Consider the following 62,484-nt stretch of genomic DNA (forward strand, 5'->3'; position numbering starts at 1 on the left):
GGAATCGATCTGGGTATCAAAATTTTGCTCCGGTAACGGAATCAGGCTTGACTCCAGAAATGTAGTTAGCTCCGGAATGAGAATTTGTTTTTGAATTGAAATAAGAAGTGTGGGAAGCGAAATAAGTCTGGGAAGCTCTATGTGAATAGACCATTTACAAGTAAATTTTGATTCTTTGCCACTATCAACACGTTGGACCCAAACGCCTATTCTTATGAAGATGTCGAAGCCCACTCCGGTTTGAAGCCAATTCTGATTACGGAGTCAATTCCGATGTCGGAGCCGATTTTGATTCCGGAGCCAATTCCGGAACCGATTCCGATTCCGGAACTGATTCTAACTCTGGAGCAGATTCCGATTCCGGAGCCAATTCCGATTCGGGAGACGATTCTGGAGCCGATTCAGGAACCAATTTCGTAACAAATTCCGGAACCAATTCCGGAACCAATTCCAAAGCCGATTCTGGAATCGATTCCGTAAACTGATTCCGGACCTACTATCCGGAATCGATTCCAGAGAACTTCGGAGCTAGCCGGAATCGATTCCGACGAAATCTTCATTTTTCCCATCACTAGAACACACACACACACGCATCGCTCCTACACGGCGAATCAACCACCCAATGGACCGTGAAGTGATGGATGGATGGGATGTAGGTATGAGTAAAGCAACGCACACACTCGCTAAGCAAAATCTAACAGGAAAGAGAGTAATATATAATATAGAAAAACTCCGAACGATGAACTCCCGCTCTCTGCCCGTTTGGTAATGGTTGCCCGTTTGGTCCAGTGCCACCCCGGGGTCTATTAACTAATAATATGCTCTAATTTGACGTCATCAACGGTGACATTATTCGCTGTAATTTGTGCTCTATTCAACCGAAAGCAACTCCGTCCAAGCCCCGCGTCTTATGATCCATCGGTGGTAGTCCCCATCATACGTCGATGTAATAATCAACCTTCCTTCACCGCTTCTGTTTCCGTGTGCGATTTTAAGCAGTGTTACGATAATGGTTCATATGCTACACTGTGATAAGGATCTGCCAAAACAGAGTAAAATAAAAACGAAACAAAAAGGGAACGGGGGGGAAACGATAGCATGAACAGAGAGATAGGCAGTGGTGGAGATTTTCTGACCTGATTAACGAACTCCTCCGCGAACTTTGCCCTCGGTTTACGGGCATCGGTGTCCTCTTCAGCGGTACAATAGCCCGTGAAGACTATTGAAGGGTACGGTTCTTGCTGAGAAGGGTGTAAAGGTATTGGAATTGGTTGGGAATTCAAAATGATAATAATTTATGAAAATACAGAACAGAAATACAGAAGAAGAAGGTTTTTGTGTCATTTTTACATCAATATGTGTATTATGAAAGTGGAAATAACGATATCTTTGTGCTAACTTCAGACATTTCACACAAAATATAACTCAATATCCTCTTTAGGTGGATTGGGAGTTATCATCACGAACGAAAAACAAAATAGCGACCAATTTCACCCATCATCAAAGCAAATATGCTTCCGTTTCCATTGGCATAGCGCGCACCCTCTCCTGCGACAACGTAAGGTGCAATTGTCCGGCCTCTGTTTTTCATCTGCCCGAGCAACCGCTCCCGCCGCCATGCACCATTGCAGCACGGAGGGGGAAAACTTTTGTTCCCATATCTTCGCTTCCTTCCGGGCGGAGTGGAAAACTTCTGAATAGGCGAACAAATGAATGGATTCACAGGATTCACTGGACCTTTTTCTCGTGCTCTCTTGCACATCCCTCTCTCTCTCCTCTACGGTCATCGTTTTCATGGTTGTTTATTTATTGGCAGTAAATGAGACACGAACGAGAGTATCGTTGTCAGTGAAGGAAAGCAACTGCAAAAAAAAAACATCAAAAATAATCGTATAATGATTCCATTTTTTCCACTGTTTTCCATACCACCGAGTGGAAATAGAGCACGACAAACTCCACTCAAAAGATAATTTCATTTCGGCTGCTTTGCTTTGCCTCATTAGCAAGCATTAAACAGATCACATTTGATTTTGATTTTATGTAAAGTTTTCAAGCGTCACCGCCACTCTTCGCAAACGCGCGAGTCTCGCCGAGCGCAGAGAGTATAAATTAAGTAATTGCTTATTTATTAATGCGCTGCAAAAGTGCTCATTTCCACACAGTTCGGGTTGTCCCTTTTTAATGTCACATCGTTGACTCATCATAGCATTATTATTAAGCACGCTGATGGGAAAGCCCAGATAAGGTAACACCCGGCGATGAGTTCACGAGGAAGCAGTGCGCCGTGAATTGTTTATTACTGTGGGTGAGGCGACAAATATCCCTTTGAAGGATTAATGAGCAAACGAATCACAGTCCTGCCTTCCCGTTTTGTAGGGTTATAAGGGTGAATGAGTGACAAAAGAGGGATTGTGTGGTATTGCAAATTGTGTTGTTTTTTGCGGGAAAATGAGCCGTTGAAGTGCTTAAAATAAATCAGTGCATCAGATAGATACTTTTGTCAACGTTTTGGTTTAAAAAGAGTTAAAATTTATAATAAGATAATGTGAATAATATGAACATTTTTCTAAAGCTTCTATCACCCGACAAAATTGTTTACGAACGCCTTAGCACACAGCTCATTCATAACCATTCACAAGAAACCCGCACAAGATCCCCACGCAACCCACTCGGGGAGCATTCCTCAAGACAGAAACAAATGAATGGATTTGAAAAGTGTCGCCACGAAATCTGCACCGCACGTGAAGAGTAATGAGCCGAGCAGCGCTTTCAAACTGCGAACAAAAAGGGGTTACTACAAACAATGAATCCCATAATGAGCCGACACAAACAACCAGCTCTCACAGCAGGAAGTGAATATTTTACGCACTGCTCGGAAAGAAGTGTATCGTCTTTCTGCTCACAGCCCGTGTGATGAATAGCGAGCAGCATTTCACAGAACATCTAAAATATTCCCACTTCATAAACTGTCCGCCCCATTCATCGCGATCTCTTCTGCGTTAACTCTTCCACTCCGCGCAAAACTCGTGCACTGGATCAGCGGTGCCGCGATGTTTCGTTCGTTAAATTTAGAATTCACTCAGATCGCGCAGATCTCGCAGAAAAAGACCGTTACCGTGCACGCATCTTGTACGTAGAAAAGCCATTCCACTCATTTTCCAAGGGAAGAGGGGTGGCTTTTTGCAAATCATACCGATACCGGCAGACAGATTTGGAGTTTATTTTCGGATAGCTTATGATCACTCTCTGCCGCACACATGTGCCGGGGGACAGTTTTTCTTTCCTCCGCATACTGCTTCCATTCTTGAATTTAGAGACAGGAAATGCCAAAAAGATTATGTTTTATTCGTCGTTCTCGCTCTGCCCCTTTCTCTCTCTCTCTCGCTTTTTCATGCATCTAAGCAGCTCATGTGCATAATTACGCATTGCCTTGCCCGGTATGGTGTGCCATGCTAAACCAGTCTAATAATAAAACCGTCACATATTTGTCCAGCCAAAGGGCACCCAAGCACCAAGCAAGGACTCTGTGGGAAAGGGGGCGAAAGAACACGCTTATGTAAGCAGAAGAAACATCATTTTGCACACAATAAATATTAATACATTTTCCTCGCTTTCCCAGCCTAGGATTTCTTGTCCTAGACAGTATTGCAGGGTTTTTTGTTATGGTTTGAAAAATTCCAATTTTTAACTTTTTTCCATTAAATTTCAGCAATATTGTATGAAAAATAATGTTTTTTACCTTTTTGTAAAGATACTAATGAGGCCAATTGGCTCAAAGTCTCTATAAAAATAAAGAAAAAAACCCTTTTGTAGTAAATGTCCTTTATTTTGACGGATTTTGTATTTTTTGTTTTTTTTGTTTTTTATTCATAATAATAATAATAATAATAATAATAATAATAATAATAATAAAAGTTAAAATAATAATAATAATAATAATAATAATAATAATAATAATAATAATAATAATAATAATAATAATAATAATAATAATAATAATATAATAATGATATATAATAATTATAATAATAATAATAATAATAATAATAATAATAATAATAATAATAATAATAATAATAGTAATAATAATAATGATAACAATAATAATAATGATAACAATAATAATAATTATAATAATAATAATAATAAAAATATTAATGATAATAATAATGTTAATAATAATCATAATCATAATAATAATAATAATAATAGTTTTTATTATTATTATTATTATTATTAGTATTATTATTATTACTTTTTATTATTTAATTATTATTATATATTATTTCATTTTATTATATATTATTTATTATTATTTTATTTATTATTTATATTATTTATTATTTTTTATAAAATTTGAACTCATTTACTACAAATTTAAACTTCAAATTTCTTCTATAAAGTGTTACTAAATTCATATTTGTTTACAAAAGTGTTACATTCAACTTCTAAACGTTTCAGGACTTGCAAACTATTTTTAGAATTATATATTTTAATTGTAAATTTTCCCCTTCTTTGTATTATATTTTTCCAAATAACAAAACACATGATTGCATAACCTCAGGCGCTTACTTCATAGCTTCACAGCAAACCCTGCCCGATTGCCCAGCAGGACATCAAAACTACATTTACACAAGCATGCGGCAGCTTTTCCCATTTTTCCCCCTCCACTTCCAATTGACCATTGGATGAAGGCAAGCAAAACGTTGCCTCACCGTGCAAAAGGAAGCCGTTTGTTGCCCTTTGTGAACGTTTCTGTGTGCGTATGAATGAAGAAGCCGGAGATGAATGGTTCATTGAAATGGGGCGTTGCTTTTGTTGTGTCACCGAAACCAAATAGTGTCGCCGTCCATTTACGGTGACCTCTTAAGGAGGAAGGGGAGGAAATCATTGGCATTAATCTGTCTAGTCGCTTTTGCTGAAATGATACATAAAGTGTGTGAAGCTTTGAATGTAACTTTTACTAAATGGACTGTTACAAAACTAGAACATAATATCTTCAACAAAGTTCACGATTATTGCAAGAAGGAGTCTCAACAGACCGTCCATAAACGAACGCAATCACTAATTCTCCTTTCATTCACAAAACGCAAATCCGCCACAAAAGGGTGCCACAAACACAACAAGCGGATTACATCTCGCTCGCAGCAGTCGTCTACAAAAGCGAACCGTTCCTTCTGCCAGGATTCGCTTCCACCTGTCGACAGTGAAGGAAAACAGTGTTTCCATTTCTGAAGCCTCCTCCTCCGGCATAAAGTCATTCAACAAAACGCACCCCGAAGGCAAAACCTTAAGCACCTTTAGCAGCGGGGGATTTTCCATCCACAGAACAAATATGAGTACACGTGTTAATGAAGGTCGGTGACAATGGATCACCACCACCCCTCCCGCACTGCACTTAAGATGGATTATGCGCCCAGGAAAATCTTGCCATTGGGAAAGAAAATTAATTTCATGAAAATTGTTTCCAACCATTCAAAAGTGGTGGGTTTCTTTCAGTTGCAGAGTTTTACCTGATTATAGTGCTCATTAAAATTCTCATCACAATGCTGACGCAAAAAAGAAGACGAAAGCTTTATGCTACAAAGAAAGGTGAACTCGTTTTTCCCTGGTCGGTCGCATTGAAATCACTGCAAACAATGAAGGCATTCTACCGGCAACGAAATAACAACACATTCGGGTTTTCTCTTCGACCCGAGATACCGAGCTCGGGGCTACAAGCAACTGACACACAGAACACAATCGTGCTCCTTTGTTATCCCGAACACGGGAGCGCGCAACAGGTGGAAAATCCGACTGGAAGTGTACCGAGTAGCCGCTTCGGTGGACCCGGTTGTGCCTTGAAGGCATATTTTTAAAACTTCCTCCCACCAGCAGGAGCAGGAAATCTAATTGACGCGCTTTGCAAATTGACTGTGGAAAATTGTTCCATTTCCGGGCGTAGCCTACGGGCGTAGCGGACTCAATGTTGCTCCTTTCGGGGAGGTTTTTTCGCTCTATATTTCTCTAACTCGACGCACCACACCCTTCATTTGGCGTAGAAACAGTGCTAAAAACGGTGCACAAAAGCAACGGAATGCTTCCCGCTGTGTCATGGTTTGAAATCACAAAACTTCTACCTTCTGCCTCATCAGTACGCATGTAAGAGAGGGAGGAAGGGGTACGCAAAATTAAGGAAACGCTTTTCCAGCGGCATTCAATTTGTTTTCGTTTGTTTTTCACACCAGCCGGGCCGATGTGATGCACCGTGAGCTGGGTTGATTGTTGGCACTTGGCAACCGAAGGCATCAAGGGTTAGAATTAGAAGAAATTAGAAAACTCCCACTCCGCTAGAAAACCGGAAGTTGCTGTAACTTCGTTACTGCTTTTTGGTGATGTGAATGTGTTCGCTAATTGAAAGCAGTTTGACTCGGGTGAGATTGTTGGGGGTTTTTTGCAGGGAGCACACGTACATGCGTTCTGTATTTGTGTGTGTGAAGAAATGTGATTAGGATGTGACAAATTAGGTACGATTTGGGGGGTGAGTGGAGCATATGAGTGTCTATTTAGACCCACCTGCTCTTAATTGTTTTCTTTGTTCTGTTTTGCTGAATAAATATGGTTTTTGGGCTTTGTGATGGCAATAACATCCTCGTCCAAATAACATAAATCTTACCTTTTCGTTACTAAAATCAGTTACTAGCTTTCATCAGTCAATTGTTGTTGTAGTTAGTAATAGTATAGTTAATACGACAATTGCTACAATAATACTAATAAGTATGGTAGTAATATCTTCTATTATGAAGAATAACATATACCAAATAAACATGAATAAGCTTAATAGAATGAAAACAAAACAAAAATATTTGACACCAATAAAACTCAAAAAGAAATCAAAATAGTTTAGAATCAAAAAAGATTGTTTTAAGGAATATAATTAGCGGAATTTGGGGCAAGTGTGCCACCTTAAGCATTTCATGTTATAACTCACTAAAACGTGTTTGTCAAAAGCCTATTTATTTAAATCTCATAACCATTTTACATCTATTTCCTCACTTATAAATGAGTTTCGTTTGAAAAAAGTGCAAACAAAACTATTTTTGAAGGGATTTAAAAAGGGTCCAAAAAGACGTTGTTTTTTGGGCTATGGGGCAAGTGTGCCACTCGTATGGGGCAACACGGCCATCTGGTTAAAATAAAGTTTTTTCTTAGATAATTGGAAATTTTTTCGTTTGTGGCACTAGTCTATGTATTTCTACATGTCTTCAGTCACCAATGAACCTTTTTTTATCACAAACTGTATAGGAATATGTTTTTTTACTGATCTGTTTTTCCGGAGCGGAATCCGCTCATAATAGTGGAGCATACCACTGCACGCTACAACAATGTTTACATTTTTGACAGCTCACGCCTATGAAAGATAGTGGCACAATTAGCCCAAATAGAGGTGGCTGTCTTGCCCCAAAAGTTGTAATTTTTTTTATATTAGATTTTTCAGTGTCAAAAAGAAAGTTTTTTTCAACTAACCACACAAAAAGTTTCACGTTTTCTTAGCTGGACGTAATTTTTTTTATATTAGATTTTTCAGTGTCAAAAAGAAAGTTTTTTTCAACTAACCACACAAAAAGTTTCACGTTTTCTTAGCTGGACGGTGGTGTAAATATTTTCTCGATTGATTGTTCCTTTGATTTTTGAGAGCTTATATGAAATATCGGCTTCGATATACTGAGTCATTGGAACGCAATTGGTGGTACTCTTGCTCCTATGGCACACTTGCCCCAAATTCCGCTACGTCTTATGTTGCTTCTTTCTATTTGTTGCCTTGACGGATTTAGAATATATAAATAAAATCAGAAAAAATGCATTTACATAATTAAATTTTCTCGAAAATAAACAAAAAGTTAGAAATCGTTACTAATTAGATCGTTAGAAATTCTACTAGCAACACTTAAATGACCCATTGTGATTATGCAAAACCTTACAACAGTTTGGTTACAACATGCTTTTTGAAAGCTTTTTTACACTTGCTAGTACTCGGTCTCACACATAGATGGCGTAGCTCGAAATTGTCATGCTCCTATCGAAAATTTAAATTAATTCATGATTTATTGTTAAAAATCCACAGTTTCTATAGACACAAAAGGCATTTGAATTTGACAAAAAAAAAACCGACCGCCATTAGAAAAACGGTTCTACAACACTGTAAAGAAATTTTCGTCACACTCGTCGAGTTGAGTTGATTGTCGAGTTTAATTACGAACAATAAGAAACGATGGAAGATTATAAGCATTAAAATCAAAGATGCAAAGATGGAATGCTAATGTACTGCCCAGTTCGGTTACGCTCCAGCAAGGAAATTTAATTCTCTGCTGCTGAAGACAAACCCAAAAATCGATAGCAAAATATGTAGGTTTTACCGTGTAAAGTAACGTATTTTGGCTATCGCAATATTTGAAGCTAATTGTGATGATCAACGATTATGAGCGGACGGCGCGCACCAGCTCCTTTTATAAGCATCGTGGGCTGTGCTGTGCAAGCGATGTATAACGTTGCTCGTTCGTTCGACTGTTAGATACACACACTCCCCCCGATTCAACCTCAACAGAAATCACGAATATTTTTAGAACCAACCACCATTCACACCTTCACAGTGCCGTGGCCAACAACAAGCGTGCAGGGGCGCATTAGATACGAGCATGACGTGCGAGGATCGTCACTGTCTCACCAACAAACGTCCCACAAAACCCCATTTGGCGTTTGTTTTCGTTTCCTACACGCTCACAAACACTCATCCCAAAGCGGCACCGTCTTCACAACCAGGTGTGTGCCAGGTGTGTCTTCTTCCACAAGCTCCATTTAACGGACGATAAGGTCGAAGATAAGATGATTGCAGCCAATTCTTCAAGCAACGTTGGTTTGACGCAAGCGCGAACAAGCGCGGCAAATCTTACCATAGTGTGCGCGCACACACACATACACAGGCATTCCACAACGCGATCCGGCACGGCGTGTTTAACATTATGTATGTTTTTATGTAAATCTCGTCACCTCGATCAACACTTCACCCAGCTTCACCTGTCGCAACGTAGCAGCAAACCCTCCAACGCCAACGCACGTCTTCGGGTGTTTTTGTTTTCCTTGTTTTCTCTCTTTTCATTTCAAGAACTTCATCTTCTACAGCTGCATGCTGTAGGAGTAACTCATTTTTCGGAAGATTTATGCAACAGTTATTGGCCGTTACGGAGAAATGTAAGCATGGTTTTCGACGGCGGTGCGGTTTTATAGTTGGAGCGTCCCTTACTCGCAGTGATATTTTAAGCCCCGCTGCATTACATTCCCACCAATGAAACGGATCAAGACATACGCGCTTTAGTAGTTGCGGTAACGCACAGTGACGGACGGAAAAAAGGACACAGCGGTTTGGTAAAATTTTCTAAATTTAATATTATTTAAGTTTGTTGGGTTTATTGACGAAAAATGGACCAAAGTTTAGCCCAATAATATGGCCAATATCGGTTCAATTTTCAACATTTTACATTCGTATACGCCCGATATACGCCATACTCGATATACGCGATTTTACTATACGCTATGTTTTAAATTTCACAGTTCTTTGAACAAATTGTACTAATGTGACACATTGAAAGTCAAATGAAAATTAAATTCCCTTTTGATCGAATTTTAAAATCCATTACAAACGGTATAAAATTGTAATCTTAAGTTAAAATCAGATCACATAACTATTTTAGAGGCTAAAACCTACCACTTCAAGCAAAATTGTACGAAAATTAGCAATAATTTGACTGAAACCCTCGAAATTCGACATACGCTATTGCCTCCGGTCCGCGTTAATAGCGTATATCGGGAAATACCTTTATTATTCGCTAGAAAAGAGAAGGAGCGTCATATTATGAAAATGATACAAAGCAATTAATTTTTGACGAAGTTGAATCTCTATTGAGTATAAATCAAACAATGATTAATTTATTAACAAAACAAAAATGCAACTCCTCGTAAACTTCTACCAGCTGAAACGAAGCCTTACAACTGTTCCAAAAACTAATGTATATGGGCACTTACAATTATTGCTAAGAGTCGTGTTGATAATCCCTATAAAGGCCAGGGGACATTGTCTGTACTCACTAGTGTAATTTAGATTTTCATTAGCGCATCTGGCGGCGGCTGGTGGAAGCTTGTTTTGGTTATCGAGGGAATGATCGTACTAGATCACAAAAAGTAGTATAATTTTATTCGTTTTCCGATGCGAAAATGGATGCAATGCGTGCAGAGCATGTTTATCTATCTCTTACAACGCTTTTCGAGTCCAGTTTAAGTAAAAACATGGAAAAATAACATATTTTCTGAAGCGGCTCCAAATTGTTAGGCAAAATACTTTGGTCATCCGGCGCCAGATGTGCTAGTGAAGATCTAAATTACAGTGGCGAGTATGTACAATGCCTTAACAGTTTTTGTTATTCAGAAGGCACGGATTCAACGTTATTGCTTAACCCGATAAGAGTTATAATCACAAAAAACATATCAAAATGACTGTTGAAATAATTATTCTGAAATTTCCCATTTTTTTAAAGTGATGTTAGTAATCCCTTCATTTTATTCTGAGAACATTTTATGACAAGTTGCCATTAATCAAAATTCGAAATAGAAATATCGATTCCAATGGCACAAAATCAAACATCGCTTAAATACAGCACGCTGTCCGCCCTGTTCCCGCCCCGCATAATTAATTCATCTTGGCCACAATTGAGGCGGCGAGAGAATGATTTTGTCTTATGTAAAATTACGCTCAACAAGTCGATGCTGTTTATCTTTCAGCACATAATTAGTCGCCCCGAATCCGAAACATCCCCCACTAGCGCCCAGTATCGGCCGAGCAAGTGAGCCGACACATGTGCCGTATGTCATAGCCGTATCCCTCCCTCGCCCCGCGTAAATACGGGCCCGCTTTGCCCGCTTTTAAAAACAGCGTTTATCTCGTGAAGGTAAAGGCGAAAAATAAACACAAGCAAAAACAGCAAACCTTCCGCCAGGGAAAGGAGGCGAAATTCGTACCGAAAGGCTCGAAATATCGCTCAGCTGTTTTGGTCGGGTACGGGTCGGTAGGTTGCACGCCAGCTGTACACTGTTCGCCGGCGGGTCGCAACATCAAATACGCAAACCCCGCGTATGTGCGCAGGCACGCGTATGTAATGCACACGCATGTTGTGACACGAATCACGGTACTACGCGTCGGGAAAGGCCACAAAGGTGGGGTGTGAAATTCCTGCACATGACCCCAACGTTGCACTCACATTCGCACATTCCACATCGAATGCCGCTTTGTAATGGAAATAATCCCAAACCAGGCGGTTGAAAGTTTCTTCAATTTCCATTAGACTACGGGCCTTATTTCCGCACCGAATCGAACCTTGATCTGGGGCGGGTGATGATTTATTTTAAGATCCATTTCCATTACCCCATTCAACTAGCAGAAGTGAAGTAGTTCGCTTCGACGGATCCTGCTTGAGTGGTTGCTGGTTTCCTTTTTGCCGCGGCGAGCGGCGTTTTAGCGTTCGAGGAACGTAAATGTTCCCAACCTTTTCAAGGGTTTTCAATCGGTCGTGCATTGCCTGCTGCCGAGCTGCCAGCGTTGGCTAGCGTTTCAGGTTTCTTCGCGGCAGTAACCGAAGACGCAGTGTGTACGCGTGTGTCCACACCAATCGATGATGGACGAGGTGTGATAATTAACATCGCATTTACTAGACGACCGTACCCGCATCGGTTGCTGGCTGTCGCACGTGCGCCGGACGCCCGGAAAAGGTTTTCGACGCTCCCACGAACGCAGCTCGCACGCCGTCGGGAGGAAGTTTGAACGAAAACATGTCAATAGCTGGCCGTGGACGGGTGCTGTTTGATGTGTGCGTGTGTGGCTTTTACCACGATTGATGGAACTGGGACAAGGTTGCGAGAGGGTCGCGATGGGTTCGATGGTTTTGGGAAATTGGAGAACTGTTGCCTTGTTTAGTGCTAGCTTAAGTGTTTCATAGTTTGATTGTTGCTTTTAAAATGATTTTAATAAGTGTATCACGTTTCCAATACTTACAGGCGATATAAATAATCCCTGATACAGTAATAAGAGACGAAACGCAAGCTTTTGTTAAATGATTGACATTAAAAGCGTTGCCATTCAATAAATAATGCAGCGGAACCTTACAAATGTTGCACAAGTAATTAGTTCTTGGCTTGTCAAGCAGATACTAAAGTAAAATTACATGAATTTAGGCGCATACAAAACTGGAATAATAATTACTATCTAATAAAACTGCAATAACTAAAGTTCGAATTATTAAAACATATCATAGAAAATAACAAAACTGCCTATTAATTTCAAAATTCAATTGTATAATTTTAAGGCAAGCGTTGTAAGAAACTAAAGTCCTTTCACTGGTATATCCATCAATACTACATCACACCAGCCTATTGTGTTTCTCAATTTAACAACCAATTAAGTGTGCAAATGTTAACCACAAATCATTTCAAGCCCATTTCATAACACACTTTGATAAATGCTCCCTTCATCTGAACTCCGGATTGATAAAAACACGCCGCTACGAACACGCGTCCCACAAATCTATTTCTAATCCCCAATGGTGTAACACTTTGTAAAACCTTTGCCGAGCGATCGCAAACGACACAGCAGCCTCCGGTTGCAACTTTGTGTACCGAGCGTTAACGCACCATGTTCTCCCATGGTTCTCCGTCGACCCCCATAAAGCGATGATCGATGATGCCCCAGCCCGGCCGCGTGACGAAAAACGAAAAAAAGGCCACAAAAGATACACCGCACAGATGTGCCGTAACGGCATCGCGCGCCCAGGTCCCAGGTCGTCGTGGCCGAACGTGGCTGCCCGCGGGCGAGCTTGATTATGTCGTTTGTGTTTTTGGAAAACATTAATAAATCCGCCCCCGTACCAGCCGTCACGTTCTCGTCACGGTTGTCTCGGCCAGGCGCCAGTCGAGTGGGTTTGTCTTCCGTGTCTTCACGCGCTGCTCAAAGCGAGCTGAAAGAAGAAGTATTATTAACTAACAGATCCCGATTTGAACAGTTGCTTGGCGAACGGGAATGGGCGTAATAATTGTTACTTTTCGGTTGAAGAAGAATGCTTGCTTTACATTTCATCCAATGCGAACGATGTTCGAATTGTTCGTTTTCTTTGCGCAAACACAACAGCGCTTGTAATGACTACAAAACATCATCGCATTACACTAATAGGCTGTGTCAGGGGAAGGTGAGTTTGGCGGCGGGCCAAAAACCCGCCCGGACGCTGCGTTTGCGGCACGAACGCCAAGAATTTGGACAATTGACAAATCATGGTGTGGAAGAATTTGCTCATGAGAATGTTCACGTGCAAGCGTTGAGTGGTATTCAGTGAAAAGTCTGACGGCCGGTTTTTGGCTGCAAGAGTGCACTTTTTGCGGAGCATATTTGTCGTGCTGTCACCTAGGAAGGCAACTGCAATAATGACAGCTATATTAGTTGGTATTCTATTGTCTTTTTTTGAGGTGAACTTTCACTTTTACTTCATTTGGTTTATGCATTTGAGGCGCATGTTTTTTGCAAGATTTTTTTTATATTCAATATTTTATATTTTATATAAAGTCATCGGAACATACTTTTATTAATGATAGTTACTTTTTTGACTGAGAATTATTTCTTTAATTTTTGTATTCTACTACGTTTAACAATTAAAAATGATAATTTAGTTGATTTATTACCTATTTTGCAGCATAGCATTTCCTTTGATTTCCTAATTTCTCTAATTAAGCACAATAAAAGACGTTTTATGACTGAACAATTCGGACCACCGTGAAGCAACTCAAAGTTTAATTACCTTACCCTGAAACTGTGCAAAAAAATACCAACGGCCACCTAAACGCCACACAAAAAAAAACTGCAACGGCCACCAGGCGCAATATTTATGAGCCGACAATATAAACAGCAAAATATTCACAATGGCCCATAAAATTTGCCATTGCCTCGGCGGAACCCATATTTTATGCGCTCATCAAGACCTCAACCTAAAACGGTGCATGACGCGTTATGACAAACCGTACGACAGGCGCGAAACTTTGTCTAAAATCCGCTTGCTCCGAGCAAAAGCAAACGTAAAAGCGGCTTGATTAATTGATATCAGCCGACGGTTGTGTTGCACCGATTGTACGTACCACCACCACCACCACTCACACCACGCAGCTTAGCAGTAATAAATGTGTATGTTTCACTTGTTGCTCGCGCGAGTAACACACCCGCCAAGACTGTTTTTTGATTTTGCGTCCACTCTTGTTATGTGTCTGTAAAAACTACCCTTGTCAAGGAAATCGAATTCTCTTTTGATTAAGGGTATAACAAAAATTCATTAAAATTGATATAGTTGTAGATTAGCTTAGTACAGAAGCCATCTGTCTGATTGAGCCTGTCCGGGCGGGGGCCGCATTGCTTAGTACATTCGCGTACGTGCTCGACTAGCGTTAGTTAAGCTAATGGTGGGATTTTTGGCCCCAGAGACGTCTCCAATGAAGAAATGAATGAAAGAGAACTTGGCGTTGGCGAAGGTGGACCCCAATGACACAGATAGAGAGAGAGAGAGAGAGATAGAGAGAGAGATAGAGAGAAAGAGAGAAAGAAAACCGACATATGGCAGTTGGACAATCTATGCGCCGGCCGAGGATTTATCAGTTAAGCGAGACCGTACAGCGCGGTTCCACAAACGCCAAGAAAAGCCGCCCGAGTTTCGCCTTTACGCCCGGAGTACGAGACCGAGACCGAAAACTGCCATCCCCTAACAATGCTCGACGGTTTATTCTAACAATAACATTTCCCCCGGGGTGGCGCCGTTTGTGCCGTTAGTGTGCTAGTAAGCGGTCGGGTAAAGCGAGCTGTGTGTTGCGTCGAGGTTTGGTTCTGTCTAGAACGGCCGTTTTAGGGACAATACAGTGTATGAAAGTGGGGAAATTTTCAACTGGGAGGGAGGGAATAAAAGAGTAAAGAATATTTAAGAATAGATTTTGTCTATATTAACCATTTATAGTAGTACAGGCAAACGATTAGTATGCACCACGTGGTCTTGAGTTTAATGGAGACGCCTGGTCGCTCAATAAATTAACTGAAAATACTTATTACATTTAAAGTATTAAGTTGTTATAATTAAAGCACATGTAAAAGTTTAATCTTTTCAAAAAGAAAACCCCTCTCCTTCCATGTCTAATGTAGCATCAAATCACCTACCCCGGTAGCAATTAAAAGTGTCCACCAACCCGCGCATGGAGTATGTTCGCGATGCACGAAACGTGCCATCCGTCAAATTGTGGACGCTCAATTACAAACCATTTCTCAACGTCCACCGAAAACTCTTCCGCACAGTGCCGTCGGCCCAAAGGCCCGTTGTACCTGGTGTAGTGAAAATTGACATTTCCTTCCTGCCCAGTGGACAAGCGTTCGCATTCGCACACCTGGCGCCAGTCGATCCGGGCGGGACGGGAAACGGAACGGAGCATTGGAGTAAGCGAGCCGCTAGATGTTCTGCACCGACGGCAACTGCAACTGCTCTAGCAGCTTAATTAATGTCAGTCGAGTGCCATCTGTCAAGTGTCCTGCGGAGGGGGGTTGAGTTGTGGGGAGTGTGTGTGTGTGTGTGCGGTGAGCGCTGGCCTGGAGGAATAGTTGGAACATGGTGTTGGAATGACGCCGTCCCACCTTCGCTGAAGTGAGAAAAGTTTTAGAGGTTTATGGGAAAGCTAGATAAGTGCGAATTATTATTTAAAATATGCTATTCAGCTACATTCAACGGTTCAAAGTTTGTGACATTGGTAGTCAATTAAATTATTTTTGATGATTATTATTCTAACAATATCGACAGTAGTTTTGGTAACTCAAAAAAACAATCTAACTTTCGGTACAACCCAACCCAAAGTCACGCAAAGCACCTGCTGCAACTGCGACGACACGATCTCGCTTCTCCATCCAGCTGTGACAATTATGCACGCCCAAAAGCCGACCGCGACTGGGACTTTAATTTTGTTTATTTTCTTTTACACCATCACACCGCGCTTGTCTCTTCACCGAAACATAAATCATCATGCCCACACCGGCCCCACACACTACAAGCCCCGGGACGGCAGCGACGGCCCCGTACGGATGGCATAATTTCAACAAATATCAACCGCCAACCGGCACATTTAAGCAAACCAATCAACAAACGTACACAGTGTCGCACAGGGGGACGCGCACGCGAAAACACACCTGTTGCTGCATAAATTGCGCCCCAAAAGAACGCATCGAATTAATGGGAGGCGAGAAGTGGAGGTTGCGTACAGTGCTGCCACGCGTTTGCCACTCTGATCGTGCGCGTGCTGGTAATCGATCTTTGGTGTAATCCAATCGGGGCAGTCCTAACAACACCTTCGTATTCGTAAACATCCTCATCACACCGGACACAATCAACACGCGTGAGATAATTTAATCACTCGTGTGTCTAGTTTATTGATTTTGTAGTGGTGGCATCTATTGACTTTACGTTCTTTGAAAACAGCTCACTAATTTGTAGCGCCCATAATGGAGTAGGATTTATCTAATCTGCTCCCATTTTAACAACACCACATCCTATAGATGGGGTTGTCTTATCCCAGCTGGGGTGTCTATAAATCCATCGTTAATCTCCACGACGCTCCATCGCTTCTCTGAGCCGGCAAGCGGCAACTCGGAGCCGTTTCTCATTTATGTTTATAAATACTAAATGCTTCTTCTCCCGCGTCTCCGTTGGGATCTTTCCGCATCAAATCATCTTCTCCGTCGGATTCCGTGGAAGGCGAAGCAGGCGAACCAGCCAACAATGTTGTCACCTGCTCCATATGTTTGTAGCACATTTTCACTCGATTTAATCCGCTCAAATCAGCGGGATAAGATTATTTGTATTGATTTATCGCCCCGAACACTACCTCTAAACGATTCACACGTTCGCCGAGAACGCAGGTGTTAATTAGCTAATGTACGCTTGAACGCTTCTGTTTGCATCGGACACGACGCCCTTACCTTACATAAGAGAGCATTGGAAATGGGTGGCCAACCCATCTTAACTCGTCTTGCTTACGTACACGGCGGGCGTGATTGCATGCGTACCGAGCGGTCCTGCAGTGCGGAAGTGATTCATCCGAGTGAAGGAGGTAAGCACTGTACGCCCGTCCTATTTTTGCTTGACGCACTCAAAACAATCCATCGCGAGGTCTCGACGTTTTTCACTGGTCGTGTGACGCGTGACGAAACGTTACGCGTGCTAGCAACCGGAAGCGTGAGCGACGTTTGATGGACGTTAAAAGGAAACGATCGTCACACAAGTGTTTGCTAGAAGACGGGTAAATTGTTCTTATTTTTTAAACATTATGTAAAGTATAATATACATTATATATTTTAGTAAAATTTAAACAAAACGACTCAACAGATCAAAATCAAATTCAAAACGGATGCGCTACTAAACAGCAAAATAACCGGAGCGTTCCTTCCCGAATAAGCGCCTAAATGTATGCCCTCCCGCAAACCACTGCGCACTGCTCAACCGTCGAACGCGCGCGTCTGTGTTATACGGTCTAGACGGTGGCGGTGGCCAAAATTTAAGGCCAAAACCTGTTCAAAACGAGTTCATTTCATTCAAATTTAGCGCATAGTTCTATTATTGCTAGGAATCAATTATCCTTTTTCCCCCGAACAATAGCATTGCGAGCTATCGAAAATTGACACACGGTGCAAAAGGTGGTGGAATCGCCGTTCCAGGAAACTTTTAGTGAAATTTTCTCTAACAACATTCATGGGAAAGCGTTCTTTTTTTTTGTTGTTGCGCAAACCGTCAAATTTGTGTTACATTTTTGGATCGATACATCCGCACCGGTGTACAGCCGAGCCTCTCTTCCCCGGTACCAGGAAGTGGTGGGATTCCATTTCCAGCATAAGCTCACCCCAACCTTTGCTTGGTGGTGCCTGTGCTTACCTGTACTTATAGCTGATAGACTTTTATAATTATTCATCTGGGTATGCTTCTTGATAAGCTTCTTCATACAATTACTTGTCATTTTGCTTACCGTTCCTTTCCAGCGATCGGGCTCCACAGCACACCCGGAGTGGTTTGTTCCCGAGAATGAGGCCAATTATGGGCCGAGACGCGTTCATCATCCCATCCCTTTCGGCTTCACGCGACAACTAAACCCGCAAAGTTGGAAAAGTTCCACTGCAATGGTACACAGACACACAAACACACTTTCTGCGAACGGCGCGCAACACAGCGACCGTTTCCGGAACGGAGCAACTCTCAACATTATCCATCCCACCCCTCTCGAGGGTATTGCGGGCGTCCGTGCACAATCTTCGCAAGAATTGGTGTCCGATTAACAAGAACGAAGCCACCCGCCCATAATTGTACGGGAGGCGCCACGCATTTGAAATCGAATTTTCCACCACAATGCGGCGAAGCAACAACAGTGTGTGTGTGATCGACGAAACGAAAACGAAATACCGAATCATCATCTTTAACTTTAAATCTTTTCGCTTTTTATTTGCTCTCTGCTCTCTGCTGTCAGACAGAAGAATCGAATCTACCTAACCCCTAGATCTATGTGTAATCTTTTTACGCCAATAATGTTATTAATTGGTACGATAATAAAAATAGTATAATATATATATAATATTGTGTTTTTTTTTCTTTAATAATCTGGTAATTAGTAGTAATAGTAGCAGTACTGGTGGTAGTGATGATGGTGCTGCCTCTGCTGCCAGCAATGGCACCATAAGTGCAAAAGGGCTGCACACTATCATATTCACTCCCCACCTTGCCTAGATTTAACCTGTTTTACGTGTGTAATTATGCGCATTCCTGCTAAAAGTTTGATTGCTTTCCTTCGTGTGCTCTCCATTCATCATACTGTACAAACGTTAAAGCCAACAACGAAAATTATCTACAATAATACCATAATTTAGACACGCTCTTCCGCTTCCGCTATCACACGCTTCACACTCTCGCTCGCGCACACTCTCTTCCCTATCAACACCGAAAAAAAAAGAACAAACGCACAGCACTACTGGTTTAAAGTTTGATTCAGACTCGTGTGTTTTAGACCATCATTGTTTAGTGGCTCGTTTACTGCCCATTATGTTGTCGTCGCCCATATGTTTCCATTTTTTTTCCTTTCGCTACAGTCGTTTTTGTTTTTCTGTCAACATGGAAGGGCCATTCCTAATTAGAGATTTTCCTTTATTTGTTTTTCCTCTTTCCTTGCTGCTTTTGCACTTTGCATTTTTCTGTTTGATTTTTGCATTTTTCTCTATCTTCCATTTCAGTGGATCAACAAAGTGTTTATATTTTTCCGCTGTATTTTCTCCCCCCCCCCCCCTCTCTCTGCGACTACTCTGCGAACTCTTCCGCGGCCTGAAATTGTGACCGGAAAGCAACAACTAAACATTAACTAAACTAAAAACACACACAATGTATCTACAATCTGCTAAGGGGGGTCCCTTACAAACGTAACTAAATGTAACTAAATGACGGTGAGCCTTTTTACCAGCGCTACCACCTTCTGTACAATTTGCCTCACACGACCCACAGTAGCTGTGTGGTGTGTGTGTGTGTGTTGAATCTGATTAGCTTATTTGTGTGTAAAATCTATTTGCAATAATTGCTAGTGTAATAAATACGCCTACCAGCTGGTATATCCTAGTGTTGGAGTGCTAGTAACACCATTCTTAAAATTCAAGCTTCTAACACTACTAAACAAACAAATACAATTTGCTCTAGGACAACACATAGAGAGAGAGTGGGGGAGTTGTTGGGTTGGTTGATTCGGTTGGATCGGTTTGGCTAAGAAGGATTAAGTGTTTACGCTTCCTAGCTCTGCTGCGCATACGTCGTGTGGGAGACTAATAAACGCACAATTACTATACTGAAATACTGATTCTGGTGGTTGTTTTAACACTACATGAGACGTTTCTTTGTCTCCCTCTCCTGCTCTCCTTTCTCTCTGTCTCATTATTATGATGTGAATATTGTTGTTGTTTTTCGGCTCATTACTACTACTCCGCCCTAACAATGAGTGTGCAAAGTAGTGGATAGAAGCATTGGGAACGGGTGGAATGGAAGTGCAAATAATTTACTAACATAGTGCGAATTGAGAAAACTGCTCAAGTGTTTAAAGTATGTGTGTGTGTGTTTGTGTAAAGCTATCGGAAGGGCTATAAAACGTACACCGAAAAAACGGTGACCGATTTGTGTGTATCATTCGACAGGATCCTCCCTTACTATCGTTCACTCTCTACCTCTTCGATTAGCTATTGTGCCTCCCCGGGGGAATTTACTATAAAAATGGGTGCACTTCCTTTTTTTTAGAAAAAAAGCCTAACAAACAAGCACACACAACCAAACAAACAAAAACAACACATTGCTACATAGGGGCTACATAACATAGGGGGAAAAGGAGGGACACTACCACTCGCTACACTGTGGCCGGTGGCAGGACATTATCCTTTGCCGGCGCTTAAGGAACCGCTTCAGCACGTACATCCAGCGGGAGGATGAAGCGGACGAACAGGACGACGACACGCCGGCCGCTGGCTGCTGTGGTGCAAAGGAGCCACCCTGAAGATGAAGCCGTTTGCGCCACCGTTCACCGAGCGTTGGTTTGACCATTTTACTGCACTGTCGCTTAGCGGCAGCTAGCCCACACGTGACGGGATGTAGCGCGTAGTAGTAAGGATGCACATTGGCACCTTTCCACACCCAGCCGGGTAAGTATCGGCCAGTAGATTCGCCAGGAGGCACACGATTGGTGCCTGCTTTTCTACTACGAATCACGATGCGGCCACCATCTTCACCATCGTCGTCATCGTCGTCGTCATCATCATCGTCACCGTCCGGATCGTACAAGTCGTCTCCGTCCTCAACGTCATCGTCGAGCAGCTACGCGTTGGAGTAGAGATGCTCGTCCATGGGCCGGAAGCGGACCCGCTGCCGGTAGTGGTACTCCTTCAGGTAGGATTTGAGCGACTTCGGTAGCGTCAGCTCGTTGATGCCATCGTACGTCGTGTTGCTCACAATCACCGCCCGGCAGAGCTGCTGCAGGCTGAAGCTAAAGTTCCGGTTCAGCGGGAACGTTAGCATCGGCTCGAAAAACATCACACAGGACGGGTCCTTGTAGTGCTCCAGCAGCCCCGTCACCGTCGACGCCGTAAACACGCCCGGATCGCGAGAGTCAAAGCTAAACAAAGAGAGAGAGATAGAGCAAATGGTTCACAATTAATATCACCGCAACGCATTCTACCTCTTCCGCAACAAACTTACCTAAACTTGTGATTAAACTGCTCTATCCGAGCGTGCAGCGACCGGTTGTACTTGCGGAAGGAGACGGAAAACAGAAACTCCTCCTGAGCGGAGTCGCGCAACAGGAACGTACCCTCCGGTTTACCCTCGAGCAGCCGCTCCGCCTCGTACCGGTCCATCTTGCCCCAGTAGAAGCTGCAGCTGGTAATCTTCTGCAGGTCCGGCACGAGACAGTGGATAAAGTCGACCTGCGAGTGGATGCGCAACCGGCCGAACCCGGACCGGGCAACGCACACGCCCGCCGCTGCCGCCGCCGCCGCATCCAGCGGCTGGATCAGCTTGTTCGCCATCAGCAGACCGCGCTGGACCAGATCGCGCGAGTAGATGAACGCGATCGGATGGTTGGCGGCCGGCCCGGACGCAATCGTGCCGCCCGACATGAGCCGGCGCGGATGGAAGTTGGGCGGTGCGTCGACGCCTTCGCGGATTTCCAGCTCGCGCTGAATGCGCGCCCGCTCGTCACAGTCCTCCACCGAGAAGTCATCGCTGCAGGAAGGAAATCAAATAAGGGGGAAAACAATTTCAATTAAAACAGCAGTTTGGCAGCACGAATACTACTGAAACTAAATGGAAAGGTATCACACGCGCATCATAAACCATGATGCTCACCGAACGATTATGTGAGAAGCAACAACTATAACACACTCGAGCTAAGAGGCACCACCACCGAGGGGATAGCTTCCGATAATCGATTATCCTTCCGCTTTTAAAAACTAAAACATATCCTTCGCAGAACGTTACAGCTACCTCAAGTGCAGCTAATGTTCGTTCACACTTCATTAACCGTGCGCTGGGATGAAAATGGAAGCAATTACCGGAGGGCATATGGTACTAGCTATCTGGATGTGCGCTAGATACGCACACAGCACGCAGCCACTTCCACTTCGATACGAATCGATTAAAATGGAATGTGTATGTGCGCTCAGGTGAGTTGAACTACTTGAGAGCCTGCACTGGACCGTTTTAGTGGAAAATGGCAGATTCTTAGAAGCAACACTGGCTCCCACTACCATACGGATACGATAACGTACCTGGTAAGATCAAACAGGACGGGCGAGTCCGCCAGCAGTATCACATCGTTCGCGGGCGGATGGCCTGCACCGAGCGGAAGCGTACCGAACAGTGCGGCGGGGCCTGCAGCAGCAGCGGCGGCCGCTCCGGGCGCTCCTGCCGCCACCGCCGGAGCATGGTGTGCGGACTGGAAGAAGAACGTTGGATGATGGTCGGCCACCAGGGCAGCGGCCATCGCGTGATGATGATGATGGTGGTGGTGATTGTTGTTGCTGCTGCTGCTGCTCCCATTGTTGGGCAGCATCGGGATCGATTCCGGGCCGGCGAGCGATATCAATGGCTGACCCGCCGATGTGCCGGCACTGCCCGCAGCACGCAACGAGCTTAGCATATGGAGATTAAGCGGCACCAGTCCCGATCCTTGGATTGCTTCCTCGAGCCATTCGACGGATTCGTTCGGGCGGGGTGCTGCCGCCCCGGAAGGACCCGCGGCCGCACCTGCGGCTGATGGTGGTATGGGCGATGAGGGAGGCGGTGGCGATTCACTCACCTTCCGGTAGGCGGTACACACGCACGTATCATCCTGTTTTTGGGAGGGAAGAGCATGGAATCAGATAAGACGTGAGGAAAGTTCAAAGCCACACACGTGGCAGTTGTGTTCGCACGAAGCCGCCTCTCTTTTCTGAGACAAATCACGCTACACACACGACACCAACACACACACACACACACACACACACACACACTCACCTTATCCGATTCACCTTTCAACAGTTTTGCCGAAGCGATCAGCGTGCTTCCGCGAAGCGATGGGCCTGCTACGCCCGCTAGAACACTGCCACCGGGCGTTGCGTCCGTGGACATTGCTGTATTGCTAGACACCACACTGCCACCGTTTGCTGCTTTGGTTGTCTGCTTGTGGGCCACAGCTGCTGCCGTTCCCGCGTTCGATCCGCCACTGCTGCCACCGCCGCCGGATGACTTTAGCGAGAAGGGCCAGTTCGACTTTTTCGTTTTGGCGCTAGGGGTTGCATTTTTCGCACCGTTGCGGTGCTGCTTCTGCCCGCTGCCCGGTATCCAGGAGATGCGGGAACGCTGCTGCTGCTGCTGCTGTTGCTCCGGAGAGTTGCAACCGTCCGCCGTGGGTGAGCAACAGCTTCCGGCGCGCGCGTTGGACGAGCGCGATCGACGGCCCGCGAAGGACAGTGAACCGAACAGGGTGGACGCGGTGGAAGACGCTGACTTCCGGCTGTTGCCGTTGCTGGCGCAACACGACACCGAGGAAGCACAGGGCGGTAGGTTTGCCGTCGCCTTCGACGCACTACCGACCGTGACCGTGGCTACTGGCGAACTGTCACTGGCTGTGTTTGCTGAACCCGCCGAGACCACGCTGGTCGGTGTTGTTGGTGCTGCTGCTGCTGTCTGGTTCGAGGAATTGTCGTCCACCACCGCTTCGCCGGGCCGTTGCTCCGCATCCTTCGCAGAGCTGCCGTTGTTGTTGCTGGTTGCCGCCACCGTAGAGCCACCGACGGTAGCAGCAGATGGAGATGCCACCGCAGATGATCCTGCTGTGAACGGAACGGAGAGAGAGAGAGAGAGAGCAGGATAGAGAGATTATTAGAAACATAGCAACAGAGAGAGTGAGAGGGAATGCTAAATATAGAGATATTTAAGAGAGTGAGAATGCATCTAACGGCGACGAGAGAACAGGACGAAACAAGCAAATTCCACACGCACACTAACGTCCCAGCGTGCTAGAGAGAGACGGCTGAATGCGAGAGCGGGATCGATGCGGCGAGAGCGAAACTGATTCGTCGGGAGTCTTATATTAACTTGGCAAGCACTTCCAGGAAGCATTTCCCTTCGTTCGGTGCGTTCAAGCAAACAGCTCTCTCTAAGCCTTCGCTTATATCCCCCGGAACAAAAACTCATCACACGCTTCTCGCCCCGGCAGATCCCTTCTTGCTGCCTGTCGGCCACTGGTAGCATTGTGTCTTGCCCGTGTCCTTGCCCCATCCCGCCGGGACATCAGAAAAAGGGAAGGTACAAAACAAAGGATTGCAGGACACGATGTTCGGCCCCTATCAGCTGGAGATGCCGAGAAGGATAACAAACCCCGCAGAAGAAGAAGCACACGTGTGATCGAGGTTGTTCGACATTGGGAAGGAGGGTTGTGTTACACATCTCATTTAGTCATGTGTCAAAGCGTCCAGACGACCAACAGAATTCATTGGAAGAGGTTTACAGACAGTAGCTTCAACCCAATTTAAGAAAAAAAAAGGCACACAATGAATAACAATGTTCCATTAAAACGTATTCCCAAACCCCAAGTGAAACCCCGTTGTGTTTCGCATTATGTATGTAAAAAAAGGGAAATTTTCTGCAAAATTACCAACCCGCACACCTCTCTCCTTGAGCCCAGGTATGATCGCGCGCCCAGGCGACTTTTAGGAAATCGTTTTGCTCCGCTGCGCAAACGATAACAATGTCGTCACGTTCGGGCTTCGTCTCCAAACGGAGAAATCCTTTTTGCGGTACAGCCGTGGGAAAGCACCGGCCACTTCCTGCAGGAAGGCATTGAGTTCGAAAATATGCCTTTCCTAGAATTGGAAGCAACAAAAAAAAGCGAGCAGCTATGGGCGCGCAAAAATTAAACCCGCAACACAATCAACCGACTGCTCCTTGCAGGTCCGCAACACAAAGGCGCGCCCGCGTACGCGCCAAAATGCAAATCCGCGTTCCGCAATTTTGTCTTTCGAAAGCTGGCCTTCGAACCACGAAGAATAATAGAGTACACAAAAAAAAAACAAAATTAACCACAACAAAGACCGAGCAGCGGCGGCAATGATGGCAGCGCAGGCGGAAGTACTTTTCCGAAACACATTCCGGGAAGGTAAGTCCATTGTAACTTTTAGGAATAAAGCAATTCGGGCTAACAAAACCGAGAGATGTAAAAATTTAGTTAGCAAACCTTTTTGCAAATGGAAAGGTTCTAAAACTTTCCTTCCACCCCTACCACGGGGACCACCCATTCCCAGGTACTCTGGAATGGTGGAACCTAAAGCCGAACAGGAAGAGTAGGCACAGGAATCCATTTGCGAACCGGTTAACCGCATGCCAGGACGGGAACGATAACATGTCCAAACAAGGCCACAGGCACAAGAATCATTCGGATAAACATAAATCCCACGGCAGCGGGGGCAGTTAGAGGCCCCTGCTAACGTCACCGACCGAAAATCCAATTCCAATAACCGTATCACGTGTACTTCTCGGGGGTTTATCTACGTGGAATCCACACAAACCACGCAAAACTCGAAAGGGTACACAACACGATGTCTTCTGCTGCTGTCACTCATTCAACCACATACACACACACACACTAACACGGTAAAAGCGTGCGTTTACACAAAATAAAAGGATAAACCATACAACCAGCAGCAGCAGCAGCAGCAGCAGCAGCAGCAGTTCACAAACCGAACAGAGAATACGGGGAAATAAAACTAATCTGCCGGCAAATAATTGCCACGAAACGATCTCCTCCTTTTCCTCTTATTGGCAAGTCGCTTTGGCTCTCTCTCTCTCTCTCTGTCCCACTTTCGTCCAATTTGATGATAGAAACAGAGGATAACAAGGATACTGCTCTTCATGTGGACTTCTTCTTGCCTGTGTCCAGTGTGCGCTGTCGCCTTTCCGGCATCACAACGAAACGATTCTTCAGGTTCAGGTCCTGGACGTTCCCCATCCTTCTCTACCATTCGTACCACAGTATGGACATTGCACTTCTTACACACAGTTCACCAAAGTACAAAATTCAATTTACCTAGAATGGACGACAAGCGTACGCGTACGCATGTATGTGTGTCTGAGTCTTCAGTGGACTATTCCATCGCCTACTAAAGATCCCAATCCTTCGTTAGCATGTTCCTTATTTGCATGTTTACAGCGAATCATGTCATCCCGTGCCTGTTCCGATGCCGGGGGAATGGTAGCCATCACCGGGGATAATTCATCTGTCCCTTCATTAGAAGGTGTCCTTACAGAGGTTGAATTCTCGTCATCGTCATCATCAGACTCCTAACAACCACGGTCTGCCTTCTTCCAATGCGAGGATTTACCAGGTTTCCTTCTGTGAAAGGGATTTCAATGTAAACACACCATCATCACCAGCAGCGTGTCGTGTCCTCTCTCCTTCACACGGGGTATACACAATCAACAGAGCTATCTCCCACCATTTCAGCCCTGGTTAACTGATGGCCCCTTTTGATCCAGCTCAGATGTCCAACTGCACGGGCAAGGACACATACACACACATACACCAGACCATTAGGTTGGATTTTGGATTTGGAGCACCCACACCATTGGCCAAAAATGTCATCCTTCCGTGAAGTGCACGCGGCATAAATTTACATCAAAAAGCGCCGGGCTACGCAGAAATGCTAAGGGTCATTTTCACCACACAACTGGGCAACTGATTCACAGCTTCACCTCGTCCTTTTACTTCACACCATTTCTCTACAAACAGGGAAAATCGAACACCGAGAAACACGTTATAACAAGTAGAGCACGAGCAGGAATAGTTCCTTGCAGGAGTGAAGAGGAGCTCGATGACGTAGCCTACTGCCTGCTTCGATGCCGCGCACGACAAACTTTCGCAGGCTTATCTTGCACACCAGGCTGTGGGTTGTGGATGGGCAGCTGCAAGCATATGCATATGTTCCCGTTTGTCGCGAGCTAATGCCCGCGAGACTCCACCGTGTAATCTTCGCGAATCTTCGCTTCTAGGTCTTCTTAATGGACGATGTGTACGTACAACTCCCGCTCTGCCAACGCTTGATGTCATGCCGTTGTGCTCCAGTTGTGCTCAAATTGAACCTCAAACTAGGTCTTCTCGGTGTCTCTGCAACCCTACTTCTTACTACCCCGTGTGTACGGTGCCCCCAAACTCCCGGATTTGAAGATGACATCAAGCATTTCATTCTCGTACAGTCGGTCCTCACTTCTCTTGCACCCTCCTCCCCTATCCATCACACCCAGCGCATTCAATGTGTGCACAAAGTGTGTGCTGGAAATCATTGCCCCCTGGCGAAGGGGCAAGGGCGCTTTCAGGGTGGGCCCGCAAACACACACACACACACAGAGATCATTATGCGAGCAAGCCCGGCAAAATTGGAAACAAATGCGATAATGCGAACGGCGAGACAAATTATGGCACCGTACGCCCGCCCGCCAGTAAGGTTACGACCGAGGCGAGCGATTGTGCACGAAGGGGCACTTATTTTTTAATTTAATTGTCTCCTGAACTTCGTCGCATGCGCCTGCTGTTACGATGGCAAGAGTTTAAAGGTTGCGGATTACGCGGAGCGAAAGCGAGATAAGTGAATTTATGGTCCTACCGAAAAAAGAAGAATGTGTGGAAAACCGTGTGGAGGACGAGAGAGGACTGGCCTCCTGGAGGAATGTCGCACAATTGGAGGTTTTTGGATGAGATTAATCAAAAGCTGTAAAGTGTATAACGTATTACAAAGTAGCAGAATTTTGGTACCAGCGATCAATATTCAAGATGTAACAGGAACGCTTGATTTATGTTGTTGCTATTCGGCGCATCGTTGTATATTGTGGTTGTTCTTGTGGTTTTGGAATTCCAAACATCCGGAACAGATCCGGATTTTAAAACTCTCCCTTTCACGAGTGCTTACGTCAATAGGTTTTTTCTTTAGGACCTTGCTGAGGAATTTGTCACATCAAGGTTAGTCGCTGCGGGACTAGTACACGAACAAATCACAACACAACTAACGAAAACATTATACGCGAAAGCGACTGTTAAGACATCAGATAGCTACCCAAAACAAGTTCCAAATATCCAGCTTCAATCCAGTGAACACGTCGTTTTGTTTTACGCTCAACCAGCTCCAAGCCACCTCCAACAAAGGCGACAAAAGAAACATTAATCTATTTACGGCAACAAATTAATGCCACCACCAACATCGAATTCCGCACATCTGGGGAGCTGGGGAGCAGACTCTTTCAAGCGTCACAGAGAGACGTGCCATAGTCCACCAAGCTCGTAACAACGAACCAGCAACGCTTCAAACCGTAAGCCGTTAAGAAACGCTTTAGAAAGAAGGTAGAAACAAGGAAACAAACGCTTGAAAGCACATCGTTATCAACGGAGGAGATGATGCCTTGCGAAGTCAAAACGTAACGACCCGTCCCGGGCTCTTCCGAAGATGTAAAGCAATTAAAACGCTCAATTTCTCAACCAGCTGTATCATTTAACTCGAAGTGACAGTGACCTTTCTAGACAGTATCTTCGCCTCCAGAAAGTGTCACCAGCAGCAGCCGACGGTTTCGAATCAATTCACTTGCACAGGCGACTATTGCACCGCGTGCGAAACGATCACTTAATAGCAATCACGGCGACCCGAGAATCGGACTGGTTGTTTGCATTACACCGAAGCGAAAGTAAACAAACTTAGTTCGTGATGGGTAAAAAGGGGGTTCTTCCAAGCGGACGCCTCTTTACACGTTCATTCAAATCCTCTTCTACGAACGCTAACTCAGTCTCATTTCACCTTGCAACGTGCAACAGACCAGCCGCCCCCCGTCGGCAACAGCGTAAATCAAACAGATTTGTAAACTAAAGCAATCGCTTTCAGCGAAACAGTGGGCGGCCCACCACACCTTGCACACCCTCTTCTATCCCTTCTGTTCAGCTCTCTGAGGTCTTAGGCTGCTTTTAATCAATGCCATACACATATTTTGACAGAGCGTTCCGCGGATCGGGGAGAATAGCGCAGCAAGATGAAAGAAAATTGCGCGATAGCGCACAAAATTAAGATGAAAAAAACTGCTTCTTTCACGGAAATTAATGCTTTTCTCCTTTTGATGCTCCAGTGAGAACCGAGCACAAAACCATCACGCGTTCTGGTCTCACTGACTCAGGGCACAACAACAAGGAAGTGCTGTGTCAGTAGTTCCAGTCAATTGTGAACTGAGCAAAGTAACAACACAACAATGTTTGAAATCCGACGAAATTCAAACCAACAAAATACGATAAACTTTGCCAGTCAATTGTTGTTTTAAAGACCCCCGGACTTCCATTACAAAAACTTTTAGTGCGATTTATCTAAACAAATATTATGGTAAGATGACTCACATCCTCCCTGTTTGGCTGGCACTACAAGGAGCATTTCTACTCTAAAACCAAACATCAGTGGGGGATGGGGGATCACATTACACAGAGGAGAGTTTTCCGGTCGCAACTCCTTCCACGAATACCTATAACACGACGCAAGAGAGATGGTCGAATCTTCTAAAACTATTCCAATTAGCCACAACTTTTAGGTGCTATCAGTAGTGCATAATCCATTCCTGGGAATGGGTTTGCTAAAGGTTGGCGCTGCGCTGATTTTCAGGAATATCGACATCACCTGCAAACCTCTGACTAATTCTTGCATACTCATGTGCCGTCTTGGGCTGCCCTAAATCCAGGGATTCGAAACATGCCAAATGAGGGCTTTAAATGCGAGGGCCTAACAATATCATGAATCACCAAGCACCTTGGTTGTGTCATGAAATCCTACGGGAAGGTAAGTTCCACACTTCAACAGAAACGCTAAATACCCAATGACTCACTTACACTAACCCTGTTGGTATGTCGACGGTGCGTAATCGAGTCTCTTAATACTTCCCCCGCTCCGCTATGAATAATATCGCAGAATAGAGTGAAAGTGTACTTAACTCCAACAAACTCCAACAACCAAAGTCACTGACATCGGCATCATCGGAGGGGACCGACCCGGCCCGTATTACTCGCGAAACATTCCAGCAACAATTAAACGCGCCAAAACGTTCCCACCATTCAATTCTTAACACCAATTAAGATGACCAATAATCCCACCGTCTTGGGCACACATGTGGTCTGTGGAGACGAAACCGGAGATGACGCCCTCGGAAATAGAGCTCCACCCTGAGCTACCCCCAGACGAAGACGAAAGCGAACGGAATTAGAACCCGTTTGTGGTGAGATCAACCCTGGATTCCTTATTTCTTTTTTCGTAACATTCAGCTGACTTGACTCCGAGTGTGATGTTCTAGTTCTTTGATACGCGAGACACCCAAAACACCCTCGGAGAGGAAGCTTAATAGCAATTGATACGGGCCCGCTTAATAAAGCCATCGTAAATAAGGCTATGTCGGATAATTGGCTTAATAACAGAAGGGCAAATGTCATCCAGTGTAATCAATGATTACATCATTGGCTGAAGTGTTCTTGATAAGATACCGTAACAGAGCTAAATGATCAATTACCAACGCATTATCGATGAGATTTTTTGCATCATCACTCTTCTGTCGAAATGCTGTACGAACCTGTTGGGGATGATGATGTTGATTGACAGTCCTGGAAGGGCCAGAACATCTTGAGGAATCGTTTATGCGCCATCGCGCATCGGAGACTACTTTGGCGCACTTGTCTGTATACAATGTCTCAATATTCTTCAATAACTTCTTCACAAATTTAACACAAAACTCGCTCAACACACTGGCTGTAAAGCCTGCACAGCACACGCGACCCGATCGAGGATTGGGTACTCTTCCAAAGCGCAACTGTCACCCTGCACCGCCGTAGAAGAACTGCATTAATTCGGCGAGCAATCTACACTGATATTGTACCGCACACCACACGCAAACAACGAACCGCGAGACGTTGGTGTGCGGCCTCAGCGTGGTGACGCATGCTGAGAGAACGAACCAAGAACACAACCCCGGGGGAGGTAGGTTTGCCCTCATCATCCGAAACCTATCCCAACCTCTCTCTCTCTCTCTTTCTCTCTCTCCCCAGGCACCGCTCATCCAAAGGGATGATCCGAGCCTGATCGTGCACGCTCGGGAGTCGGCCGCGGACGTGCCGCACCAGTAGTCGATTCGTATTAGGCGTCACACACCACACACGCGGCCAATAAAGAGAGAGAGGGAGAGAAGATGAAGCATCTACACAAAAAAACGGCACCAAAACTCTCATACAACCTCTTCCCTCCCCCCTAGGGGCGCGAATCGCTGAATCGTAAAATCGCGCCCCTTTCTTCCCCGACACAGAATCACAACACGACCTCCCGCGTGTGTTACCCCCGCCTGGAAGAAATGAGAGTCTCGGCGTTGGAGATGCGCGTTTGATTCGACGCTGACAGACACTTGCGGGTTGGTCTCTCGCGCTCTCTCTCTGTATGTCACTCGGTACGTCAAGAAGAATAGCAGACGCCGCAGGGACGCAACGGAGGTTAGGTAGGTTTATCAGCATTTGGGGTACCGCCGCCATCACCGCCACAAGATCAGCAGTCCCCTGCCAAGATTCGGGGTGTCCCGCAGATGTGCGCACTTGCCGGCCCAAGCCGCACGCGCATAACGAATTCCATTCATTTGGAGCAGGCGACGAAAGTCAAGAGTCGTGCGCATGAACACGTACGATCCTGTTCTGATTCCGAAAAGCCAACCTACAGAGAGAGACCTTTGCGCAGCTGCACTTTGTTTACATTACACCACGATGGGTCCCCGCCGTCCAATCTATCCGTCTTGCACACGGGGCTCAATCTGTCGCTCAAGCCGCTTACGGTTCGGCGAATGGCGAAACTGTTAATACTGTTGCCCCGTCTCAGATTCCAATAAACATAAATTTATAAACAACAGCGAACAAGCGGACCCGTCCTCTAATACACAATAACTTCCGCTCTAATCTAATTCGCAATAATGGCAAGCGGCGAACGGGAACGAACAGGCATATGGGGCGCAGGAACACAGTCCCTCCTTCGCCTCCTTCCCAAGCGATTGCTAATCTCTCACGCGATTATTACCGTGCTGGGAGCGGTATCCTTATCGCACCGGGCAGAGACCCAATCGTGCTATGCTGTGTGCTAAATCTTCTTCCTCGGTGCTGCTCTGCCCTTTTTCCCTCCGAAACGGAAGTTCACAGAAGTCCTCCCTGGGGTGGCTACTCTTGCCCCCCTTTCCTCCAGAGGATCAGATGATGACATCTTCCCACCCGATGGGCGAGAAATGATGCAATAATGGAACCAAGTTAGCAAGAATTGCACACCCGAGAAGTTGGCTACTGTTTGGCAACACCGCCGAACATTCTGGACCGAACCGGGGTACTGACATTTTGCGAACGACACACAGACATACAACATTCCCGTGAATTGTTCCTTATACAAGGGTTTGGTTAGGGCAGGGTGGGAGGTGGAGACATCCCAAACCCAACCAAGCCTTCCAAACAATTATTCTTGCGGTGGATCCGCATACTGCAAAAAGTAACGAGCTGACATTGAAACATGATCGGAATCGTAATTTTCTGTACGATAACGGTAACGTATGTTCCGAATTTCTGAGGAAAAACAGAAAACACCCCAATTCCCTGGAAAGCAAGGACGTGCTAATTTAAGTTTTGGCGACACCTCGCATAGTGTACCTGTGAGGTAGTTCCTGATTGATTGGGTTTCCCCGTCAATTACAATTTCGACCTGATACCGGTGTCACTTTACTATCTTTCAACTTCTACTTTTTTTTTGACTGACTCATGCTGTGGGCTGATGTTATCGCGCGTGGTTTTCCTTCACGAAATAGAATTATTGTGTAATTGGGAGCTTGCACAGGGGTTGACAGCAACCTCGAACCACAGTCTATTTTAATTCCCAAAACAGAAAACCTAATACTGGTGAGTTGTCGGAAGATCTCCCATTACTCAACGTTTATACAAACAATGAAACATTTGCCAACCAAACAGAACACGCATAACAGCGTCGTGTGTACACAGAGCAAGAAAGAGAAAGAGAGAGAGAGATAGAGAGAGAGAGAACAATGCTTCACACCACTTCCTTATCTATTTCTACTATACTACGGAGCTTATCGCATTCCAACACTGCGTGGACACCCCACACTCCACATTACTCACTATTATCGGCACGACAAATAATGATAAACACGTTTCCTGTCCGGCACCAGCTAGCAAACCAAGAAGAAGAAGAAGAAGAACACCTAACGTCGTGTCTCCGACCGGCGGGCAGAGAATCCCCATCATAGTAGCTCCCTAGATTCATTCATAAAAACTTTGCTCAACTCTCGCCAAGTGAATGAAAGATCCCCCCGCTGTAGCACAGTATGGAAATAATACACACACACAGAGTTTGGCGTAGAAGTGGGGGAGAAAACACACCTCTAACGCGCACAAGACGCACTTCACCGAAGGAGAGAGTGGGGGTGCCCCAGTCCGAAACGCCGCTCATCAAGCGAGATTCCTTAAGTGGGCGGAAGAACGGTGATAAGAAAGTGAAAAAGTAGTACACACACTTATGTGTGTTGTGTGAGCGCAACACAACACACACTTTCGGTAAACGGAGCGAAACGGAAACGATTTAAGCAATTGTGGCATGATTTCTTGAGAACGGACAACTGAAGAACACACACGCACCGAGCGGTGACTTTCTCTCAAACCTTCTGTCCCCTTTGCAATGGCATCTTCCAGCGACAAATAGGTGACGACGGGAGATGCTGGTGCTGGAGAGTACACAGTGCTTTTGGGATGGTTTATGATGGAGGGCGGGGAGGGATTAATTTATGAGTTTCTTCCCCCCGCACCCAATTATCATATTGAACGGTTTAATTCAATCAGATGGACGATTTTCTTGACTTCCCATAACGAAATTGTTGTGTTCGACACGCTTTAACTAACAACATGTAGGAGCAGGGAGGGATGTAGAAACGTTTCCCAAGAGCGGTCAATTTACTGTAGACCATTGGGAACAAAAGTAGAACGCGGGATTTATTTCTCCAAAGTGGAGACACAACAATTCAATTCAAGAATCTACGAATTCGCTTCCACAGAGTGACAAGACAACTGTGTGTCAGATAAGCGGAGTAATCCTGCAATAGCAAAGATTGTGTTGGCAATGCTCGATGAAGACGCTGCACAAAAACATTAATTCCTTGAAGTATCGCTCAGCAAGTCATTTCCCTTCGATTAAAAGCAATGAGAATGATCCAAATAATGAGTTATTGAGACTCATGTCAAATGAGGCTGCGAGACGACGAACGCTGTAGGTTATTTTCGAAGCAATTGCTCTTACTATTCTGGTTGTTTGAGCATGGATTTAGCTCACCAGTACTTCTGCAATTACGAAGATGTTAAAAAATGTTTTGACTTTTGAATTTAGTACCCAATTCGCACAAGAAAACATCCATTTTTGCCAAAATTAAAACAGAACAAACTTATTTACATTCCTAATTATAATCCCTTCAACCACCCATTACCTAATCCAATGCACCGCAAACTTTATCCTCAGGCTTTAGGGAGGAATTTAAAATCCAACACCTTGCAATTATTCCCGGTACTGTCTCCTTGACCTTATTGGCCAGCAATGCAAACCCCACCCGACACCGAATGTGACAGCAACAACAAACACATATTGCACCGTTAGACGCGGTGACGATAAAGAAGCAAAAAAAAAAACACCCGTTAGCTATGCGGAGCAGGAATTGAAAGCAGAAACCCACCGCTATCCAGGGACTCATGTACGGGAACTGGACGTAACACCAGCTCACCAGAACAAGCATATGGAACATACGGCCCGAAGCGGATAGAGGGATAGCAAAGCACCCAACAAAGGGCGTGTGTGACATCTGGCGCAGCGGTTTGCCAACTAAGGGGAGAATGTGGAGTATTTGTACCCGTGTTGCTGATAGCGCAACACCTTCCTGGAATTGACTCACATTGCTGGCCAGTTCCGGGGAAGACCTGCGGCGACACCGCAAACCCACACAGCAACTCACCCACCAATGGGAGACACCTTCAGAGGATTCCCATTTTAGGTCCAAGTGAAGGTGGAGATGGCCCGCTTACACACTTCCAGGAACTTCTCCACATCCCATCAGCGAGTACACCACGAGCGGAGAGAACCCGGGTGCCAAGCGTGAAGGATCGCTCCAACCGTCTGAAACTCCCCCGACATGGGAAAAATATCACTTTCGCCCCACGAGCACCTATCGAAATGTTGGTCCGCAGAGTTCGACGAACAGAACAGACGTCAATTTCATTCTCCGGCGGAGATCGCTGGATAAGATGCCACCAGCACGCCCAACATAACAAAATGTGTTAAGCCGCGTGGAAAAACAGTTTCGCTGGAACAGCTTGAGATAAGCAATAACCCGCGCACATTGACTGTGGTGTGTCAAAAGAGAGAGAGAGAGAGAGAGAGAGAGCGCGTTGGAGGAGATCTTAATAACAGGAACAGAGATGCGTCATTCTACATCACGCGCTGGAACCTTCGCTTCAACAACAAGCGACTTACAACTTGGGAGAATTTTGCAAACCTGCCCCCATGCTTTGTATCTTCTTCCCAGTGCTCCGCTGTTCCAAGAAACGGTAGTAATCGCCCGTGCTCCTACCTCTGTGTGTCATCTTGCCTTCATCGCTCCGGTATCTCGGCGAGAAAGCAGGTTGGGAAGTATTAATAATGCAGCTGGAAAATCAAACAACACACACACCTCTCACCATCCACAGAGCAGCCGCCTCCCCCGGGGGAACCCGTTGGCTACCCGAACAGATGATTCAGACAGCAAACACTTCACTCCACTGAACGCGGTGTTGGTGGATAAAACGCGCTCGAGAGAGCGTTCTTTCGCCTTTTTTCCCTTTTTCTTGTGAACTACTTACATCCTGCCCACCTACTTACATAGCTTAAAACTCCCCTCTCTTGGGCGAGCAAAAACAAACACAGATGATATTGCCATTCGCGTGAAACATTACAGCTATTCCGAGCGCAAAGCTATCAAACGGTTTTGCGGATGGAGCGCAGGGCTCTTAGGCGAAAAAACAACTTCGCTCCTCTCCTTCCACAAACGACACACCATTGAGGTAACCTAATGGAGGGAAAACGTCACAGCATCCCTTCTAGTTGCATGGACGCGGGGTTTTCTTGCCTTGCATCACTGTGATGGCATCACAACGCGTCCAATCGCAAGAGCTTTTCCCCGAACGCTCCGTGCTCCGTTGCAGCATTGCACTGCACACACCCGGTTGGAATAGAGGGGAAGAAGAAAAGCGATCCACATCCAGCGGAGCACCGAAATACGAAGAACACCGCCCGCGGAGATTCGCCGGAAACGCTTGGGATGGAAAATTTCTTTCCCAGGCTGCACTGGAGATCAAAGACAATGTGTAGCGCGATTCATCCCACGAGACGAGATCGCTGCCGTCGTCGGTAGTAGTGGAAGCAAAACCCTGGAACCTGACGGCGTAATTGAATTCACAATTTTCGCCGCTCTCAGAGCACAATCAGAGCGTGAGCGAGCACTTCCGGAAAATTTTCAACGCCATTCTCGTGCCTACATACACACACACACACACACACATACAATCTCATAAAAAGCTTTGTCCGGCTGCACCTTCAGCCCTGGTGCGATGAAAAAAGATACTACAACATGCCATCATCATCCATCATCATCCAGCTCTTTGCATACTCCGTCAGGATGCGCTGGAAACGTTTGCCCGAAGGAGAACGAAATGTTTTATGAATATCCACGGTTGTTTTCACTTCCAACACACCGAGATCAGCTCAAGCGATACAAAGATGATAAACAAACATTGTAGATGCACGAAGCGAGAGGTAGGAAAGAAAGGTGTAATATTGCTGATATTTGCTGTTACCTTGAATCGCTTTTAACTATTAACGAGACATGGCGGCGCTCTCACTTCAAAGACAGACAGTTTTGTGGGAACCGACCGGCGAGGGGGTCGATCGTTAGTTATATCCTTGTTTACCTTTGCTGTCAGTGTTTCTGGGAATGGCCAACTCCCTCCTTTTGCTGGATGCAAAACCAGTGCGCGCAGGGATTGTGAAAATTCCTTTCCCGCGGAAAATCAAAAACATTGGAGATAGATGGAACGTTTTCTGATTGGAGCACGGCGGCAGTGGATTAGTAGCGGGAAAAAGCAATTTGCTCTTCCAATAAATTTGCATCCTCTATTCCCGGTATAGCTCTCTCGCAAGCTGGACCTTTTGTTACGTAGAAATAAAAAGCTCGTTAAAAAGTTTAATCCCACCAACAGTAATTGACATCCTGAAGCTTTTTTAACCCAAATAGTTATTCTCAGGGATATCTCACTCAACCTTCATCGCATAATGTTCACACGAATCTGCACTCTGAATCGAGATGCCTATTGCTATGAGCGATCGTAGGCAATATAAGGCAAAACACAACGACGACCAGAGCCCGGTTTTACATTCCTGGTGCAGATCTAACCCGCCAATGGTGTTGCATTGCACTGACAACTTCACCGGGCCCCCCATACGAGAACCCATAAATGGTCGCACGAGACCAGAAACCTGTATCGAGCGCACGCTCCTGCTGCGCTTTGCCGTGAGAAGTACCGAAGAGAGCGCGCGCTCGCGTAAGTCACTCTTAAAAGGCGCACATGACCATTACAAAATAGCTTCCCACGATCCTCCCTGATGTACAACCACCACCCAACGTACCTCCAGTGCTGTCCGGCAGCTCGGTTGAAATCTGATCATTCGATTGGGAGGGTGAAGTCACCGTCGACGATTCTGGCACATTTTCGCCACCGCTCGCTGCTGCTGCTGCTGCAGTTGCCATTGCCGCCGGTTGGTTCGTTGTGTTGAGTATCTTCTCCTCCACCTCGCCGGCATTGCCATTGTACACGGCAGCCGCCGTTCCGTTCGTGGCGGATGGACCACCGCCAACGGCACCGGTATGTTGCAGCCCACCGACCGACGCATTCGCGGCCATTGCCATCGCGCAGCAGGTCGGACATTCGCCAACACTGTACGGATGTTCGCCGGACGCTTCCGTCACGTTGTTGTTGCTGGTGCGCTGTCCACTCGCGGTGCTGCTGCTGCTACTACTGCTACTGTCCAGCTTTAGCCCCTCGAGCTTGTCCTTCAGATCGATATCGATGTCCATAAACAGTGGAGCAACGGGTGTCGTCGTTCCCACCGTAGCAGAAGAAGATCCACCGAGTGGGTGTGGCGCGGCGTTGCTGTCGTGCGGGCGAACCAGCGCCCCACTGGCAGCACCGACCATGCCGGCGGCAGCGATCCACTGCGGTTGCTGCTGCCTCCAGTCGACTGTTGTGCTGTTAGCTACCGCCGCCACCGCATCGATCGGCAAGTCGGCGGGCATTCCAACTCCCGCAGCAGGAAGATGATGATGCAGATGGTGCAGATGCATCAGATGATGATGGTGGTGCAGATGGTGATGGTGATGGTGGTGATGGTGCAGGTGCCGCAACCGATGCAACAAATGACTGATGGTGGCAGGATCGTGACCTCCGATCATGAACGACAGTCCTGCTGCTGGCGTTGCTGACGGGACACTTGGGCTGGTGTTGGCGGGCAGATTGGAAGACATTGTGGGCAACGTCGCTGTCGGTGCTGCTACTGCTGCTGCTGCTGCTGTCGTTCCCTGTGGCTGCTCGTTATTGTTCAACCGATTGTCGATCGTTTCGGCGGCGGCGGTTACTCCGTTGGAACTACAACTACATCTCGCCGTCACCGTGTCGGCGGCTGTTTCTGTTTCTGTCGTGCTAAAATTACCATTCTCAACGCAGGCACAGCAGTCTCGCCGCGAAAGTGAACTGCCGTCTGTCGCTGTAACGTCTCTCACTGCTCTTTCAACGCCTTCTTCACTCGTTGTCGTCGGGCTTTCGACCGTCGGTGTGACATCCTCCACCATCTCCGTACTGGTGCTGCTGCCGCCACCGGCATTCGGTTCCATTTTCAGCATGCAAATCGTAATCGTAACGGAGCTTTTCGTACTGTCCTCCTCCTGCTCCTGCTGCTCCTGCTTCGGCGTATTGCACTCAGCAGCAAGTCCCACGCGTTCCGCGTCACGTTCAGCTACGCTCAGCGCCGACTCACTCGCGACATCGGGCACAACCACAACAACAACCGCACCACCGCCGTTCACCGGGCCACCCCCCGTCCGCTGGTCAGGTGCTGCGACCACTACTGCCGATTCCGAGCTGTCACACGGTTCCTTTCGCCGTTGATTCGCCTTCTGCTGCTGCTTCCGTTGCTTCTGGTGCTGCTGCTCTCGCTGGAGGCGGCTGTGTTTGCCCCCCATGGAGTGTCCGATCCGATCGTTCGACTACGACTGGCGATGTCTACGGCAAGCTACCCGCGCCACTATCGTACGCATTCGGCATCGCAGACGGAGGCGTGTGCGTGCGTGCTCGGCGCGTCTTTAGCTCGAGCGCGCGCGTTTCTATTTTTCCCGCTTGCCCTTGGCTCCGCGACGCTGGTTATTGTCTGCTGCTACTGCGCAGTCGCACTTTCTACGCACTACGCAGGGGGGAGGGTTGTTGTGTTAGCGACGATGTTTCCTATGCGGCGTGCGGTAAATTCAACCAGAAAGTAGCGCTCCTCCCGTTTCCTTCCTGTCTGGGGAGGTCTGTGTGCGGCAATAATGTTTGGTTCCTGGAAGAGATTAAAAACGTTTATTAGATTTCGTTCGAAACTCATTTCAGTTTTGCGTGCGTGGGGGAGGAAGGACACGGTGCGACTGCTCATTATCTTCGTGACTGCGTGGCCTGTGTGGGACACAGTCCAAGGAGGCGGTGGCACTAATTCAAGGTCAACGAAATAAAAATCACCGAATCATTAAGTTTTGAGCTTCCTTTTCTCAGCGAATTATTGTAAACATTCTTGGAAGTGAATCAAATGCTCAAACAAGTTAAAGCCTAAAACGAATTTCTGAGATAATTCGATACTAAATTAAATATCCAACATCAATCTAGGGCGACCTTTAACATGCTTATCGTTATCTTAGAAACGAAATAGACGCCACCGTCCAATTATCCTTGGCCAACTACAACGCGGTGCGACCCTGAACGGTTTTGTTTTGACTCTCCTAGAACACACAAGCGAGCGCGCCAAGGTTTATAACAATAAAAAACACCGCAACAGAATAACCCAATTTGGGGGTTCCGGGTGTAGCATATTTAGAATTCGACCAATACAGTATAAGGAGAAACTAGGCTGCGAGAGGCACTTTTCAATAATTCAACAAGGCACGCACAACCGCGGCACCACTTCTGAAGAGTGCTCTGGTCCTTGGAAGCGCTGTGGCCAAGATTTGTGATGTAAAGTAGGAAGACAAATTAGATTCAGTTGAAACATGACGGTGTACTTCACATTTGAGTGAGGGGATCTGGACCTAAAACCAAAAGAAATCTCCCGAAAGGAGGCTGAAATGGCGCCTGGTCGATCTCCCAGACACTGCCAGGTTATTGCGTATGCTCGCGTTCTAGAGTCTCCATCACAACAACACCCACCCCAAACCTAACCTAACCTACTTTCGGGGAGGGCGTGCGTACGTGATGATGACGACGTTGTGCTTTACACCGGCTAAAGGAGGTCAGTTAGAAGGGACCGTTTAGGGTGTGTGTGTGTTTGTGTGAGTTCTGTATATCGATCGATAATGGAGCATAATGGAAAACCTCATCTGTACCCACATGTGCACACGGGCACTCGCCGTACTGCACTGCACCAAAGGCAGCCATTTATCACACAAAATCGTTTAACGGTCGGGGTCGGGACTAGTGATGGGAAACAGTTTTGCGGAATCGATTCTGGCTAAGCTCTGGTTCCGGAGGATTGGCTCCGGAATCAGAATTCGTTTCAGAATCGGAAAAGGATCCGGAATCGAAATCGCCTCCCGAATTCGAAATCGGAGTCGGTTCCGGCATCTCCATCAGAATAGGCGTTTGGGTCCAATATTGCTACGTATTGATAGCAAAAAATCAAAATTTTCCTGTTAGCGTTCTATTCTCATGGAGACTCTCGGATTGATCTCGCTTTTTAAACTTCTTATTTCAAGTCAAGAACTGATTCTCATTCCGGAGCTAATTCCAATTCTGGAGGCAATTCTGATTCCGTTTCCGGAGCAAATTGCGATTCCCGGGTCGATTCCGATTCCAGAGCCGACTATTATTCTGGAATCGACCTCGGAATCGATTCCAGCATGGGGATCGGCTTCGCAATGGATTCAAAACTCGGAATCGGGTAGGTCCGTTTCCAAGCTCCCACCACTAGTCGGGACACTCTGGTCCTCTGCCTCATCCCCAGACTGGAGGAGGAGGAGCGGTGTGAGCCATTCTTTGGCCAGTAGTTTCACATCATGTAAGGGTAAACAAAACCCTCTCCCTCTCCTCAACTTCGTCCACTGACTGTGTGTAACATCCATAAACAAACACGGTCATTAGAGCACGGCCGCACACACCTAACCTCGGCGTGCTTTATTGCAGCGTGTGCTGGTGGTGGCACATTACGGAACATTACACGTGACACGTCCCAACACACACACTCGTTGCGCGGACATCTCCCAGGGCTCCCGATGTGTGTCCCGGGCCGGTCGCTCGAGGCCGTTCCAAAAATGGACCACACCGCCATCAGAGCATTTCAAAATTGACCAATACACACACACACACACACACGCTCGTTTCTTGGCAAAGGTCCCGCGTACCAACGTTGCTAACGTTGACTTTAGGTGGAGATGAGTTTTTGACTGTTTTTTTTTTCTACTGTTGCTATAAACCTGTTTGAAACATCTATACTTAACACATACACACAGAGGGAGATGTTTTAATTAAACTCCATGTACCTACCGACCATAAAATACGGAGGGTTAAAAATCTATAAACGGTAAAGGTGCAACGCTAAGTTACGAGAAACATGGTCGGGGATAAAATAATTCCAACGAACGCGGCACACAAATACAGCCAGAGTTCCAGGAAAGTGTGTGCCACGCCACGTGCGCACACTGTGGATGCGGAATGAAGAATTCTGAAGAAATTCGCGAAAATTGTAATAAATCTCTATTACCAGTACAAACTCATGGGTGTTAAGAGACAAAATGAACCATGGAAGTAATTCAAAATTCAAACAGATAAGAATTAATACGTTATTACACGCGTGGCACCATTTCAATGCCATGGCAAGGCAGCAAAACGTCATGTGCCGATGTAAATGTACAAGTGTATGGACAGCATTACAGATTCGTTGAATTCCACTCCAAAACAAGAATGCGTTTGTATAATTAATTCTGTGTATTCTTTGGGGTTAGCATTCGAGTTGTAATGCATGCCACAGCTCGAAAATGTTACCACGTTCGGAATTAGCATTTACTCGGAACGTTATGGAGGGAGCGGCTGTGAGCGCGTGTACATGCAAATAATTGTGAGAATTATTGATTGCAAATATAGAACTTGTCGAATCGGTAACACAAAGGATGGTTCTACCCAGAATGCAAAGGTAACACGAAAATAAGTAAAAGAAATAATTTATGATGCAACATCCTCTGTACTCTACCCCTCTGCAAATGCTTTTCCATCGAAATTGCTGGGAACTTTCCTGTAGCCGAGTAGCACCAACACGCTCACCATCATTTTATTTCTCCCAGTTTGGCGCTATTTGTAACCGATCACAAAACACCATTTTCTATTGATGGAGCTTTCCACTCTTATTCGAAAACCTTTCACACCTTCCGGGAATTTCGTGTGCTTCGGGAAACGAGCCCCCCACCCATCAAGGCTTGGCATCGGTCCAGTTAGCCAGAAGAGTTCGAATAGCCGAGACCACCTTTCTGTGGAAAAAATAATCAATATTGACGAAATAAAAGTCACTTGCTACGGCGCCATTGCGGCAGCCTTCTTCCAGGGTTGGCTGCTGTACGGAAAACAAGCTTTCCTTCCAACCTTTTTTTGGACAGCGCGAGGGTGGTAATTATTTTCCAAGTAAAACTTCAACCCCTCCCCCCTTCCAAAAGTGTTCCCTTGTGGTGCTCGAAGTAAAGTAAGCTTTTGCGCATTGGTTTGGTAAAGTTTTTGTTTTGTTACAAAGTTCAGGATGCCGCTTCTTGTTCGGCATCCCAAAAGGGAACCTTCACAGATTCGGCGAAAGTATAGAAACGGGTCGAAAGAAATAAAAAGCAAAATTTTATTTTATTTTCTACGAACCTGTTTTTGCTTCCGCGAACAAGGAAGTTTACCGGGCAAAGAAACATATTTTGGCGATGGAACATTGTTGGGTTTATAACATTTTATAACGACTGACATTGATAGCAGATCCAAAACAGACTTTTAAAACCTCGACTTTGAGAGCATTGAATGTTTGAGGACAGATAACAACACAATTCCATTAAAAAAAAAAAAACACACTATTATACAACCTCAAACAAACACATTTGACAGTGTTAGTGTGTTAGGTCCATTCCAACTACCCACGGGTGGTGTGAAATAATCGCTTCATCGCAACCTAATCAGTATGAGATGGATCGGGGTTCGATTTCCAACAAAAACAGTGTTGTCTGCGTCTGGGCCGAAATTGCCCACAAAACCCCCACCGTTTGACGTTTGACCGCGCCAAGCGAGGAACCCGAACGTCGTGTCGGGGGATAGAAAACACGCGAGACACACCAAGCACGCACGCACGCAGGCACGCACACGAAGAAGCGCTAAAGCGTACAAACTCTGTACCGTAGTGTGACGTACCCAGCAGCGCATTACGCGAGCGCAAATTCCGAGAATGTAGTTTCAAACACGCTTCCCTGTCTGTCTGCCTGCCTGCCCGGTGTCCACGTCTAACGCTTTGATGATCATATCATGATGACCAATCGTACCGAAATTCGAATGAATTTGTTTTTGAATAGATGGGAAGCAGCCCCGCGGGCTCAGAGGGGAAGCGCACGTTTGATGGATGGCTCTGGAAATTTCCTACCAATTTCTACCCAATCATTGCACGTTGTTCCTGGAATCTTCCATATTTTCCAACCAGCAACAACCCCGCGCGCGATTCATTTGCACTGTGTATCCTTTTTGGTGCAAACTCTATCGATAATAAGTAAGCAAACATTGTGTGGGGAGATGGAATTACGGGGCTGCTTCTGCGAAAAAGGTGCCAAAACAACTACCCCCAGACAAAGGAAAGTGTGGCGGCAATGTTTCGACAAAATGAGAGAATTCATAATTGTAATGCCATTTGTAACAACGGGCACAAGGCGCGTCAACGGCGAATCGGCGAACAGTAATGATACGCGGGAAGTTTCCAGGAAATTATTCCAACGCACAACAAGGCACTGGAAAGGCGCGATTCGAACGCGATTTCAGCGAATTGGCACAAAATAAAACAAACACACATCCGTTTTTTCAACTTTGTGGAAAGCTTTTCCCTAGCAGCACACAGAAGCGGGGTGAGACCTTTGCCCTTGGTCCGCTCTTTGCGAGCATAATACCAATCCTAACCACACACAAAAATGGATACAAAAAAAAATCGTTGTTGATGTCGCTCTTCAATTCCTTTTTTCCCCTTAAAAAACTGCACATTTCGTCGAATTGAACAGTTTCAAAACCGTAGAAATTGTGCGTATTTCATAATGTTGCTATTCGCTTCCACTGCCCCCTTCCTGTGGCTCCTCTCCCCGTCCTTCCATTTGCGCGAGCCAATTTTCGCGAAAGAGGATTTAAAATACCCAAACACAGTACAGCGTACGGTTCGAATTCCCGGGTTCGAATACATTCCACGAAGCCACCACTCGGGATCGATATACAGCATGGGGTGGACCCTGGACCAACCGGCACAAACACAAACCTTTGCTGGTATTTGAAATTCTGCCGAAATTAGTTACAAACGCACAATATGGCACACGATCACTTGTTTATTTTTCACAAAAAATTAATAACGAAAACAAAAAATCCGAAACCAAACTTTGATTTCAACTGTGGTGGTCATCAATTACGAATGAGACCGCACTTTACGGCACACACGAGGGAATCAATCATGTATGTGCGGTCGAAATAAATTACAAACAAGAAAACTCTTTTCGCCCCCCCCCCCCCCCACACATTCCGTTCACATTCGAGCAAAGGCTCCCACCCATTAGGAGACGATCAACGTCAACGAGTTCGTGTGTGTACACACAATTAAAATCATTTTCCCCGGATTGGTGCTGCTAAAATATTCACCAACCCGCAAACATAAACACTCTGTGTGCTGTTGTGCCGCCACCGGGTGTGTGTTTTAATGTCCTGCCCGGCTCCAATCGAGCAAAAATTTGCAAATAATAACCGTATGACCTCACCCATTGCCGCTTTTAGCAAGCAAGTTTCAATAATTGACCAAAGAGCGGAGACAGCGAAAGAGTTGCAGAGATGCCAGGAGAGGAATTCTTTTTTTCGACCCCTTTTTAGGAGCTATCTGCCCACTTCCGTTTCTTTTGTCGAGAACTACACATTCTTTTTTTTGTGTTTTTGGAATAGACTATCACAAAACTCGAACATTAGCTGGCACACACACACACCAGTAGTTCTAATTTCCCATATCGATAGGGCGAAAGGCACAGTTCTACGAAATTCTAATTGGATCCAGGCAACACCACCACCACCAACGCTCCCTCTCTCTCTCTCTCTCTCTATCTCTCCATACAAACAAAGCAGCAGTGTGGGCTGTTAGCTATGGCATATTGCTCCTCCACACGGACACACAAACGGGGTTCGGGGTTCGCCAATTTCGTGGAAAAGTGACACCGAAATTGAACCTCGGACCCGATAAATAACCCCACAAACGTATGAAAGAAATTGTATGTAGAAATTGGTATTGCTCTGAGTGAAAGAGAGTGAGAGAGAGATTAGAAAATATAGAAATTTAGTCCCAATCGTACGCCCTTTCTTCTTGGGCTTGAAAAAAAAGAAGCATCGGGAGTCAATGGTATTGCATCGTTACACAACGCAGAAGAATATATCGAGGGAAATGAGTTCCAAGAAAACGGCAAACCGAGAATATATGTTACCCAAGACACCCACCACCCCTATTGGAGGCTATGGGGGTAAGTTGGTTGGATGTATCAAATAACAAACTATCGAACACAGGACAAGCCAGCCAGCCAGCCAGCCAAGAATGAAGGAAAGCGTATGGTAATTTGAGTTCACTTGTACCCAAGGGGTTTAATTCTACTGAATTCTTTCCCTACCCATTCTATCAAGCAAGACAAAAACCAGTACACAAACACAGATTTTAAACGCGCACAAGGAGCACATCAAATGCGCAACGCAATTGCGAGCGAGCGCATGCAAAATCCGTTCGCCGCTTCCCGGAACACGGAAGGATATGATTAAACCGTTTCGAGCGAAACACGATTCCAAAAACCATTTCCCATTTGCGCAAAACGGTGATACGCAGAGAAGTGGGGGAAGGAAGGAAAGTGGGGATTGCGGCGACATGTATCTATCTATCTATCTCTCCCGTGTTGGTGACTGGTGGAAAGCGCTGGCTACTATTTTCAGACTTCAACTCAACCGGAAAGAAAAGCTTCGTTAGCAGAGCAAGCCCGCCCGATTGTATTATATTTTCCGAAGGAGGCCTTTTCATGGAATTGTGCACAGCAAAATGGGGAGATTGTTAGTTTAAATGTCACTTGAAATGTCACGTGGGCATGTCTTCACACACGTTTGGGCTCTAAGAACAGATACCTCAATCTACGAGAAATGATTGATGATGATGATCCACAACGACTAACTACAAAGTGCTCCCTTATTATACCATACGTCGCTAAACGACATATTCAACACAGACAGTACATTAAAACCATCCAGATATAAGCAGAAGAAAAACACATTTTCAGATAAGACTCAAACCCCCGATCTGTAGCGTGCAGTTGCCGTGCCGCTTGCCACGACACCACGCGGACATCGCTCGCTACGCTACGATTAAAAGCGATCAGGTTCGGAGAACAGTTCGTTACTCCCAAAACACCCTAGGTCGTGGACATATTCATCATCTATTTCGATTGAATCGTTGCGCCTGGCTCTCTTTCACTCTCTCTCTCTCTCTCTGCCCATCCCAGCAAACGATTGGAGCAATGATGGGCTGTGAAGTTAATCCATTGAAATGCATCAAATCGCACCCTTTCGCCAGCCCATTTTCTCTATTATTCCTCCCCAGAGGGCAATTGCATTCGTGAGTTTGATGCACTCTCCCCGATCAACCCAACATTGTGAAGGGCGATTTGCATTTAATTGAATTTCATTAGTCATTCCACCAGTGAGTGGTGCGCCTCCATACTACGTGGAAACATGCATTCGATCAAACGCGGTTAAGGTAGTACGGGGCAGGAAATTAAGGTACCATTGTCTGCATTTGAGTGGGAACCGTGGCCACATGTGTAGCACAAATGCACGCATGTGTGTGTGTGTGTTTGTGTATATATTAATTGCTTATTGTTCCAGGTGTGGTACACCATGGGAGGAGGATTACTGGAAGCTATACAGGGCGCACCTGATAAAGCAAGTGCATATAATGTTCGATGTCAGCTGGAATGGTCTTATCGATCCGAATTATCACAACCAATCTCTCTTGTACAAGGAGCAGAGACGAAAAAAGGGAAGAACAAGCCGCATTGCACTGCTCGCGCACAATACCAATTAAAACTTTCCAATCGCCTTGAAAGTGCATGCTCACTCACTGCGGGGTTTGTTGTCGGGCCACCACCTGTCTCACCTGGCAGGTCAGTGTTCTTTAGGTCGGGCATAAACTGTCGAAAGAGTAGACACACGAGTGCATCAAACTATTACAAACGATACTGAGGAACCGGAGCACACGACCACCACGAACCAGAATCAAACATGAAAAATAGAAGCAAAACATTTGACATGCGCTTCACTGCTCTTCGCGGAGGTTGAATTTTCTTCTTCGACCCGCGTCGACACGAAAAACTCCACGCCACCACAGCGAAGAAGCGCAGCGAAGGGCACTGGCCGTACCAAAAGCAGTGGAATACACGAGTACAAGGTGCAGCAAACCACCACCAGCAACGACGAATCGACCTGCTGCTGCTGTTGGAAGACGGATAAAAACACGAGAATTCGGAAGGCGACGCAAGAGTTCGCGTGGCATGTACGGACGCGGAAGGGAGCGGACGATTCATCCAGTTGGAACGTCAGCAGCGACCAAGCGCGAAGCAGAAGATGTTGGAACCACCGTGACCAACAGTTGTTTGCCCTCTCTCTCTCTCCTTCTGCCTCTAAGGAGGCTGCAGCCACCGTACACCGGAAGAAGCAAACACGCGCAGCGAAGACTTGAGGTTGGTGCGTAGTTCTTCGAATCCATTCACGGGTATATATTCTCGTTTGCGTCTTCTGCGCTTCTTCGAAATTTTTGGGGTGTATTTTGTTTGATTAGAGTGTGGTCGTCGGTTGTGCACGCTTATTCCTTATTCCATTTCGGTTTCTTCAACCCCCGAGGACACACTCACACTCGGTTGTCCACCGTCTGTGTGCGTGTCAGTATGAGGTTCTTCGTTGCACCACGCTCGAAGAAAAAACGAGGCCAATGCCCATTAAACGTCATCCGGAAGGCAACGGAATCCATCATCCGTACAGAGAAGGAAGGCTCTGCCTGTGTGGTGGAGTTGTGTGTTTTTCAACTTCATTTCGGATCGTTTGCCCGATTACAAGCCTCTTCGCGGCTCTTTGCCTTCTTTCCCGTTCACTTCACCCGATCAACCAATGCCCTCTCTCTCTCTCTGTCTATTCCGATTCCGTGAATCGAAAAACCAGTCTTTCTGCTGTCCAGCATAACCCAACAACCCTGGCGTGATGCGCGTCTCGCAGAGTTCGTTGGAACTGTTGCTCTAACCAGCAGCAGCAGCACATGCTCTTGCTCCCGCGTGGTGTATAAATACGCAGTAAAAGACATGAAAGATACACCTCTCCCTTCGATCTCCACCGGTGTAGAGATCCACCGAAAACCGGTCACAGCACGAATCTTCGTCCATCTTCGTTTGTATGAGTGTCGGCGGCCATACAGGGCCTTCGCGCATCACCACCACCAAAAGTTCGGAATGGTTGGAGGGGTTCGAGCCCTAAGAAAACAACAGAAAGATGGCAGAAAAGCAGGTCGCGGCGCATCAGCATTGTGGCGAAGCTACTTGCACTAAATGCAACTTTTCCATACAGTCTCTACAGCCGAAGTGAGCAGATTAACATAACAACTTTACTTGAAGAAACCTTATTTGTATGGTAATGCATCAACAACAGCGTCGTGTTATCCTTCGACTGTCATGAGATGATCACGAGGAAGAGCAATCACCCCTCAAAAACTACGACGTTTTGTTTGTTTCGTCGTCTCATTGCCACATGACCACCGTGAGGGGAGAGAGGAAGTCGACGTTGGTCAACACACGCAAGGGCATATTGCGTCAGACTGGTACACGCAACGTCAACCCTTATGTGAGATATGATGGCGCAGCACGCATCAAGATGATGTGTCTCCTCGACCAGCCTCACACCTCGAGCGCGTCTGACGTTAATATTCATAAATGACCTCTTTTCGGCAGAGTGTCATTCGGACCAGTCGTCGACATCCCCCCCACACAAACAAAACCGAAGTCCAATGTCTTACAGCGATGTGTTTTGTGAAAAGAGTACATCATTCGATCCACAGTGGCCTAGCGCAATTCTGAGAATATCCAACTTTCCAAGACGACAGACGACAGTCCTTATCTACCCGCCACACGAGGGGTGCAAATTCCATGCATAACATTCCATTCCAGGAACTGCCCCTTCACCGTGTTGTTATCCCAGGTCGCGTTATCTGCTGTCGCCGCGCATTCGACAAACCGTTCCGCTGCGGGGCGGTTTCTTGCTAACTTCACACATATGTTTGCCCCTCGGGCTTCTGCCGATAAGCTATTGTTAGAAAACAGTAACCTTATTTATACACATCCTCATACGCAGCAAAAGGACTCGGACTCCAGGATGTAAGGCTCGCTCGGTGATGGTTGGAAGTTGGGAACTTCTGTCACACACAAACTGCGTTGCATTGCACGTTATGTTATGCACGTGCGCTTATCTTATCCAAGGCGAGGCAGGCGCACATGGACCGCCTTGTGTTTCTGTCGATTTTTTTCTTGCAACGCACTTGTTGCGTATACCCGTTCAAAACAAGACACATAAGTACACAGCCATAACAAGATTACGTGTGTTTGTTTACAGGAAACGGGTTAACACACGATCAAAACAATTTTGATCGAAATGGGCGCCCGATAGGCGTCTGAGTCACACGCAAACATCATGGTAACTTGGAAATGGAGATAAGAAGACGGCGTTGTCCCTAAAAGGATTTTACGTGTTATCTCTCGTGGTTTCAACAATAATATGTTTTTATTGACAGCTGTTGAGAAATGGTTAACAGCTGTTGTTTGAAGAAATGACGATATCGATTATTACTTTATTTATCGTTTGAATTCAGTTTTATGACTTTAGTTTCATCGAACTGCATAAATCATTGTTTTGTAATTAAGATCCTTTCCTCTTCAGAGATCATGATTTAGATAACTTCACCTCCACCTAATCATTTCATTTCCAATCGTGACCACTAACATACATGATATAACTATACCGCTCACGCATGTAATTAACAATTATGCCTTGACTGTTTTTGTACCCTCAAGGCCTCTCAGGTTAAGCTATCAAAAGACCAAACCCAGGTAATCAAACCTACATCACTCCCTCATCTTCCTACGATTCATGACAGCCTCACAACCCAGCTCCGTTTTCAACGCGGGGTTCTAATTATCCCGGTAAGGTAATTTAGCTCCCGTCCCGTGTCGGTTATTATATTGCTCCCTTTTGTCATTCCACATCCTTGCAGCTCACAGTGGTGCTTGTTTAATTCATCACCAAGTCTCGTTTTTCATCCCTAAACACTCTTCCGCTGTGCGTCCTTCAACAAAAATAAAAGGAACGTTCCTCTAATTCGTACACAACAGCTGGTAATAATTCCAGAGACACACACAGGTAGGCAAATTTATTACTCCGATTCTACAAATCGGCTCTCGTCTGTCTGACCGGCTTCACACTTTGCGCTCTAGGCCCTTTTATCCTGGTTTACAACTTACCAGCTCTTGTTTTGCTGATTTTTTCATTCAATTCACCTTGTCCAAAAAGGTGAGCCACTCTTACCGACCTCCGGTTTCGGCCATATATGGAACACGACTGCAAGAGTGACATATAAACGGGCTCTTTACCTGCACACACACGCACACGCATGCTGCACCGCAGATGTCCCGACCAACCATATGTCAGCACTTCTAGCCACCGGGTCTCGGTGTCCCTTAGGTCTGAATGCCTCTCGTCTGGAATTAATCCAATCGGTCGCACTCTTTCGCTCCTTCCCGAAACCCGCCTCATTCGTCAGAGGTTCGCTGTTCCTCTACTAGCTCAGGTTTTATTGCAAGGATTGATGGTCGGATAACATGCTACCCACTTTAAACGGGGTCTCGCTTCGCTTCGAGGAAGAAGCCCCCTAAGGGACTGGAAACTGCGCTAAACGAAACGTTCGTTCCTTCGCATTCGTTCGTTTACAAGGAGAAGGACCATTACACCATTCACCTCTGTGTCTCGCACGTCATTTACGCTCGATCGGAGAGTGTTCGCTTTCAGCTGGTATGCAGGCCCAAGGGGCAAGGCCCACACTGAAACTACTTCCCCGAAGTAGTTTTCAAGGATCGCACGGGACGCCGGGTGAGTACTGCGAAGGACAGAACTGCAAGAGACACAAAAGGAAACGAAACCAACAACAACAACAGCAGCAGCAATTCAACCCAAACAGTGACGGCCTACGCACTCCCTGGAAGTGCAGCCATAGGACAGTCCCATCCATTCGCGCAGCAAGGAAAAACAATATCCCTGTCGATGAAGAAACTGGAAACCTCTGGCAATTCCCCTTTCAACCGTAGGAACAAAAACGGGGAATGGAATATCTAGAGCACTGTGGCATTTCGATACCTTGCACACAATTCGGAGTTAGCGGAGGAGTTCGGTTTGCAGACTTCTGAGCGTTGTTTTGTACACATTCACACAAAACATTAGAAAACAAATCTTTTAACAATTCTTCTCGTTAGATCCTCTTTCACTCTTTCTCTCTCTCTCTCCTTTTCGAAGTATTTCATTGCAGTAAACTGATGTAGACATCTTCTCAAAAAACTCCGATTAATAGAGTCTATTGCCCCGCTCTGTACAAGCTCTTACTTCAGGAAACTCCCAATCAGTGACATTCATCGTCTGTATTCAAAGTGAAGACATTTCTCCTATGTTCGTATAACCGGAGAGGTATGTGCGTGTGTCGCCGACGACGGGAAGTTTGCAACAACCCAGACTGTGTGGTGCTCAGGAAATGTCCAATTTGTGTTGACTAGACCATACTACTACTTCACGAAGATTCCGGACGTCACAGTCTCGAGTGAACTCCCCCCAAACACGCTCTAGATACTTCCAGACGTCCAAATTTCCAGAAGATATTGGCCATTCGGTACGTTGTGCGATAAGATATCTGGCATCGAATGTTTTCCCGAAAAAAAAACAACTCAAGGATTTCTTGAAGCCACCTTTACTCACCAGACCCGTGTGTTTGGAGTTCGTGTGACGATAATTATTTGTTTACTTTTGGATTACAACAAATACACGCGTGATCTGATGGAACTGGAATGCCTATTTTCCAGGAATTCGGTGCGACAACAGCACACGAGAAGTTTGAGCATCTTTGTAAACATCTTGTTTTGCGCCCCCTTTTTTGTTGCTTTCGATGCATCGACACAGAAGCTGCGCGCAACTGTTTAGGTACACAAGCTGTAAATGTCGGCTGCTGGCTGCATTGCAAACAATCTTGAACAGACGTCATAGAAACGGCCATGTTTGCTCAGTCTGTCCAAGGGGTTGTTGTTGTTGTTGTTGTGGGTGGTTTGAGCATCGACATATTTGCAACCAATTCTCGAACATTTTTTGTTGGCTGCGATCGTCCCCCAGAATGGGACTAGATTATGTAAGTAGGAGAGGCCATTGGCCAATGATTCGCTAGCTTCATCAGAAACGATCCATCTCTGATTGTCATCAATTAGTATTCTTTCCCTTCTTTTGCCCCCGGCTGGTCGAATCAAACCATTAACCGTTTCCTTTAAGTGATGACGAAGGCGTTTCCTGCCAATAGACACGCCGAAGTCGCGCCGAGAGCTTTGCCTTCTCCACACATCACGCACAAAAACGTACATAAATCAACTGAAGCAGCAAGAAGCATGCCCCGAATATTGCAACAACATTGAAACAGCAATGGAAGTATGTATGTTTAGCTTTTCACTTTATTTCCCTCAGCCATTTGTCATGCACAATCACAAAAGCGCGTCAGAACGCGTGGGCAGAATACGCGCTGCCTTTGCTAACGTGTGCCTTTGGAGGGCGCATATGGAGGCCGCCCACCCCAACAAAAAAACATAACCCAAAGCACAACTTACGCGTACACAGCCAAGCAAACCCCTTTTTGTTTACGGGAACATAATGTTATTTGCGTAGAGTAGAGGCAACTCCTTGATGGACCGATAAGAAAGAACAGCTAGAAACCGACCGAGAAACAGAGACACGGTAAAACAAATAACCAACCATAATAGGAACCGTTTGGCAACACCACAGCTGTGTCTGGCATCGTCGACGGGGGAGAGTCAGTTTCCGTCTCCGGCACAGTGTTGTGAACCTCCAAAGCGTGTGCGTGTGTGGGCCACTTACTTTCATCAAGAGAAGCCGGCGCGCCAAAAACACCCAACTCCCCCATACCTAATCAAATCAGAGCACGAAACGAAACGACCAACCAACGGCCATTTATCATCGCACTTCCGACAAATGGTGTTGCGTCACTTCCGTTGCCGCATCGTCGTTTGCTCTCTTCTTCTTCTTCTCTTTTTTTTCGCACGAAATTTCAGTGCTACTTCCGATTTTGGTTGGAACATGGGGAGGCCACAAAGGCCATAGACACAGACGGTTACAGAGTTAAACGCTTATCATGGGACGTGCATCATGACTCATCTCTGTCGTCGCTATTGTCAGGACCTAACCATGGTTGATTTAGGCATTCAGTAGATATTACAAAGAGTCTTTTGTTAGTAATTACACATCTGATGACATGAGGAATGTATCAAACCACAAAAGAACCTTACAACTCTTCAGGACTTTACATAGATTTAAGTTTTTTGGAGCACAGAGCATTCAAAACCTGAGACATTCAACAATTCTACAACGACACCCATGTTATTTTGGGACCTAAAATATGATTACAACTTTGCTGAAATGACATTTAAAACGGCCATAACTTTGTCTGTGATATCGCTTAACATCATTAACAACATCCAATTATTTTCACAATTTCCACACCGCTCCATCACACTCCAGAAAACCGCTACACATTGGCAATTAGCGACAGTAGCTAATCTTACCAAATATTTACGCCGAATTTTGGAGCCTCCTCTCTCCCCGTACCAAATTAACTCTACAAGTCATCTGGGACAGCGGGACACACACTTCTGCGCCTAATTGCCTGGGAGCGGCCGTGTCCATCAGCATAATGAAGCTATCAGCAGCGCGAACGCGTCACGCGCTCATTAGGCATCAAAACTACCGGTCACAATTGCCACCACTCCGGAGAAGAGCACGATGATGGATGACGATGATGTGGTAGGAGACAAAAAAAAACCAAGGTGGCTCAAATATCAATCGATCGATAGTAAACAACCCGGCGGAATTGGTGCCGTTGCGGTGCGTTCGTGGCCTTATGACACTATCAGTCCCCGGCAAAGCTTCCAACCACTATCACGGGGGAGGGAGAAGGGCAAACAGTGTCGCGCAAGGGCGTAATGGAAAATAGAGAGTGAGCGAGCGACTCCATTTGACGCAACTTCCGGTTCCATCGTGTCGCGATGGAAGAAGAAAAAACACAACACTGGAGCCACATGATTACACGCTGCTGCTGCTGCTGCTACTGATGGACGTTGAGTCATGCTAAGAAGGGCAGCCAGCGATGGGTCCGATTGGGCGTTTTGAAGCTGCAAAACATTATCTGATAAAATTAGGTCCGTTTTTTGCACACTAATGGTGGGAAAAAGTGGCAAAAAACCGAAGAGCCTCGAATTGATGAAGCAAAAATTGCAAAATGCTCTTTAAAAAACACGCCCAGACCCCCCCCCCCCCCCCCGACGACCACACTTCAAATCGTCAAATGACTTCCTTCCTTGCTTTTGTTCGCCAAAACCGTTTGTAAAGTCAGGTTCATTATTCTCGTATGTGTGTCTATGTTTATGTCTCTCTGTCGCTCTCCTTCTCTCTCCTAAAAACATGCGACCCAAAAGCAGTGGCGTGTTTGGTGCACCGGGATGGGCACACCACACACACGTTCGCTTTGGCGTTGTTTATTCCGTCATTTCCTGTCACATGCAAATAAAAATGCGCAAAAAATCAAACACAGCAACAGACAACGAACCCCCTCCTCCTAAGGTCCGCTACAAAAGAGAGATCGTCAACGGATCGCTTCTCCACGGTGGTGTTGCGGGCATCAGATTATTATTGTTCGCCACACACACACACACACACACACACACACACACACACACAGCCGGGTTGCATCTGCAGGAAGTTGGCCACAAAACCGCACCACACTTCCGCCCATTCAGCCCATTTGGACAGACGAGCATGCGGGGGGACCTCTTGCCCGGCCGGTTCTCTCTTGCATAATGAAGCCGATTCCCACAGGCCGCACGGTGTGAGCAGAAGATCACGGAAGCCCTTGGAGAGATCGTTTATCAATTTGTAATTCATTTAAAAGCAAAATACAAAAAAAAATGGCTGTAAAGTGTTACATTTTTATCGATCGAAAATCACTCCCTCAATCGCTTGACGCAATAATTTCAATCCGCCCCCCGTCGTTTGATGCTTCCGCTTATGACTCATTGTTTTTAGCGGGAGCCGCTGGAAGCCATGGAAGCGCCAGGCGAGGGCAAAATCCCACACCAAAACAATCCGATACCGACCCACCACGGTGGGGCGGGAGATAAGATCGGGTTTTGTGCCCTGTTGGTTTCGCAACTGTTTTGATTGAAGCCAAACAAATATTATTCACACATTGAAGGTAAACACAGCATGGCGAAGGTTGTTGTGTGCGGGAGACTTTGAATTGATCTGTTTGACGCATTAAGTACAGTATTACAAAGGTTCAGCAGGTATCACAAAACTATTAAATGAAATAACAAAAGAACAAAGCACAATAAAGTAAAAAAAATATTCCAAAACACACATGAAAAGTTAAGTGTGCAAGTGTAATGCCCCTTTTGTGATATTGAGTGCAATATTTGCGATAAAATGGTGCAATATCACAATTTTTGAAGATAATATTACAAAATCAACAATTAATGTTTAAGCAAGTAATTTAAAGATTTTGTGATCAAGGCTGATTACATTGTGATGATAGCAAGTGAAATCAATCTGACAGCCTTTGCCCTCTCTATCTTTCTCTCAAACAAAATAAATTACGGAAAGAAAGTCTTTTCCCCCTTGTGGCACACACATACACCCCCTCAGAGTGGCCATTATCTAACACACACACACAGGTCCGGAAGTGAAAACTTTCAACGGCAGGAAAGCACGGCAACCGCCCAAAACCCCACCACCAGAGGAACATCCCACATGAAGGAGGCTAGCTTTCCAATTTATCGAGTCAATGTGCAATTTAAAGAGACCATTATACATCGAGAAAGATGGATTTCTGGTGGCGGAATCACACATCGCCCATTCAACTCCGAGACGGTGAAGCCGAAAGGCGCCCTTATTGAACACACACATCAGTGTTTGCGTGTATTTGCGGATTGGGAAAACATGTTTTTCCTCCCTTTAATCACCTGTAATCTATCTTTCTGCGCACACGAAGACGAAGACGACTCGCATCGTACCCGGTGACTATCGGGTGATGCAAGCGGGAGGTATTTGGGAGGGATGAAGATGTTACGTCAGCATCATTCATCATCGAGTATGGCCGACGGGGCCATGGCCGACCGCAGAGTGGTGAATGAATTTCCATCTCAGGGACACACCGTCCGTCGGCCACCACCTTCACCATCCCCTCCTCCCGTGGGGGGATTCAGTGGGAGAGAGGGAGGGATGTTGATCGATACAGAGCGTTGGCTGGGTAGTAAAATGGTTTTGGCTTTTAAAAATAGATATTCTGACAAACAACCACACAAACATTGAGGGAGCGCCACCCCCTGGCTTTGTGTGTGAGTGTGTGTTTGTGCAAACCGCAAAGATGCACAAAAAGGAAAAACAAAGACTGTTGCCTTGCCTGCCTTTGGTGTGGTGACTTTTTATGCAAATTTGGTGCTGCCACAGCAACAACAAAAACCGCAGCACTGCTCTTATTTGCCCCTGCTTTAATGCAACCAACTATCCACCTCCCCGCCCAGCTTACATTGTGCCGCGATCGATCGATTGTGTGTTTTTGTGTTGCACTTTTTGCTGTGCGCAGGGAGCCATTGTTGTGAGCAATGCAGGCCGGAAGTTGGCTGCAGTGGACAAACAAAAATATAGTGCACACAAGCCGCCTCGTACACAAAAATACACCTCCATAACGCTGCACCAAACGAGGCTAAGCAAACAACCACTCACATACACACACACATACCTTCAATCGAACATTGGGATTGACGTACATTGAATTGAAGGAGTAGGGGGGGGGGGTTTCGAGGGGCATCAAATAAATGCACCAAGCAAAAAAAAAAAAGGACGGCGAGGGTTTTAAGTGTCTTGCTGTTCCCAGTTGTTGTTGACGACTGTTTTTGTTGTGTGTTTTGTTGTGTTTCTATTTATTCATCGGAACATATAAAAACAGCAGCAAAAATGGGCTTGCTGCCAAAGGTTGATTTGTTTTTTGTTGTTGTGGTGTGTCGTGTTGTTGTTGTTGTTGAGAGGAATCGGTCACAAAAAGCGTCATGTCCAATTACGATTTGCATTTTCATGCTGGCAGCAATAACAATAAAAAACAGTTACAAGTTTCTTGTGAACTTTTATGTTTTTCTGTTAAAAATGGTTGTTAATAGATATTAATTTGTGCAATTGTTTTTATTTCGTTGCCGAGAATTTTCTTCTTTTTTTGTGGGACGGAGTGTTAAATTCTTCTTCTTCTTTGGCACAACAACCGCTGTCGGTCAAGGACTGCCTGTACCCACTAGTGAAGTGAGCCTGGCTTTCAGTGACTTATTGTTACCATAGCAGGATAGTCAGTCCTACGTATGGGGCCACTGTCTATTCGGGACTTGAACCCATGACGGGCATGTTGTTACGTCGTACGAGTTGACGACTGAACCACCAGACCGGCCCGGAGTGTTAAATTAGGTTTAAATAATATAATAAGCGTCAACATACCCTTTTTTTGTATTTCTTAAAGACTCGGCAAACGGCACAATAATTGCTCTTTAAATTATTTTCCTTTCTTTTGTACGAATGGTTTAAATTTGTGTCGTAATAAATAGCTTCAAATTTCACTATTCACCATCAAATATTCACATGTTTTATATTTTTCACTGACACTGACTTTTGGAAGATTGTAATTCAGAATTAACAGATTATTCACTTCAATTGTAAAATTTTAGGATTTTTTATTTCTGCTACTACAAACACTTCACAATCATACACACACACTTCACTCACTGGTAGGTAAGCAGTTTATATTTTGATTTTAATTTATAATTTTTATCAGTCATACGCTGCAGAAGAAAACGACAAGTTATAAATTTTAATATTTTCGAACAACTACACTTTTTTTTACAAAGCAAACACACAAACAACGCAACTTATGAATGATGTTTCACCACCCACCCCATCCCCACCCACCGCGAGACTTGGTGGGGTGGTAAGGCGATAAGGCCGCAATCGAGCAGAATCGCAGCGCCATTGGATGATGTTTGGATGAGTTTAAATTTCATTCATGAAACACGACCCCACCACCACACCTTTGAAGGGCGACCTGGGTGAGATAACCTGCCGGCGCCTTTACGGCCGGCCTGCTGCGATCCGTACCAAAAGGTGGCCCCGGTCAGTTGGGCCAATAAGCCGAGCGTGAAAACCCCCAGAAAAATGGAAACTGTGGAACCAAACTGTATTTCAACTTCAATAAACGCTTTTTATATTATGGAAGCATTATTTTAAACCACTCCACTCGCAATCTAATTAGATGTTTTTCGCCATTTTTTTATATTCTTAAGTGCAAAACACGGAAGAGCACGACTCGCCTTAAGGGCAAATAATTTTCAACGGGGGAAAATAAAATTAAAACACACCGCAGCAAACAGGAGGCCACGTTTTCACTGCATTTGAAGAGAGCGAGATAGGAAGATAGAGAGCAAGAGAGAGAAAGAGAATGCACAGCACAAATCGCACTACAAGGCACCACCACCACCACTTATGATTGTTTCGCCATTGTTTCTCGATGAAAGCGATCAAAACTTGATGTGCTCTAACCACAAAATGGAAACTTTCTAACAAAATTCAAATCCAATGCACTTTCAACACAATATATATATATATATTTTTTCGACAGCTTTTCCAAGCTCAACCGACATTTTGTGGTAAATATTTTGCCACGAACGCTGTATTGCTTGCTCGCACTTCAAAAACAAATCGTTTTCATCTGCGACGCAGTTAGCTTTTCTTTTTTGCTCCCACTTTGCGCCGTCGTCATCGACAATAGTTGACGACACGTTGTTTGTTTGTTGCTTTTGCTTGCCTTGCCTGCGTTGGCTGGCTGCCTTTGGGGCCTGGCTTGCTGCTTGTGATGTCGTACGAACACTACTACTACACGGTCCACCTATAATTCCCTCTGGCGGCGGCTGCTGCTGCTGCCGATGTACGTTCAACTTCATTCATGTGCTGTCTGCTCGCTCACTCTCTCGCCGCCATGCTGTCGGCTCTCTCCCTCTCACGCAAAACTCGTCTCGACGCAAACTAACACACGCACACACGCGCACGCATCATACATCCTGTGCTAGACTTTTGGAATCCGTCACAAGAGACGACAGTGTAAGGGGATTGGGAGGGTAAAGGGAAGGAAAACAAACGGTACACCATTTCCATCGCTATACGAACACACACATCCACACAAACACACCTAGACGACCCCGCGTTGAGATCAAAAATATGCTGTGTTGGGAAAAAAATACACACACACACCACCAAAGAGGCAAGAGAAAACTGTGCAAAATTGCAAATCCTCTTCGCTTCTTCTTCTTGTTTTTTTAGAAAACTCATGCCATCCGCAGCGCAGAAATGGTTTTCCATGAAAATGCTCGCAAATGTTCTCCAAGAAAGTGGCTGTTCAGATCCGGACGGTAAGAAATATTCACTGCACCGTGTGGTGGTGGTACGACGTGACTGGCATTGAAACGCGCTCCGTGTTGGTGCGCGATTGTGAAATCAACCCCCACGCAAAAAAAAACTCTCCAAACACTTTGCAAGCAGTACCACTTACATCTGGTACGACTTTTCAACACACTTTCACGATTTAGAAGCAAACTGATTGCACACTTTCGACGTTTTCCGTCCGCTTTTTCACACCGAAAAGAGAATAAATCTTCCACAGACCACCGAGAACCCGAGGGCGATCCTGTTTGTGTGCACTTTTTTTTCTTCCCCCAAATGAGTACGAAGCGTTCAACTCTTGCAGACGTGTTGTAAACGCACGCGCCCGAGCTGTACCCGAACCGAACCGATGTATTTTCGAAAACGCGGCTGTCCGAAGATGGGTTTTTCAATTTGACCGTTTGCAAACTGTTGATGGGGGGGAGCTGGAGTTAGCTTTCACGTTAATTTTAAACATTTCAATGTACGGATTGATCTCATGATTATGTTGTGAAATCATACGACTAAACATCAAATCTATCTTGGGTTAAAATTTCAGGCCCGGCTCTATGCACTTGTTGCGGCAACATTCAATAGCAATATTTCCGAAGATTTTTCAAATTAGTTTGAAATTGTGCACGTAATTGCTCGTAATTAAAAAAAAATGAGTTTAAATTATCCGTTTTGATATGCAAACGCGTCCAAAAATGTTCCTGCCACAAATAACCGCGAAACAAATTGTTGTTTCTCGTGCAACAAAAATGTTCCGCAATCATGAGTTTGTCAGTTCGTCCATACGATTTGGCAATACATATTCCCGAAACAATTTCATAAACCTCCGACTCCCGATGACTCGCACGCAAACTCCGGACGACTCTGGACAGCTTAGTATGATGCTGGTCGGATCTTACGGAGTTGGTCCGTACATTTTCGAAGTGGAATCGGAGTCGACTCCGGATTTTTGCCAACTAACAAATCACTACTCCAAAGTGCTAATGCGACATAAAACCAGAATCACTTCCGAATGACATGAAGCTTCTAACTAGCAGCTCCAGACGGCTCTAGGCTTTAGTCACATGGGTATCCACTAGTAGTGGGTCATACGATTCATTTCACGACCCAACCCGGAGTCGGGTGCGACCCAGTCGGAGTCGATTCCGACCCGTGGGTGCAGCGGGTGCCCTAGGTCGGAGTCGGAAACAAATCCGGGTCGGGTCGACCCGACTGATGAGTAGGTGCGAGAAAGCATAAGCGACTCCGACCCGTGGGTGCAACGAGTTCGGGACGGGCCAAGGTGGGTTCATTCCAACCCGCGGGTGCAACGAGTTTGGGTCGACCCGAGAGATGAGTTGGTGCAAGAAAGCATAAGCGAGTCCGACCCGTTGATGCAGCGAATTCGGGTCGGGTCGGGTCGGATTGAACCTATCTTGACTCGATACGCCCATCACTAGTATCTAGATGGATATGTGTTAACAGGTATCGAAACCGGAGTCGCTCGCAAGCGGTTCGGTGCCGTGTGTGTACTATTCCAAGAAACCATCGCTATTCTTGAGTCATCCCATATAAGTCATGTAGAGTCAAATGCATTCAGTTAAGGATGATATGTGACTGTTATTTGCTTACAATTTTTGGACGTACATTTAATTGCCAGTTAATTTAATTTTTTTTCAATTCAAAACGATACTGGTACAACATCCGGCGCTCAGTATGAATTTGAATTTCGCGCGTTCGAATTGCTTGAAAGTGAAAAACGTGTTATGAATTTTCTTTCATCATCAATATTGAGCCACGCTGCGCTCAGTTGTTCCTTGCATTCTCTCTCCT

The 62,484-nt window shown here is 45.7% G+C and overlaps 1 protein-coding gene across 2 annotated transcripts; it reads right to left on the reverse strand.

The window, feature by feature from the left end:
* Positions 1–19,401: 19,401 nt before the first annotated feature.
* LOC121598279 lies at positions 19,402–58,976 on the reverse strand. 2 transcript variants are annotated; one of them, XM_041924888.1, is made up of 6 exons: positions 58,690–58,976; positions 37,925–39,886; positions 23,151–23,965; positions 22,421–22,983; positions 21,351–21,875; positions 19,402–21,267 (listed from the first exon to the last, which is right to left on the reverse strand). In XM_041924888.1, exons 2-6 carry the CDS (start codon positions 39,531–39,533, stop codon positions 20,970–20,972), a joined length of 3,810 nt encoding a protein of 1,269 aa, XP_041780822.1. In that variant the 5' UTR covers positions 39,534–39,886; positions 58,690–58,976; the 3' UTR covers positions 19,402–20,969. The 2 variants fall into 2 exon arrangements, with proteins under 2 accessions (XP_041780822.1, XP_041780821.1); XM_041924887.1 differs by having other exon boundaries at positions 23,151–23,968.
* Between the last annotated feature and the right edge of the window lie 3,508 nt (positions 58,977–62,484).

The sequence above is a fragment of the Anopheles merus genome, chromosome 3L (assembly GCF_017562075.2).
Source record: "Anopheles merus strain MAF chromosome 3L, AmerM5.1, whole genome shotgun sequence".
In the NCBI taxonomy this organism is placed as follows: domain Eukaryota; kingdom Metazoa; phylum Arthropoda; class Insecta; order Diptera; family Culicidae; genus Anopheles; species Anopheles merus.

What these genes read in the sequence shown, in the direction of transcription:
- LOC121598279 (XM_041924887.1), bottom strand. Translation starts at nt 39,533, where the DNA reads ATGGGGGGCAAACACAGCCGCCTCCAGCGAGAGCAGCAGCACCAGAAG. An exon ending in GCTGCCGGACAGCACTGGAG is followed by an intron (nt 23,969 to 37,924) that starts GTACGTTGGGTG and finishes TTCCGTTCACAG; the next exon opens with CAGGATCATCTGCGGTGGCA. An exon ending in CAGTTTAATCACAAGTTTAG is followed by an intron (nt 21,268 to 21,350) that starts GTAAGTTTGTTG and finishes CTCTTTGTTTAG; the next exon opens with CTTTGACTCTCGCGATCCGG.